The 72089-nt window shown below is 25.8% G+C and overlaps 4 protein-coding genes across 13 annotated transcripts in view; 2 read left to right on the top strand and 2 right to left on the bottom strand.

The window, feature by feature from the left end:
* LOC114130429 (CUGBP Elav-like family member 3-B) overlaps positions 1 to 367 on the top strand; it is an 18536-nt gene extending 18169 nt beyond the window's left edge. Inside the window, 2 exon segments of the mRNA XM_027995406.2 lie at positions 90 to 107; positions 110 to 367. Of these exon segments, the coding sequence (XP_027851207.1) occupies positions 90 to 107; positions 110 to 210 (119 nt within the window). The 3' untranslated portion in view covers positions 211 to 367.
* Positions 368 to 15837: 15470 nt separating this feature from the next.
* LOC114130427 (proton-coupled folate transporter-like) lies at positions 15838 to 36613 on the top strand. The gene is given in 8 exon segments (XM_050198203.1): positions 15838 to 16487; positions 19648 to 19849; positions 19852 to 20373; positions 31378 to 31479; positions 33159 to 33296; positions 33376 to 33459; positions 33729 to 33885; positions 35724 to 36613. Coding segments are annotated over 8 exon segments (1428 nt in total). The 5' UTR covers positions 15838 to 16397; the 3' UTR covers positions 35857 to 36613.
* Positions 36614 to 38323: 1710 nt separating this feature from the next.
* Positions 38324 to 71665, bottom strand: LOC114130430 (proton-coupled folate transporter-like). 8 transcript variants are annotated; one of them, XM_050198212.1, is made up of 8 exons: positions 70961 to 71664; positions 68424 to 68972; positions 66653 to 66754; positions 65768 to 65905; positions 65599 to 65682; positions 65334 to 65490; positions 65181 to 65260; positions 38324 to 38584 (listed from the first exon to the last, which is right to left on the bottom strand). In XM_050198212.1, exons 1-7 carry the CDS (start codon positions 71181 to 71183, stop codon positions 65209 to 65211), a joined length of 1305 nt encoding a protein of 434 aa, XP_050054169.1. In that variant the 5' UTR covers positions 71184 to 71664; the 3' UTR covers positions 38324 to 38584; positions 65181 to 65208. The 8 variants fall into 8 exon arrangements, with proteins under 8 accessions (XP_050054169.1, XP_050054165.1, XP_050054164.1 ...); XM_050198211.1 differs by lacking the exon at positions 38324 to 38584 and adding an exon at positions 59125 to 59403 and having other exon boundaries at positions 70961 to 71663; XM_050198214.1 differs by lacking the exon at positions 38324 to 38584 and adding an exon at positions 61231 to 61347 and having other exon boundaries at positions 70961 to 71665.
* Positions 53088 to 57945, bottom strand: LOC114130428 (uncharacterized). Of its 3 annotated transcripts, none has more exons than XM_050198205.1 (8): positions 57802 to 57945; positions 57452 to 57733; positions 55085 to 55639; positions 54847 to 54948; positions 53854 to 53991; positions 53612 to 53695; positions 53371 to 53536; positions 53088 to 53302 (listed from the first exon to the last, which is right to left on the bottom strand). In XM_050198205.1, exons 2-8 carry the CDS (start codon positions 57690 to 57692, stop codon positions 53209 to 53211), a joined length of 1380 nt encoding a protein of 459 aa, XP_050054162.1. In that variant the 5' UTR covers positions 57693 to 57733; positions 57802 to 57945; the 3' UTR covers positions 53088 to 53208. The 3 variants fall into 3 exon arrangements, with proteins under 3 accessions (XP_050054162.1, XP_050054163.1, XP_050054161.1); XM_050198206.1 differs by having other exon boundaries at positions 57793 to 57933; XM_050198204.1 differs by having other exon boundaries at positions 57452 to 57905.
* Positions 71666 to 72089: the final 424 nt, after the last annotated feature.

Raw genomic sequence — 72089 nt, 5'->3', positions numbered from 1 at the left:
TTTTAAAGTATTACATAATAATTTGAAAATAAACAGTTTATAAAATGTTTATATTTAATAACAAATTTTTAAAACTTTTTCCGCAACAGGTTTTGTATCATTCGATAATCCAACAAGTGCACAAACTGCCATTCAGGTAATGAATGGTTTTCAGATCTGCCAGAAGAGATTAAAAGTACAATTAAAACGCCCAAAAGAAAAAAATGCTAGTAGAATTTATTTCTAAATTTAATTTATTTATCAAATTTGAACATTTATACGTATTTAACTTAATGTATGGAACCAGTTAATTAACAGTAAAATTAATATAATAATACTATCTACTTATTAGTAAATTATAAAAAGTTAACATTTTTATAATTTTACTTATTGCTCTAAAAAAAAAATTAAAAAAAAAAGTAAAATAGTAACACATAAAGTTTAAATACCTATTAACTGTAGTGCTGTACAAAATATATCATATAATATTATACAAGAAGTAATTATGTGTATTATATAACTTAATTTTAATCGATCTGTTATTATGGTTTCATACAATTACTACAAGTAGGTAATGATTAAATTTGTTTTGAAACAGAGAAAACTGTTCTTAATTATAATGTTATTATTAAAGCAGTCGATTTATTCTTAAACACACATTTTTTATTTTAAACATTATATTACTTTGATTATAATTTGTATTAACAGTTACTGAAAAACAAAAATATTAATTTGACTATCGCAGTATTACATAAAGTTAAATCTAAAAATTACATTAGGCATACCTACTATAATACTATAATACTGTATAAAGATACTGATACCATACTATAAAATGCTTGTTTACTGACAAAATGCAGAAATATCATCAGAGGGTTTTCTATGATAACTGTAATCAAAATATGACAATAAAATATCAGTAAAGATGGAAATTAATGTAATTGAAATTAAATCATAAAAGAATTGTAGAGTAATATAACATAATAAAATTAAGTCTTAATGGATATCTAAATATTTAATTATGGAATTTCTCATTAAAGTAAAAAAAAAATAACTTATTTACCCCTGCCCCCATCAAAATAAAAAATAAAAAAAATATTATATATTATAATATATTTATTACTATTTTTTTTTATATTATATAAAATAATAGTTACAGATTTTTTAATTTTATGTTTATGCTTAAATATACATTAATGTTAAGTTATTAAAATTAAAATTTGATTCTGAATAATTTTTTTTTTTTCAATATTCCCTATTAAATACAATTAAATTGTAGTCGATTAAAAAAAATTACTTAATATTTTAGATAATTTTTGTTATTTTTTTTTAATTCATACGATTTAAATTAAATAATTTTAGTATCTATTAAATTATACAAAATCAATAATTAAATACATAGGTAGTAATTTAAATTTATTAATTAGAATATAAGTTGTATAAAACGTATATAAAATAAAATATCGTGATTATATTTTACAAGTACTTTACTAATTATTGTAAATAACTGAATATTAAAAAATAATAATAAATTTAAAAAAAATAATGTAACTTAATTTTAAATACATAGTTGTTCATATCGTACTTTAATACATTTAAACATTCATCTCACATATAAGGCATAACAAAAATATAATGGTTTTATAATTGTATGTAAAATTGAACTTGGTGAATATTAATAATTTAACCGTACTTAAAACTGTGAATGCAGTATATAAACTTTAAATTAAATTAAAAGGTATATTTAGTATTAAAATTTGTATGAGTATACTTAAAAGAAAAATTACATTCTGTTTATTAATTTAAGCTCTTTCTTTTGAAAAATGTCTATCAATTATCAAATACAAATATTTTTAGGTTGTTATTTTAATTAAATACTTTACACAGTCCACATTCAAGCTATATAAGTACTCAGATGCCTATCTACTTATTCAGAAGAAAAAAATAATTTGAAATAATTTATATATTACAATTATTTTTGCATTAAATCTTTATCGCAGTTTCTAATTGTAATAAATCTAATATGTATGTCTGATATTAAAAAAACCAATAAAAATTCGGCGGTACCTACATCTACATCAAAATAATACGGTGAATACTTAAAATGGTTGTAACGACGTAGATCAATGTTTATAAAAATCGTTTATCTAAAAACTCTGATATGCTCAACATGACTAAAAATCTATATAAATATAAATTAATATTGAAGATTTTATTCACAGCAGGGTATCAATAAATTAAATGTGTCAATCTAATATTGTCGAATTTATTTCCATATTTTTCATATTATTTTACTCTGCGTATAGCATATAATTTTCACAACATAAAACAATAATTATATTGTTATTAATATTTATTTATATTGGTGTATGTCTTTCGCCTTTCTTAAATGTGTTTAAATAATTTAATGCTATACAATATAATATACCAGATTTTTTCACTGCCCTCTCTCACCAATGACAATTTTTAACATTTTTTCAGATCAAATCTATCAACAAGTAGTTTCGTAATACATACTTTTAAAGGTACTTTCTTAATTTAATATAACTCCGACAACTAAACTATATTACAATTATTGTGTCAAATCTTGCATTCATTTTATAATATAATTTTAAGACGATATTCCAGTGGTAAATGCATAAAAAAACCAAATATTATCTAATTTTTTTTTTCATCGTAAAAACCAAGATATTAATTATTTGTCGTATTAAATTATAAACACAATAACTAGTTCCCTATACCTAAAATATTATATTCTTGTAAATGTAGATTAATTACGAATGTTTCAAAAAATTGTGTAAATGGTTTAACTACCTATATAGATTATTTATCTTTACCATAATATGATTTGTTAAATATTATTTTGATCAACTTTCTATTTAATAGAATTAATAATATTTTTAACTACTATAATTTGTATAAAAAAAAAGTTCTATTGGCTCATGGTTGGCATAATATAGCAATATATGCAATATAAAAACATTCAAATACGATTTAAATAATAATTTTATATTAAATCCAATAATGTAATACGTACATAATATTATTTAAAATTATTTAATGAAGTATCAATTGCATAATTGAAATAACAGAATATTCAATTAATGATTAGTAAAGTTACGTGGGAAATCAAATATTATTAATTGTTTTATGATAAAAGAATCAAATATTTTAGTCATTAATCATTTATAGGTATAGGCAGCTATAGTAAATGCCAATGAAATAGTTTTAAATAAAAATATGTAACCCATAATACATATAGTTTTCTTTACAGTTTAATAGAAATACAATTTACTGTGATCAATGAACACGTGATTTAATTTCTTATTTCAAGAGAGAATTTTGATTTATTAAGTCTTGTGTAAATTAAATAAATATAACTATTTAAGTACGATGTATCTATTATGGTGTTAGAAATAAAAATATTCATAATCAGTTCCACCCGAAAATCATTTTTCTTTTTAACAGTTTATTATTATATGCAACTTAGATTGATCTATTTTTTGTTTAATTAATATAATTTTGATTTTCTACATACGCGAGAGTTACAAAAATAACAAACATTGATATTTTTAACATTTAATAAAATATAATTTATTAATTTATAAAAATGGTATTAACATGTACACGCAAAAATAACAGTGAGAGGCGAGAGTTTAATGCAAGAAAATAATTTAATATATACATATTTAACGTGCGTGTATATTAAATTTATTATTTCGATTCCATACCAAAATATTTAGAGTATAAAATAATATGTTATTAAGGAAAGTTAAGTTATTAAAATTAGTTTTAAAGTTAAAAATATACTGGCTATATTACTAAACATAGTTTAACGATGTATATTTAAGTGTTATTTAATTAACATAATATTTATTCACTGGCCCAACTAAACGTTAGCATTTAAAGTATCAAAATACTTAAGTTGGCTTATAAGGTTTAAAAAAAATCATATTTATAGTGTGGATTATGCACACATTATTTGTTGTTCGGTATAAATATTAAATTATAATGAATAAGAAAATAATGCAAATTGATTAAGTAATATAAAATTATTTAGAGGTTAACAATATTATCTTAAATCATTTTTAATTTTTTTTAAAAGTAGTTTTACATACTTAAAGTCTAAAAACATAGTGTTTTCTGACGGTTTAATGTTCAAAACTACGCATTGATTGATTAGAAAAAATAATTTCCCAGTTTTGTTAAATAATAACTAAAAATATTATAATATAAATAGTACTCTTTATGCTATAAACATACTTCTTATTTTTTTCCAATTTTGTTGATAATAAAATAAGTCCGGATAGGTACCTACAAATCATAGTTGTATTACCTGAGTCATGATTGTTAAAATATTAAAAAATTTTGCGCCATAGGCTCAATTGTATATAATACTTATAATGTTAAAATCAGTGGCCAGTGATAGGAATTTGGAAACTAAATGCATCAGACTTAAAAAGAAATTTTGATTAGTGTCATAAATATTATTAATTTCCAATAATTCAAATTTAATGTAGATTTTCATTTATGTGACGATACGATGATAATTACAACTTGTTTTAGTCCGATTTTGTATGAGACATATTATTTAATATTTTATTTAAATGTTTTTATAAAATAAATCTATATAAGACATTTTTAACAATATAAACTAGATCCTAAATTATTATTGAACTTAAAATATAAGCGGTTTATAATATATATATATAATTAATTATTTTAAAGTGTGGATATTTATCAATTTAATATTTAATAAAAAAAGGTGATCAAGTGAGTAACGCGCTGCTGTACAATAGGTATCAAGTAGACCTCGGTCATAGAGTAGGTCAATATAATGGGTGTGTTAAATTTGAACGCAATGATAAGTATCATTGTAAACGAAAAACGAATCTGAACGGAGATGATTTGTCACCTTAGGATATATTTTTCACCGGTTGGTTTAAAAGGTGGTTTATGATTCAATAAGTACCCCAATATGAAATCATGTATAGAAAATGTCAATTAAACAACTGGTGTATGTTTCAAGTTTCTATGACTAGTAATTTTTCACCATAATCAAATCTAAAATTATTTGATAGTAAATCGTTTTCTTAGGAATTTTTGATTTCTTAAAGATTTAAGCTTTGTATATATTTTTTTTTTATTGCCATCGCTCAACTTCTTTTATAATTATTGTAAATCAAACTTATGGAAAATATTGTATTCCATTTTTTATTCTTAACTACTAATACAAAATTTTTTATACATTTTTAACTACAAAATAATTTACAAATCTTCATGATTTTGACATATTACGTAAAAATTTTAACTCTAAATGCTAATAAAAGGAAATTGGGCCTAACATTTTTTTTTTTCTAACTACAATAAAAACAACTTAAGTATAAGAAACCTTATATTAAATTTTCAAGTTTTTTTGGGCATTCAATTTTTTTTATCGGCATTTTTAAAAGATAATACTTAGAGAAATTTAAAATTTCAGTTGTCTATAAATAGCTAAAAAAAAAAACCATAACATTTTGAAAAAGTAATCATGTAAAACTAACGCTAATATAATAGTTTGGCTGAAATTTCAAGTATTTATAGTGCTTTGTTTTTAAATTACACCCACATAAAAAAATCAATATTGTCAAAAACTGGTTTTGTGTAAATGTTCCCGTTTTTGTGGTTTTTATCTCTATAATGCACCAAGGATATTAAATTTGTCATCGGAAACCCCCTCTGAAATTTTAAATTGAAGCATTATTTCGATAAGTTACGGTGTACACAGACATAAAAACAAGAAACACACATAATTTCATCACTCCGTTCAGAATCTAAAATATACTTCATAGTAATTAATAATAATTCTTTTGTATAGTAAGTAATTTAGTATTTTTTCAACCGATTTTCATTTATTATTTTATTAAATAGTCTTCAATAGTTATGTAACATAATATATAATTTAAGCTTGATATTTTCCTATATCTAATAAAAAAAAATTTAAAAAAATGTTAGGATTATTATTTGAGTTTTTTTTAAACTTTATTTCATCAATTATAAAAAAAAAAAAAAAAATACAAATATTCAATGCTAAAGTTTTTGGTATATTGGAATAAAAAACTATATATTTTTTTTTTAAATAATTCTATTAAAGAATTTATTTCAACAAAATAATGTAAAAATTGTTGTAAAATAAACTTGGTCAATTATAGTTATGAATTTATGAATATGGTGAACATTTAATAATAAATCAATTATATTAAGGTTTTAAATACTAGAAAACTATAGTTGCGTTAATATTTAATATAAGAACTAAAATAATACTCAACTACGTTAAATTATTCTCAAAATAAAAATAAAATAATATTAGTATTAGTATTCAATTAGATACGTAATCAATTTAACTTGGTTTCTACAACTAAATTATACTTATTCAAGATATATTTATATAATATATATTAATCAATAAAATACATTCTTAAAAGTCAATACAAAAATCGACCCTTACTTAATTACTTCTGCTGTACTGTAAATTACATTTTAAATGAAAATAAATAATAATACTGTTTTTTTTTTTTTTTGTTATCTTTCTTTTTTTATAAGTAGTTAGGTACTATCTTTAATAATATTATAATTTGTATAAAAGAAATGTTTACATGCTCAAAACATGTACAGCTAGATTATGCATTCTCGTTTATATACGTATCTAAGTGGTATAGCCAGTTTAATCTGGCTATTTTAGTTTATTAGTAAAATACCATATACATGCGATGTATGTAGTTGCTTATATTTTGTTAATTGTGTGTAAAATAATATTTTAATTCTATTTTAATTACTAGAGTTATGCATTATATAATTTAACGTTATTAACCATTTTACAATTAATAATGTATAATATATATTATATATAAGTAAGTACCTACGTATTTTTAATATATTATACCAAGCGAGTTATTTTTCATTGTTTATTATTTTAACTTATAAATTACAAAATTATGGTTTTTAAATATTTAATTAATTTTCATCAACGTAGTTATAAAATTATTTTGTTTTATAAAATAATTTTAAAATGTTGAAAGTATATAACAAAGAGGCGTCCAATCGGTCTTGGCCTTGCCAAATAGTGTAAGACGTGACTTGTCACTAGAGTTATTGGTAAACACCAAAGAGGGTATCGTAGCGATATTTATGTAAAATCTAGCTTAATGGGCGATTAATAATTTGAAATCCATTGCCAGCCCTGATGAAAAAAATGGCCATGGGGGAATTTTCAGATGATTATAAAAAAAATATCAGAATCAATTTGCTGGCCCTAATAACTGGATCAATATTGGTAAAGCCGATCAAATTTTATGGGGACGCGTCTTGATATATACTGTCAATATTTAATCGCGTATAAGTTTTGTTTATATAATATAAAAATATATTTTGAGAGAAGATAAATTAAAAACGATTCAATATAAACGCATTTAAAAAACAAATACTACGTTGTGTACTGATACAGTCAGTTTATACTACATTATAATATACTAGTAAAACAATTCTTAAATATTTTATTTGTTATTCTGTAAAACATAAATGAATAATGTTATTTGTTTAATGAAATAGATAATAATAATATATTGGATTTGAAATAAAACTGAATGTGTAAAAAATATGTTAAAGCTCATTTATGTTAGTTGTAATATTAAAATGAATAATATAACCATATTGTATTATTGAAATGGTTGTGTTGTAAACAAACGGATTTGCTTTAAATAAAATTATTTATTATTACAATACACTGCAGTTTTTTATCCTTAATATTATATCAAAAAATAATTGAACAGCTGAATGTGTACGTGCCATCAAACGTAAATCTATTTTGTTGATTTTATAGAAAGTGTTTATTAACTCTGATCGGTATAAAAAGACAGAACAAGCAATACCAAATATTGTCATTTCATTCGTAATTGGTTTTCGTTGTAATAAATCATCAAAATAATAATATTATAATAAAATATAAATTGAATTTCTTTCGAAACGACATATATATACATATATAACATATTATACACTTAGTGTACTCTTAATAAGCCATGTACAAAATGAAATTAATTATGTTGTATTTAATCGTTTTTATGTCCATTGCTATTGTTCGAGTGAGTATTATCAATTTCTATAATTCTATTTATTAACAAAATAAGTTATAATTTGCTTTATTAGGCATGCAAAGTGCCTGTTTCTGTAACAAATGATGGATGTGGCTGTGAATGTGACAATTGCGGATGCGGAGGCGGAGGCGGTGGCGGTGGCGGATGGAGTGGATGGGGTGGATGGGGTAGATTAGGAAGTATATTTGGATAAATATTAACGTTATGGTATTTTATTTACAAAATAAATTAACTAAAGCATTTAAATAATAATATTCGTGACTATGAAGTATGCCTATACTTGAAGAATTATTTTATCAAATAAATGACACAACCTACCTAGATAAAATAATTATTCTTTAAAACACACATTGTGTTATGTTATGTTGCATATATTATTATTATTTAGTATATTTTATGTGTTGTAAAATACTGTATATCTTACATTAAATTATATATTTGAAAAAAATTATACATATTTAAAATATTATTATGATGTACTTTATTCTCCTGCAAGTACGCTTTTATAGTTTTATAAAAGATATACATTGATACTATACGTACATGTATATTTGATCTGCATTAAAAGAAAAAATTTTATTCCATATAGGTATTCGTAAATAATTAACTTTGTGGTAAGTAAAATAAAAAATACTAATACTACATTATACAATATACATGACAATATTATATGGATAAAAATGTAACTTATTATACATAAATAATATAACTACCTTTTAGTAAGATGTTTGTAAATCATTAAGAGTTAATACAATATTAAATAGGAACAAACTAATATCTAAATCGATGAAATTGACATTGAGTATTGTAGTGGACATTCGTTATTTTTCGAACAATTCGGTGAATATAGAAAGTCTGAAATAATTAATAATTATAATACTACCTGTAAAAACAATAATAATATTGTTATAAGATCATTAGCATTCATTATTTAAATTATAAACGCATGATAAGTAAATATGCATTCTATAATTGCTTTAAACTTCAAAGCCAAGTAAAGTTTATCCAAGGTTTCTTATAACTTTAAAAAATATCTTTTACAAAAAGGATTAAAATATACAATAATTAATAATACTATTAATATTTTATTTTATTTTATTTGTAAAAATATTTTAGATACAGCCTCATATAAAATATCTATTAAAAAGGCATTGTAAGAAAAATTCTCATAGATTTTTATAAAACGTGAATAATTTTCCACCGTTTATTTACTGTCATTTTTAAATGTAAATAAATAATAGGCATCAAACGATTTAAAAATATTATTTTAGAACTTTAGGAGTGAACTTGACAATGAAAAATAGTGATAATGATAGAAGTATATTATTATAATCTGAGCCCTAAGGTACATTAACTTTGGTACTAAAAATAAAACATTTTACTAGGAGTTTTAAAGGAATAGCAAGAATAAATTATAGGTAACTCTTGACTTTTTTTTTTTTCCAAAAAACAATAATGGATGTTGACTACCTTATTTCTTATCAATTAAGTCTTGATTTATATTATGTTATGATTTACGAATATCGTAAATAATTTTGTAGAATATCATAAAAGTGACATGACATAGTAAGCGGTAAGCCTAATAAATATGAATAAATTGTTATTTTTCAAACAAAAAATACATTGCTTTTATCGGTTTTTAAATTAGCGAGAACAAATTCAATTTTTCGTTGGAAGTTCCGAATACTAGATATTTTATGCAGGTTACGTGTCTTTTCTAGTTTCCATTCAAAACAATACTTATTTAAGAATAGAATAACCGACTAAAGTCTAAAACGTGTCATATAAAACAGAGGTTCCCAAACTTTTTATTTTGTGACCCATTTTGGTAATTTTTTAAAATTTGGCGATCCACAATATCAATGAATAACCTTTTTTTTTTAGTGAATCAGTTGCTTACAACAAAAAATATATATTTATTTTTAATATAAAAATATAGCGGTGACCCACCAAAATATAATCGCAACCCAATTGTGGTCAAAACCTGTGGTCGAGACCCACAATTTGGAAACCTCTGATATAAAATATACTGTATAAAAAAAAACATATCGTACAGACAATCAAAAGGTATCATAATCAGATACACTGTGTTAATGAATATTTTATACATGTTGTAAACAAAATTGAATAAACAGATCATTTAACGAGACAATTATAATAAATGCATCATCAAAATTAAAAATGTTACTACAAATTAAATACTAAACATTGCTATTTTTTATAATTACATAGATAAAAAAATACCTATAATATTAGTACTAAATATAGTTTACATTCTACATAGATGAATAATAAATATTGATAGAACATTATAATAATAACAATAGGTAATAATAATAAAAATAACGATAATTTCACCTATTAAACTCACCTTATCTATAAACTATATTACTATAGATAGTAAAGTAGGTATACTAATAAGCTTTTATTACCGATCTCAACTTCATAGAATAACAATTTTAAATCAACAAACAAATCAGTTGCATTTATTATTTTAGAAAACTGCATGATGGTATTGACCATAATAGAGTATAGGTAGGTACTATAGATTTTTAGATGTTAACATAAAAAAAAAAAATTAGACAGTAATTAATAAAGTAATAAGCACAGTTATTATGCCAACTTCAAATTTTAGTTATTATAGATAAAAACCGAGCGATTAGCCACCAGACTCTACTATAAAACGGTGTTTTTGTACTTGGCAGTGTCGAGTACCACTGAGCATTACAGTAATAATTAAAAAAAAAAATTTTCGCATCAACTCATATACAAATTTTTACCCCATTTTATATTTGGTAAGTGGGCAAATAGTTTTTAAATAACACTGAAAAACGTTACATCCTAATATTCAATATTGATTATAATTAAAACCATTAAAATATAATTGTATATTTTATATTCCATTATAATATATCTATTGATAATAAAAAAATATATTATTTTATATTTTAACATCGGCGTTTATATATTTTTATCAGACACTGAACCATGTAATAATTCGCTATCCAAGGTTTTACATTTTCGTCAACCTGACTTTAAAACGATTAAATTATTATAACGGTTAAGATGTTTATAAAAGTATTATTATTTTAGACAGCGTAGGGCATAGAACCATAATATCTAAGTACATAGTATGTTATAATAACTTACACGTATGTGTTTTATGAATTGTTTAATAATATTATTTTATTAGAAGCTATTCCAATACAATATTTATTAGGATTATAAGTTATATTGTTAGGTATTTTAATATTTTATAAAAACAAATAGTTTTGTCTTTCGACTGCCTATTAATTTAACACACGATAATAAATACAGAAAATCATAGTAATCATACGATTACTTTTAAATATGTTGTAGTTTATAATACCAATCGTGTTTAAAAATATTAAAATAAAGAAAACTAGTTGTCAATTGCTCCTTAATACAGTAGTTTAAACTTACAAACATTTTTTTTTAATTATTGGCCATTTTAAAAGACAAAAATATTTTAAAAAAAATATATATATATATAATATTCATTAGAGTGAATTTTGTATTTTTGTGTTTTCTTTATTAATTTTTTTTTTGTATTGCTTTATAACATGTATACATTGATTTTTTATTTTACTAAAAAAGGAGCACCTATATAAATATGGAAAGTCTAAAAAAATAAACAGTCCGAAATCAATATTTACCCGATGGTTTGAAGTACATATTTTAAAATAACATATTATTTCTAATTCACAATATAGGTAGGTGGTCGATACCCATTACTAATATTATAATAGATTATAATTATCTACGTCTTATTTTTTAAAAATATAATGCCAAAATTATAAAAATTATAATTGAATACAGTGCTTTATGAATTCCAATAACAAAATAATAGTACTTATATTATACTCACTTTATTTAGTTTTTTTTCACGTTAGTAACAATGTTCAATTTTAGATCAAATCAAATTTCATAAAGCAATTTTTTATAATCTTTTGAAGTGCTAAAATAGATTATTTTTTCTAAAATGTTCGCCTTTATACTGCAAATAACCCGTAGGTGAAATTACAATGGTAATATTTTTAAAATCAGAACTATTTACTTCTATTTTCATCTTTTTTTGTTTTAGATTCTAAGTGGAACGATCGATTTTATAATGATGTATGTTTTTGTTTTGTCATCAGTCACTTTTTGAAGCAGTTAAAACTTTAGATTTTTAACTTAAAGATTTCTTTGGTATGAAAGTGAATTTAGTTAGTACTATTTACTTGGTTATACTTGGTTACTTTGACCCCCTCTTCCCACACCACCATAAAAAATTAATACATTGAATATGTATTTTTCTTAATAATTAGGAATATATTTTTTTTTTTTATTGGCGAAAAAGTCTCCTACTCTTCTGTGTAGTAGAGGGTTATGAGTGTTTCACTATGTTGTATGTGTTAAAATTACTTATTATAATAATAAACTAATAAAGGTACTCGTAGTTATATCATAGCTATATACCTCGGTATATCAGACGCTTGTGTAATTTTATATTCGTTCATTTTGGATTACCTACTTGAAAAAAAGTTATAGTAATAATCCTTAGGTAGATGGGTCTGCAACATAATACACGTGGACCTAAGTAGTCTTGTATTTTAACTTGTCCGTATATTTGCCAAACAAGTTAGGGTAAAATTAAAATTATTTTAATAAAATTTTATCTTAAATAGGTGCGTTTAAATACCGTACTTGATACAACCAAGTACCTATCAAGTCTAATTATCAATACCGAAATCTTTTCATAGTTTGACATTAATCTGTCATTATTACACCAAATCAGAGATAGACAACGTTTTGTAGTTACTACCACAAACAGTATTAGGAAACTTAGTTTTTTTTCTTCAATATATATATATACTATATAGGTATTTATTAAACACGATATTCATATTAACTATATGATATTAACTTAAAATTAAAGTTCTGAGGTACGCAATAATTAGTATAACGCACTTAGGAGAGTCTACACACAAGAATGCATCTTATGTATAATTTACATATGCGTAATTTTTTCCTTTATCATTATGTTAAGCTGTTATTAATATATATAAAAGCACAATAATACCATAATTAACTAATTTAATAATGGATAATATGATATTATAGGTATGAATCAAAGTATTAAACTATTCATCTATTCAAAATTGAAACATTTACATTTTTCTTGAGCATCAACATTAGTTCAAACAAATATTGAGATATTCTTAGATATTCTTTAGTATTTTACTCTAGAAATATTATTTTAATTATTACGTGTTAAATTTAAGATAATAATATGATGAAAAAAAAAAAACAATAATAATAACAATTAAAGTATTTTATCAATTCATATTTCTTTCATTTAATTTTATGTTTACTGAAAAAATTCTTAAAATTATCCTTAAATAACTATTTGAATTTTTACCTCTGAAAATATTAATGCTTAGAATAATCACAATTTTTAAATATATTTTATATTTTTTTGTAAAAATAAAATGTATTGTGAATTATTATTCTAGGTACTTTAAACATTCAACATATTTTAAGAACTAAAATTAAATTACAAACTTTATTATTGTAAAATACTTTAATTATTGTATGTTGGTCTTTTTTTTTAATATTATAAACTTAAATTTAACACGTGATATTTACAATAATGTTTCTAAAATAGAATATTGGAGAATATTTCCATATTTGTTTGAATTTTTGTTTGTTGATGCACAAGAAAAATTGTTATGTTTCAATTTTAAAACTTTGATTTATTAATCGTTTTATCGTGTTTTGATATTATTTATAACAGCTTAACAAAGTGGAAAAAAATTTCACGAATGCGCACTGTACAGTATGCATAAGATGCATTCCTGTGTTTATACACTTCTTAGCGCTTTAGCGTATTATAATACAGTATAGGTACTAGCTGTTGCAGTGAGACAAAAACTGACAACAATCATAAATTGTTTTACTATTAATTTTGAATAAAAACTAAAACACTCGAGTAATGTACTCATATTATAGTAAACGAGGTCATACGACGTAAGTAGGTACAGATATATTGTACCGAATAACTGGCAATAAATTATGTACCTGTATCACGCGTGTAATGCGAGCGCAGAAAATGTACAAATCACTCATCCGCGATGAGTATAAAAAGTGCGTGCAATAAAAACTATCAATCTATGCGGGGTATAAATATGTATGAACACATTATATGTATATATTGTGTGTACACGGAGTATACTTAGAGTATATCCGTATATAATACAATATTATATATTCGCGTTTTATCGGAATCGCGTCAAGGTACAAAACGTTCTAAACGTACGCACACCTATCTATCTCTGTGCGGGGTATGCTATATATAACATAATATGGTTTGGCCGGAGGAATAAATTTCACGAATAGCGAAATAATAAATGTGTTAAGTTTAATATACGTATTGGTATCATTATATCAGAAGCACATAACTATCCATACCTTCAAAACATTACGCAGGCGGCTCTTAAAAACGACGACGCCTGACACAGAGCGTATATACATATAATATATATAGTGAGTAGTGACATCATGTTATAGTACCTTAGTGAATGTTGTGCACTTTCATGTTTATAATAGTACATGTAGGTATACTAATAATTATGTATATAATATAGTCATCTGTTATTTATTAGGATGACGTATGGTTTAAAGTACGGAGATCTGCAGATATCTGCGGTAACAGATTTTCAACCGCGGCGGTTAGTTTTTAATTATTTGAATTTATAGAGTTTATGTACGTACACATTATGATAATTCAACGTTAAAGGAATTAAATTGAATAAAAACATGGTAAAATTTAAAGGTTAATGAAATACCTTATTAGTATTTTTACCGTAAAATAAAAGGAGCTGTGCTATTGGTACTACACTGCGGGTCACTGATCCTATATAAAATACAAATTTTGTTTTAAACGTATCTGGTCCATGCCCGGAGGAATAAATTTCACGAACTACAAAATAATAGATGTTTTTGATCCAATGCGTATTGTGGCTAACGTGATGTACATTAGAAGCGTGTACACAGGTAAAACATTACCCGGACGACTCGAGAAGACGATGGCGTTTTCAACAGCACGCAGTGATATCATATTTAGTAATACCCAGTGAATGTTGTGTACGAGCATAATAATAATAATAATAGCATATTATGTAGTATTATGCGTTTCCTATATACAGACTCACTGCAAGATTACTTACCTATATAACGCTGCGACCTAGAAAAAACGGATTTCGCGCGTTCGTTTACGTCGTCGTCGTTACTTCCTATTATCCGAAACTCGCATAATACAACGACGAACGATGGAAGGAGGGAACAATCCTATTCATAATGGGAACTTGTACATAATAATATAATATAATATGATAGATATAACTAGTGGATGTATATACCTACCACTACCTAACCACTGTCCACCGTCACTGCCATACAATATACTATACTATATACAATCTACTTGGTGTATTTATGTATGTATATATATATATATATATATACAACGCACCGCCTGAGAAAAAAAAATTGGCCATTATTTGATTCCGGCGACACTTATTGGGCATAATACAGTCGTGTGGAATGAAGGAGAAAGCTGAACTCGACCTCGGACCGGTATGTTACTTAATCGCGGTAAAGTATTACGTACTGACGCATCAGCTATAGGTGGGTATTACAATAAACAGGTAGGTACTCCATACACGCGGTGTCGTTCGTTGGGTTGTCGGTAAACGCAGTCGCACCGCCGCAGTCCGTCCGACGCTACATCGGACAATATAATATTAATGTTTTTGATGAAATTTATTCGGTACAAACGCGTTATGTAAATAGTATAATATATAAAAAAAAAAAAAATCGATTTCGACAATAAGGACGTTCGTAAACATTTTTGACGTACGTTTTAAATAACTTCCTTTACTCAAGAAATTAACGTTTTAATATAGTTCTCACTTACAAATACACAAAGCGTCTTTTGTAATTCAAAATAACGAAAATACGATATAATAGTTAAGTTTTGGCGGACACAGAAAAAAAAAACGAATTTAAGAAACACCAATAAGAGCGATTTATTTCTGCCAATCGCCTACTAAAATAAAATATAACAATCATTGTTAATTATTAATAAAACAATTTTACCATATGCTCGCGATGATTCTCTATCGATTCTTAATATGATTCCAGTGTGTTTATATACTTGACAGTGTTATAGCTATTGTAGACAGTTAAATATATTTTTTTTTATCGTTTCAACTAAATATGTTTGTAACAAAACCAAAATGGTTCGAAAAGGTCACCGTGGAACCAATGTTGTTTTTGTATTTTGTAACATTGGCTATTTCAGCTTTGGTAAGTACTACTATAGTTTATAATATTATGTAGGTATGCATGAAATGTACATACATTTCGTGATGATTTTGTCTTCACGGAAATGAAAATAAATGTTTTTATTATGTTAAATTGCGATTTAATTATTTTGATATTTATTGATTTTTAAAACATGCTGAAGAGTAGACATGAGAATTTTAATTCTTGTCACGTGTTTGTTATTGCAATTTTATACCTTGGTAGGAATGTTTTTATAAATGAATAAGTCAAAAACTATTCAAATTGGAAACTAATGCGTATAATATGTAAAATAAACCATTAGTTGAAAATAAAAATAATTATTATTATATTTTATTTTAATAATATGATGATAGTTGTTATAACCGTTTGATAAAAGATAGTATTTATACAGGTACTATGAAAATTACAAATCACTTAATCACAATAGGTGCTATAATTATAGTACTGTACGTAATATGATAGACAAATAAGTTTTATTTACATTTTGAGATGGTTTATTATATATGTATTATACTTTACAGAGGTACTTTAAGATAATTCACTATTCAGTAATTATATATTTTAATCCCTCTTCACTTTTTTACTATAAATAATAATTAAACAAATAATTTTACAAAATATTGTTAAATTTTTATAGATCAATATAAATTATTCTAATTTTCAAATCATCAGATAAGATTACTCTATTTTCTAATCCTAGTAATTTTATTATTGAACTTAGAATAAAATGTTTGATAGGTAATTCCTAAACTAGTCATTCAAAATGTTATTTGTAGACATCAAAATTTTCAAAAAAAAAAAAAACGTTGGTTTAACAATTTACAGTAAAAATAGTAGTTATGATCTGAAAAAGAGAAGTTAGTATTACCACATTGCACTTTTCAAATGCTATAAATAATTTAAATATTTAAAAATATATAATTTTATTGTTACCTATTTCTTTCGGTTATAATATTTTTACACATATTTGATGAAAATCAACTATAACTCTAGATTTGAGTAATGTAGTTGAATAATTCAACTGCTGGCCACATTTTAACACACGCACATTAATAAACACGGACAAACGCCGGTAATATAATTATGTTATTATTTATTGCCATCTTCTACCCGGAGTTGTAGAAATAGCATCGCTGCAGCTTCATACTTATTCCATCGTCAAGATAAAATTAAAAGTACACAAACGTATATTATATTAAGTTAAAAGCGGAATATCGGTAATCATCCGATTTTTTTTATTTAACGATTTAATTTAAAAACAAATTAATTATATAAATAAACGCGAAAAATCAATAAAAAGTATTAAAAATTCCCACGCACGCGACACATAAAGTGATGAGAGCGGGAAATGTTTTACTCGCTGACACAGAAGAGGAAAAGTAGAGGGCTCCCTTTACGTGGTATTTATTTCTCTTTCTCGCTTGTTCAAACAGAAATTCTATGATGGTATTATTTATGCAATATAAAAAATACTCCGGAGTCGCGCAGGTCTCATAACAGTATTTACGGTTCAACGGGCCTGTTCTTGGAAGGTACTTGGGAGGCAGGTAATCAAAAAAATGATATTCAATCGAAAACCAAACGAAAACGGCGCCGTATGTTTTGAAGATTAACAAAATAAAAACGCTGTGCATATAGCTAAAGCGTTGATAAACTGTTTTAAATCACGCGTTTATCGTATGTACTTATATTCGAACGCGTTCGACTGATGGACGTCGGTTGCACTCCGACTGCTGGTTAATCTGAAACTTGCAAGGGTCGCATCCCCCGCCGGTCGTTTGATGTGTAGAATTGAGGTGGAAGCGTTTAAAACAACGGAGGTCGTTTTTTATTTTTTGTGTAGGGATTCGCGGTATATCCGAAATCTTTTTATTCTTAACGTCAACCACCCTTACGCAATACAACTATTTTAACTCTCGTTATGGCTCTATTATTATAATATTATAGTATACACACTAAACGCCATCTCCATCGCCGTGATGCCACCACTTACGGCTTTGATTTTATCTCAGAAAACGGCAGTGACGGGCGAATTGCGCATTATAATAATATTACCCTCTATACCAACATTAAACCCTCAAACATCGTAACGAGAGAGGAGACAATTTGTACGGTTTTTTTATCTCGGAAAGACGATAAACCGATATTATCGGCCGTACTAATAATTAATATTTCAATTGCACGACCTAACAAATTATTTACGTATTCACCAGTTCACGCTTAGTTTCGGTTAATTTTAATATATTGGTGTGAATATCGATTCACTATCGTATTTTATTTATAATTATAACAAGCATATAACATTTACGATAACCATTTAACTACGTTTTGTTATACATATTGTATTTATCTTATATAAGTTTACGCTGAAGATAAAACATAAGTGCTGACTTCAAAAAATTGTGTGTAAAAACAAATCGTCTCCCAATTTAATAATAAAAATATGGTTTAGCAAGGGCCACTACTGGGTTTTTTTTTAAAATTAATTATGGAAATTGGTTATTTTGATGAGAGTCATACATAAATAGATGGATTAAAAATATAATTTAAAGCTCGAGTGATAACTTACAGACAAATATCCAAACCAACGGAACTAAATTCGAATAATTAAACATAATAGTTATACATATTATAATGTGTTTGATAAAAACAATTCAGAAAATAGTGAACAATCAAAAAAATACACAAGTGTATCATATCTTATCACAGACCTTATACCTTTATACGATGATGTAAGAATGCAATTATTTATTTATTACTTTTTTGAACTCGTGAAAATTATTGAACCGTGCGTAGGTTATCATAATATCTGCGCTCTCCGATCGAGAGGATTCGAATTGTTTTCACTCTGCAGGACAGTATCAGTGATATTATCCTATATTTTGAGTTTTCTCGTATAATAGAGGTATATAACATATAATTTTTTTTAAACAACGCACGTTTCGAGCTTGAAATCAAAAACACTAGGACGAGCCAGGTTTTTTATGTAAATTAAAAAAAAAAACACTCACACACAAATATAGTGTTGATATTTACGAATCGTCATTGCATACCTACGCTTATACTTAAAGGCATACTCACCGCATTCTCGAGCGGTTTCTCGTTAACCACTTATCTTATAGTTTATAAATACCTAACGGACAACCGGTCGCGGTTACAGGTGGGCACGAACTTGATACTGCGAAAGGGGTGCGACCTGACGGCCACCGTACAGCCGGCCAACCTGAGGGACAAGTGCCTGAACGAGAGCTACGCTCAGGAGCTGGTGGCTAAGATACAGACGTGGAAGCTGACCATCCAGTACTCCGTGCCACTGGTGTTCATATTGTTCGCGGGCCCGTGGAGCGACACGCACGGCCGCCGCCGCGGCCGCTCATGTTCATACCGATCGCCGGTCAGCTGCTGACGGACGCGTTTAACGTGCTGAACGTGTACAACTGGCACTGGTCGCCCGCCATAGCCGCCGTGTCCGAGTGCCTGGTGCCCGCGCTCACCGGGTCCCGGATATGCTGCCTGGTGGGTGTCGCGTCCTACGTGGCCGACATCACGCGCATCCAGGACCGGACCAAGCGCATCGGCATGCTCATGTCGCTGTACTTCATCGCCACGCCGGTGGGCGCCTGCACGGCTGGCTTCCTGAACGTCAACATCGGCTTCTACGGCACGTTCGGCGCGTGCATGGCGATGAACGTGGTGGCGCTGGCGCTGGGCGCGATCCTGGTCAAGGATACGTCGGTGCCATACGACAAGGCCACGTCCGTCTGGCAGACGGTCAACCCGAAGGTGATCGCCGATTCGGTGCGCGTGCTGGTCAAGAAACGGCCCAGCCGATCGCTGCTCATTTACATGACCGTCGTGTCGCCGCTCACCGTTGGACCCATGCAAGGTGAGTAAAAACGCGTATAGTACATATTATCTTTCATTTATTTAATTAACGGGCGATGCCCTTTGAATATAATTATTAATTAAAAAAGGAAATATATTGTATAGTATTAGGTATAGTGATACAAATAATAATAATGTTGAAAATAAGATATACAATAGGTATACAAAGTCTAAGAGTAAAATAGAATAAAAAGGAAGGATTTTCATTGGCGATAGACATTATGCGTCGTAACGGTTCATTTTCCATGTAGATACTTTTAAAATTGGGAAAATAAAAGGACATAGGTGTACGGTTAGACAATTGTGGAACTTTGGAGTTAATAAGAGATAAAAGAGTAGGACAGTAAATACGATTAGATAACAGACCTCTCAAGAAAGTCTTACCTAACATCCGTCTACGGTCAGCTAGAGATTTAAGGTCAAGAACCTCTGAGATTGGAGTATAATCGTGTGGGGAACAACTTTGGATACTTTCAAGCTGACAAGAACCATTTGCCGTATGCGGGTCCCAAATTAGTGAACCGTATTCCAAAATGGGTCTCACTAAGGCACAATATATAACGTTTTTAACGTGTTATTTAGGGGAAATTCACTCTCATTACGAAACCTAGAGTTTTCAACGCCTTGCAACATATCATATCGATATGAGAGCTAGGATCCAGAGAACTGCTAAATTTAAATTCAAGGTCAATGAAATTATTATCTTCACGTAGTAGTATGGTGCCAATCAGATTATATAAGTGAACAATTGGAGATCGTTTTCTGCTGAACGTCGTAATTTTACATTTAGGAATTTTAAGAGATAATTTTAGCAAGTTGAAGTATTCAATAAAACGGTTCAAATCACTCAATAATTTGTCAAAGTAATCTTAAATATTTATGCAAATATAGATTTTCATGTCATCAGCAAAACACAGTAAGTTACTGTGGTGCAGAACATGACTAACGATATCGACAAAAAGTGAAAACAGTAGTGGAGACAAGTGACCCCCTGGGGCACTCCAGACGATGCTAAGAATGTATTTGATTTAAAACCATGGACTTTAACCCATTGATGCCTATTTTCAAGGTAAGACTTAAATGTCTTAAACCAAGTTAACAGTGGTTCACTAAAACCAGACTTTTCAATAATTTTGACGAGGATAAAATAGTTCACATTATTATTATATAATTGTAGATAATACCTAATAACGTATAGGTACGATTGATCGATGGTGGCGGATGTTGGGGAGGTGGTGTGATATATAGGCATGCTCTTGCTGTTCTCAAACGGTTTAGACAGATTTGTAGGGGCTGAACAGATCCGAGCTGGGCAAAGTCAGTTATGCAAAGTTTGTTAAACTGCTTCCAAGCTAACCCGTAGTTCTGGGTTTATCTCTAACATTGGTTACAGTGTATTGTTATTGTTAATATTCGTTAAAGATTTATGATTTATGTTTTAATATTTAAAAATTAACTAGGGTTTCCGTATCCCATCGCAACACAGTATACAGGTAATAATATTTTAGACAATTTTGTCTTAAGAGTTAAAATTTAAAAACGTTGACTTATCGATCGTGTATGAAAAAATGATCTTGAAAATCTGCACACGCCTATGGTGGAGAGGTTTTATGATAAACGTTTTTTTGTAGGGTGGAGATGTAAAAGCGTGGGAAGTGGTTGGCGTTCGACGTACAGTAGCTGTATGTCGACTGAGTTTGATTTACGTTAATATATTATATATTTTTAAGAGTAGACCGAAAACAATAAAAAAATCAGTGTTTCGTAATTAGATTCAAGGTTTATTGTCATTTGTCGATTATACGTGTTCAAAACGACTGTATTTCGTCTTGTTCGTAATTTTATATTTAACTTATTTTTTAACAAATCATGCATTAAATAATAAAACGTATGAGTAATAGGTTGTTATTAATATTACCAATGTCAATACTTACGATTTACTAGGTATTTATAATATTATATTAAACATTTGACGAAAAAAAATCAATATTTACATCTTAACAGTTTAATGATAGTTACAGTGACAGTTCTCGGATCTCGATTATAATTATAGGTATGGGTTAATAAAAACAAACATTATAGATTAAAATGATTTAGTAGGTAGATTTTGAAGAATTTGGCCAGTCTGAGTGAAACAATGTAAAATACCGTATTAGAAACTATTTTTTTACCTCATAAAATAATTGTTTACCAGTGTGATCCATTGATCATATTAAGTTAGTGGAGTAATTGCTATTCAACCGTAGAAGGGAAGGGAGAACGCTAGACAATTATAGATACAAACATATTAATATAATAAGTTTATATAACCAAAAATGAACTAGGTTAGGTTAGGTTAATAATCAAAATATTATATACCTATATTATTAAATACATTCAGAAAAAGTTTAAGTTTAAACTTCTGACTAATTATAAGGTTTTTTAGTGGATGATATCTGATGGAAAGAAAGTGAAATTCGACCTTACATAAAAAATCATCTGACCCCAATAATGGGTTTTTAAAAAAAATTGAAATCTTGCATTTATACTTAAAATGTATCTTAAAATGATGTACAACGAAATTTTTACAAGAATAAAATAACCGAGCACCACCAAATACTTCTAAAATGGTATTATGTACCTATCCGTATAATTTAGTTTTACTCGCGATTTTGTAGTTGTAATTTTTTATCATCTCTAAAACTTGATCAGTTATAAATTAAAAATGTATTTTGAGTAAAATAAATACTAATCTCGTTAATTTCTAGGTACACTTAGTACGTATAAAATAATTTATGGGACACTATTTATTTTTTTTTTCATTACGAATATTTGAACTAAAGGTATGGAAATAAGCGAGAAATGGATTAAAAAAAAAATACTTTTATAAAATAAAATACAAACCTATACCTACAGTTTTTGATTACGTATCATATTGCTCTTACCAGCAACAAAACCATACTTTATTTGTGAAACAGTGAGAGACTGAGGAATTATAATTTATAACTAATAATAGATTTCTAAGTTATCGAGACAATTAAATAATTTAAATAACGTTTATTGTCTCGATAAGGTTAGGTTAGGTTAGGTACATATTATGTAAAATAATTAACACGTTCACGTGCACAAATAATGTATATATATATATCACCACAATATCCTTAAGTTCATAAATGCATAACAAAATATCTTATTTGAATCCTTTGTAGTTACTTTAAAATCTATATCTTTACTGTATTATAATGTGTTGTTTTATGGAGTTTATTACTTATAATACAGTGTTTTATACTACCAAACACGTGAATTAAGAAATAATCGTATTATCATTAATATTCATATATATATTTCATGTACCTAGTTTAAGTTTAATTTATGTAAATTATTGATTTATAGTTTTTTGTTATTATGAAGTATTTTAGTATAACTAAGAAACTAAATAAATTAGTGAAATTTAGGTTTAATTAGATAAAATATACATGATATTAAATAATTGATTGATTTAATACATTTATTACTATTATCATTTTTTTTTTATTTTACAAGTATTTTGAATTCAGTGAAAAAAATATTTTTATTTGGTATTTGTTTTATTAACTTAAGTGATAAATTTCATTAGGTATGCATAAAAATTACTCAATGGCCAAGAATCAGTATAATTATATAATTATGTACATTCTGTAATTATCAAGTTCATATTATATTTATATATAATTTATGTTATACATATATTATATATGTATATACGTATAGTGTATGCTTATTGTGTTTTGTATAAGTGAATAAATACATGAATTTGGAGCTCGCTGTGGGCTGTGAGGCATCTACATGGCTATACATCTGTTCAGCTCTTGAAATAGCTTACATTTTGAACGAAACACAAAATGCGCTCTTGAAAAATTTCTCCCAAAAGATGTGAGCTTACTCTTTCATTTGAAAATACTTTAAATAAAAAAAAAAAACCTGAAATTCCGACGATTTTGCTTTTGGTGTTGCCGTGATTGTATTTGAAAAATGTACGTTTTCTTACTGTATAAAACAAAGATAATGTGCATTTCTACAAATCTACGTCTCGACAAATATCTGAATTTTAATTATAAAAACGGGTACAAACATTTTTCGATATTTGTATTAATTCTTTCAAAACAGTTATTATAATATTATTATTCTGAGAGGTAACGCAAGACGTGTTCGACTAAGTATAGTGTAATATTGTAAACAGTATCTTAGTAAGTATTTCACGCGCGAGTGCCCGACGTCTAAAAAAAACAATCGCCGATATGTATTATATATTTAAAAAATATAATAGAAGAATAAGAAAATAATATTAAACTTTATTATTACATGCGTAGGGGGAACAAATGTATGATTTTTTTTTTTTTTTTTTTGAACACGTTTTAAAAATATAACCATGCAATAATAGCTTCAGCAATATCATATATAAAATCTTTACGTGGTCGTTCTTAAATCTTAATGAATGTTGTTTGTGTAACGCAATATATTAATTTGTAGTCAGTGCACATTTAGTATATTGATTAGGTACCTACAGTCACCGTCAACCATGCCGTGGATTACAAACAATACTATAATAATAACATTATTGTTTTGGTTACAATGATATTTTTGCAATCTGTGGCAAAATAAAATATCATTACCCCATCTTGCGACGAGCGATTTATATACCGACCAGATAATATATCAATGTGCGTCAAAATAATATTTTTTAAGAGGTAACATTTTGTTGACCAAGTACAGTAGGCACTGTTCAAAATTCGAACGTTTAATTGGGTGTACGCACGCTCTACAATTGACAGTCCGTGTATCGATACCGCGAAGAATAGTATCATCCTACACACAATCGACACGCGGAAACAACTACAGAATCAATTAATAAGTATTGTTTTATATTATTTTATTGTGTTTCTGCGCGCTCGTAGAATTTTATCTGAACACAAAAACACGGTCATGCACTTGATGGTAAAAGCTGCGTGCGTAACTATCCATGTGTCAATTAAAAATCAGACAGAATAATACACAATAATAATATAGCCTACACATATTAATGTATTGGAATCCATAAAATAGGTCGACAATATTACGAAACATATATTATTTGGTCAAACTTTTTAAATAAATTTCGATCAATTAGAGAATTGCGCAGTGTTGTATAACTGTATAAATATTGTGTTATAACATGCCCTTGGAAGCGCATTGGTGTATCAATTTTAAGGGAGGGGTCAAGTGCGTCGTCTTGACGCTTTTCATCGATGCCCATATATATAATATGTTGTTTAATTAGAGGAAAATAAACAAACATTTAGAAGATCATACCTTTACGCATTAGTAAAGATAGTTTATGTGTTGGTTGGGAATTATAGGATTTCAATAATAATAATACCAAATAAATGATTCTACAAAATTATGTTTGTACGAGAAATACTTACTCTTATACTGATTGCTAGCTAATATTTTATGTGTTATGGCAGTCGTGTAGTTTGATACACATATAATATTATTGTTTATGATTATAAACTCTGAACTGCATTGATCATAAATGTAGATATATAATATATATATAAATACACTATACAGTATAGAACCATGGTATGATTTAAATTTATATTGAAGGAATTATACGTCTGTAACGAAATTAATTAATATTTTACTTGAACGAAACATCAAAGTGATATTTATGATTCTTAATTAACACGAAACGTTATTTAACAAAATATTATCACAAACAAATATAAATTTAAATAGTATATAATATTATATTAAATATATATCTATATATTAATACATAACATTTTTATAAATTGAGTAGCTGAAATTATAAATAATAATTTCTAGGATTAAATTTTTAATTAAATTTTAAGATTTTAATTGCTGAAATATTGCGTTATCGGATTGACGATATTATTATATGTTTTAATATTCGATTTTCTCACATTTGAATTAGATGCTTAATTTAAGGCGACGATTGCACTAACCTTCTCACTTATAAATTATAACTGTCATTTATTTTGTCATAGTGCATATACATACTTATGAGTCCTAAACGCGACAGTATCATAGGTGTCTGATGAATATTAAAATACAATAATATTTATAAATTTGTAGCTAGCATTGATAAGAATACTACGCATATTATATGCACCAAAAAATTATTTACCTGAGAAGCTATAAAAAGTTTTATCGATTATTAGTAAATACTATTTAATTTTTTATTTATTTTCTACAACTATGCTTTTATAAGTATTTCGCTACATCATTTTCACATTATTGTAATAATGACATAGGTATATTTCAATTGTTTTAAGAATTTTTTTTATCATATTAATGATATTAATGTATTCAAATTCTCTGTACACTGTTTTTACACTAATTCCGGCTTCTAGATAATATACAAAACATGGACAGCAATTTTAATTACAATTACATTGATAATTAAAATAGATGAATTGGACAATACATAGATTCATTCAATTTCACTTTATAAAACGTCACAAGTACGAAAAAAATTAAAAACTGTTTTAAACTTAATGATAAAATATATATGATGTAATGTAATGCGTTGTAGCATTATATATTATACATAACATAATATAGTTTCCATCTATCACCCATTTTGTATAGCCTAAAGGTACCACAGAAAGTCTAAATATGGTATTATACTGTTGCTAGTTTGGTAATAATAATAATACTTGAAATTAACCAATTACTACAATAGATAAATGTGATAGGTAAAGCTATTTACCCGTGGCATAGGATTGTGCCAAACAGACATAATACATTATGTATTCGAATTATATAACACCACATAAATCGCATTGAGCGAGATACTGTGCACAGTAGGTATAGGTACAATGGAAAAGTTGTCGTAGGTTTTAACGGTTACTCTGAAATGATTTTAATAAGACTATATATATATATATAAGTGAAGATTACTAAATCACTGATATTTGTAATATTTTACTGGAAACCCTATTTACAGTTTATTTTCACATAATGTATAATGTATATATTCTTCTCGAGAACTCAAGCACGGCATTTGATATTTACCTAAGTATATGGGTATATTAGAGTCAGTCATTTAGTATTTCAAGAGAATTTCTCTTCTCTCGAAAATATGATCTAACTTAATCTGTGAGTACCATAACATAAAATATTGATATTATATACTTATACGCTGCATAGAATTCAAAATATCAAAAGCATTAGAAAATGAATAGGGAATAATACCCACCTTGATTTCTCATCTTAAAACTTTTTTTTTTTTAATTTAATTTCTTTTTCAGTTAATTCAACTAATAAAATGTAAATTACAATACATCGCCGCAAAGAGCAAAATATTTGTTTATCTACCTACTGTGATTTGTCTATTCTGGACATTAGTTACTAACTTACTTTTTATTAACAGATAACAAAGATCAATGCAATTTGCTTATACATTTATAATATAATATTTTATTTGAAAGTGATGACAAGTATTTTTAAAATATAGGTATTTTATTTTTCGTAATTGAAATGATTGATATTTCTTGTCCGGAAATAGTAGTTCATAATCATAACATATATTCATAAAAATAAAGTTTACGATAAAAAAAAATCGTAACGATAATTTATTAATAACTATTTTACTACAAAATGTACTATTTGTATAATCAATATATTAATTGAATATTGATTACATGCCATAATATGGTAATCAGTAAGCTTGTGTACAAAAAAAAAAAAAAAACTATAATGCGTACTACAGTATGCATAGGTTACGTTATGTCAATGTTTCATACAAAGTCCGAAATTGTACATTTCGCAATTTGCACAGATATTTTTGTATACATTTACGAATTGTACAACCTTGTCCTTCAAACATTGATTCTTTCGTATTTGCCGCTCTCAGAAAAATTTTATCAGTAGGTATATCATTAATATTTAACACGTGTAGTCCATTACAAGATGAAAATTGATTACGACTGAATACGTTTTACGTATTTTATTTTCACATTGCTAATTGTACAACTTAGGACTTAGTATAGAACACAGACATAACCTATTCTAATCTATGGATATTGTAGTACGCATTATAAGTTTTTTCTTATGATGAGTTAAAAAATATTCATGATGTACCTACTGATAAAATTTCTCTAAGAACTGCAAGTACTTATTTTATTTTCACTTTGCTAATTGTACCACTTAGGACTTAATATAGAACACAGACATAACCTATCCTAACCTATAGATACTGTAGTACGCATTATAAGTTTTTTCTTATGATGAGGTAAAAAATGTTCATGATGTAGGTACCTACTGATAAAATTTCTCTAAGAACTGCAAGTACTTATTTTATTTTCACTTTGCTAATTGTACAATTTTGGACTTTGTACAAAACACAGACATAACCTATCCCAACCTATGGATACTGTAGTACGCATTATAACTTTTAATAATCAATTTTTTTCTTATGATAAGGTGAAAAATATTCATGATATACCTACTGATAAAATTTCTCTAAGAACTGCAAGTACGGAAGAATCAATGTTGAAAGGGCAAGGTTGCAATGTGCACAAACATCTCTGAAAAAATTGCGAAATGTACAAATTTGGACTTTGTATGTAACGTCTACACTCTATTCTTATATATTTAATTTTTTCATTTGCAAATAAGAAAGAGGATATATTTATATATTTATACCTGTAATTATTCTTGATCTTTATTTATTTTTATTCTAATGTCATTTTTTTTATTATTATTATTTATTTTACTATTAATTTACTATACAATCAATAATAAAATATTATTTAAATAAAAATATTCTTATTTCTAGGTATGTAGGGTCACAAAGTTTTTTTTACTTCTAAATTAAAATAAATAGAAACTAACTTAACCAAGAGGCTATACATGTTGTACTATAAATAATTGAAAATTTTAGGTACCTACCTACTTTATAAACTATATAGGTAATAAATTGTATTTTTATTAAAATAATAATTATTATTTTAATATATATAGTATATACCTAGAATACCTATATAATAAAATCAACAATAATCATATTACTAAAAATTTGAATTATAAAACAATATTGATTAGATTAAAATTAGTTACTTAACTGTTTAATTATTACACCAGTTAGTTATTTAAAATAGCTAAACATATTTAACAGATTTTTTTTGTTTATTTTTTCTTAGCTTTCAACTTAAAAATTATTGTAGATATGCATAGTTTAATAGTAATTATAATTTTTCTATATTGTATTTTACATTTAAATACATAAGTCATCTAATTAAAGTTATCTAGATTAAAAAATATTATTTTATTAATTGTATATTTCTAATTTCGATACCTTTTCATTCATTTTGGTAACATGAAAAGAAATGTTCTTTATAAATATTATATTATTTAAATATTGAATTAAATCATAATTCTTATTTTAAATATTTTTCTAAAATAATGATAAGAGAATTTAAAAAAAGTTAGATTCTTGAAATGGAAGTTCCAGTTTATTTGAATAAACTTGAAATAAAATATTTAGTAGGCATAAGTATAAAATATTAAGATTGACAGTATAGACGAACATTAAGTTCAAGTAAATGTGAGATTTCAATAAGGAAATGGTCTTAATGTAAAATACATTTATCAAAAACTTTTGAAAGTTTATAAAGTTTTACATATATAATATAATATAATATATTATTAGCTAAATATTGAAAATATATAATTCATCTACAATCAATAGTTTGAATATTAAGGTTAATTCCATTTATTTAATTGCTTTATATATTTTACATTATGTTCTTATAGATTATTTATTATAATCCTACTATTAATTCAGATATACATTATACCTACATATTATTATAATTAATATCCTATAAATTATAATACACCTATAGTTTATACTTATATATAAGTATACTATAATTATTTAACTTAAACCTTTTCCAACAGTTTTAAAAAACCTAATTAAATGTTTATATTAGAGTTATCTATTTACGGTTTAATTTTCAAAATATTCAAGCTTTTTTGGAGGTATTTATAAACAACTGAAATTGTCGATTTTTTAAAATGACGATAAAAAAATTTTTGTGTGAGCAAAAAATTTAATGCAAGGTTTCTTATAAGTTTTTCTGAAAGTTAAAAAAAATTTTAAAAAGTTTGTATTTATATCTAAGGTTAAGAAATTTAACCCTACGTTTTTCTTCAAAAAGCTATAAGGAAAACTTGAAGCGTCATAATAAGAAAAGATGTTATGAGCGTCTGAATTTTAAATTTTTACGAAATCGCGTTTTATATTATTAGAAATATTTATAAAATTTGTAATTAAAAGATTCAAAATATTCTTTTTTTTTTAATTTGTTTTTATTTATAATTCAAATGTCAAATTGTGATATGATATTAAAATACTCTATAGCTTTATACTGAGAATAATTTTCCTTTCTAATTAATTAATTTAATGAATAATCATTGATACTTTGTAAATATAATTAATACATTAAATTTTTATGATTTTTTTATATTAATTAAAATCTAGGTTGTTGATAAATTTACTTTTAGTTACACTCTTTTATTTTTTATTCTTATCAATTTTGCTTAAAAATAATTTTTTAACTCACACAAATTACATGTATGCTTAACGTAAGCCCTATAATAATATTATATTCCCTTATAAATGTTATAATACTTTCTATCTACAGATTTTATAAATATTTCTTCAAACTATATACATTTATATTTTGTATGATGCACTCATGTTATTATTTCTCTGAGCAATTTCTCAGAACTCCATATAATTCTAATCAAATTAATTGTAATTTAAAATCTCAATTTTATTACCAGATAAATGACAATAAGTTACAATAGAATTTGTATTACATAATTTGATATTTATCGGTCTTCTGTGTTCATTTAAAAATTGGAATGCTAATAAACAATAGAAAATTAAATCTAAGTGTTTAATTGTATTTAATATATTAAAGACATAACTAATATGAATAAATTAGTAATATTATGAATAACTTTTTTTCAGGTGAATACTCCATACTTTATCTTTTTGTCAGATATAAATTTGGATGGAACGAAATCGATTATAGCCTCTACGCTGCATACAAAATGACCGGGATACTTATAGGTAATATTTCTTATACAAAATAAAATAAGTTAAGCTAACGATAATGGTGCACGTAGCACGTTGGTGTATATCCTATTGGATAACAATTCAAAGAATTATTTTTGTTCTTGCCAGTTCAATCACAATTAATAATTATAGTATTAATTAAATTCAAAAGTTATTAAAAACTAATGCAAACAGTCGAAAATCGAAATACTGTTGATTTGTACACTATTGTATATAGTATATACCGATTTCTTCATTATAAAGTTTTGGGTTTAAAAACAATATTTGTTCATGTTGAAATGACGTATTTAATGGTGGTATACGATATTTTCTACTTTTCACAGCATCTATTATACACGTACCTACAACCTACCCACTTGACTAGATAAATCAATTCGTAAAATATATTTCCGGTTAAAACATACTTGGCTGGAAACTATTATTGACTTGCTCATTAGACAGGTATTTTTAAATATAATATACAATGCCATAATGATAAAATAACGTTAAAGTATTTTTGAAATATTAATCATCAATGAATTATAAAACTTTGAGTTTTATACATAATATTGGCTATAATTAATGTAGTACCTAGTTATATCTTATGTGGTATCTTGCATTATCTAAAATAATAAATTGTAAAGTACAAGAATTTGTGTGGGTATTTAAAAACGAAAATAACTATAAGTCATTGAATTTGATTGATATGATTATTAGCAGAATTTAAAAATTAAAACTGGTTGGAATCATAAAATATGATATTATGCCTATAGATATAACAGTTGCGTGATTTTATTTCATCGATGTCTTTGCATTTATATTTATATTTACCAAAAATAACGAGAGGATTCATAAAAAAAAAAATAATTAGTTAAAAAATTGCAATCAATTCTAAATGAGTATTAACATTATATTGTAGGTATATTATAATGTATAGCTATACTTAAAACCATTATTTCGTCATATGTACAGTGATTATACTATATATTCTATAATTACTTACCTATATTGATTAAATATTTTTTTGTATTACAAATTACAACTTAATATACCACCATAGCAATCATTAATCATTATAATATGAGGATCACAAGGTCGAGCCCATTGCAAATATTATTTATGATAAAAGTCGTCTGTTTCGGATTTAGAGCGTGAAGACAGTCTCATATCTGTTACATAATTTACATAATCGGTTTATTATGTATAAAAATTGGGTTAATAATAGTTTATAAAAATTAATTTTTCCATTTCCTTCTAATTATCTTTCTCAGAGCATAATAGAAACCGCTATGTATAGTGACATGATTTTGTTAATATTTTGAAGACGACAATTAGTATAATAGATTATACTATAATACAATAAAGGTATTAACATATTATATTTATCAATTTTTAAATCCAAACCAACCTTATTAACAGATGAAAATAAACCGAAAATCTATAAAAAGTAAGAGGATTGTACACGCATGTTATATAATATTTATATACCTACATATTAGTAAAAGACATTTTGTCTTAGACTAAAGCATCATTGTGAAACTGCAACAATTCATTAATGATATATATATATATATTATATATATATGTAATTCACACACATAATAATATTATATTACTTATAATTTACTATTTATACATCGTTCAAAACAGTCAATAGCAAATATATTATATCGTTCGTATTATTTTATTTACAGGTACTATCATAGCTATATGGTTAATGAGTGTAAAACTGAAAATGCACGATGCAGCAATAGGATTTATTGGCAGCAGTTTCGACTTAATCGCTGCAGTGTGCTATAGCTTTGTCACCCAACCTTGGCAGCTGTATGTAGGTTCGTCATACATCACATTCGATAAATAACAAAATCATGATTTGTATACGAATTCACGTGTAATAATTTAAAATTTTAGTGCCAGTAATAGATATTTTCCATGGTGCAGCGTTTACAGTTAGCACATCGATGGCGTCCAAACTCGTCGACAACAGTGAATTAGGTAAAAGTTGTTATTAAAAGTGTCAACAATAAACTTATTGAATTAATAATTATTATCTTTGAAGAAAATTCGATCTTAGCACCTCGAAAGTATATAATATAACCTTTTTTTCAATCATTAAAAATGTCAAAAATTGTGGGACAACGTCATACTGCCAAAGATAATAATATTTCATTGAATATAATATTGTTATTCAAAATTATAATTATAACATAAACACTTGTAAGGCGTACGTAACTCTTATACATTTTTTTTTTTTTTTTTTTTAGCGCAACTCAATTCAGTTCGCGGTATGCTGGAAACGCTTGCTCCAATTATTATTTATCCATTATATAATCAATTATATAAGCTCACATTTGAAACACTACCGGGAGCTTTTTTCCTGTTGACTGCGGTTATTACTGTTCCAGTTGTCATACTATTCGGGTAAATACAATGTGATTAAATATTGTACGCAACTTTACAATATTATACTCTGTGTAATATTCTGTAATGCTCTGTATTATTATAGAATTGTGTTTTTTGAACATAAAGTTATAGTGTGGTATGTATTTTTATTCGTTTAAAATATGTACAATGTCTGAATTAAATTCATATCCCTGGTCGTAACATGCAATACGCAATTAAATTTTCTGAACTTGCAATCTGTATACGAAAAGAATGACCAGAGTAGTGAGTATATTAGGTGCAATGGTACATACAGACTAAATAATGCGCTAATGATAAGAAAAATTCTTAAACATTTATTTTTATTCGAACAGCATAAAATCTTGAGTACCTATACCTACATGGTAGGAATATTTGCACTGATTTTTCGTTAATATTTATAAATTACCAAAAATAACCATTGACATTTTTCAAACACATTTGAATCGCTGTAATTATTAGAACTGTGATTTTCGATTATACTTAAATCTGTGTGTGTGTGTTTTTTTTTTTTTTTTTATCAAAAAAAGTGATAAGTCATAATGGTAAAATATTATTATAAGGGTAGAAACTATACATAATCTATAAATCTTGAATTTAGTGAGAGGATAATATTGTAATAAAATTAATTTAAATTTAATAAAAGTCAGTGCTGGTAATATATAAACGATAGTGGGAATTCGTTGGACGAAATTAAGTGGTTTTAGTGCAAAATATATAGGCATATGTGTTGTAGGGTTTTCCACCTTTTAATTTGATTTTGATTGTTATTATGGTTGGCTGTTGGTCAATATTGATTTTATTTGAACGTGTGAGTTTATAAGGCTATAAAATACAAACAAAACGTTTGGTATTTTCCATGGCATCTAATTTGATTTTATAGAAACATTTAACTACTTATTCTGATATTGTATAAATGGTGTATGTACTCGTACGTTATCATTAATATAGCGGTACAACATCTTTTATTCGAAGTTTCAAACACCCGATAATCGATTTTAAAAATTATTTATAGTGTAGTCTTCAAATATAATAATCTATAGTAAGATAGTTCATAGATTTTACTTTGAAGAAGTCAACTTTATTGTAAGTTATAAATAATAGCTAAATTGATATCCACAGTAGGTTTAAAAAAAAAAAATAAAAATAAAAAACGGACACAAATTTGATATGAATTTTCTCAACATGTAATTACCTAATTAATCAGTTATAATCTAGCATTTTAAAAGTACATTAGTACTAACATTAGTATGATAATTATATTGTATTAATTTTACCATTACAATAATAATATGCCTAATCATCTATAATTTTTATTTAAGTATACCTAGTTAAAATTATAATATTTTTAATGTAATGTTTAATAAAATAACGAAAAATTAAAATGTTTAAAATACAACAAATAGCTTTTGTATTTATTTTTTAGTATCTTTCAGTACATCCAAGTACATTATATAGAGGTATAATAATACTATAATATCTTGGTATATATACCCGATTAAAAAAATTGTAAATTTAAAGGATATTTATTTTTATAGTCTTTGACCTTTGTAAGCGTTTTCACTTTCGAATGCATTAAGTTCAACATAAAATGTTTGTGTTTTAAAATTGATAAACTGAACTTAAAGAATTGTCGCGGTGCTACTACAACCCTCCTTAATTTATTATAAGTAGTATTATACAGTAAACATACGAAATATAATATTAAACTCTACCACTTAAGGCTACAATTATTGTGTTTCATGTTTTTACTGCTTATTAGTTATTTATCATTGAATGTTTGCAACTTAGATGGTATTATTTAGGGTATAATAATATTACTTTTGTATTATTTTCAGGTTGACGTACAAAGCCGATCAAAAAAACAACATATTTAAAAATAACGAAGATAATACTGTAGCACAAAAAAATAAAGATGAATGTAATAACACAGTCAAGGAAGAATCGATTAAAACTATAGATACTGTTTGACATCATTGATACATAAACGAATATGATGGTAATAACAATATGGTAAACATCATATTATATGTTATTTGTTATTATGTTATAAACCTTCCTGCCTATTTGAATTATTTTAATACAGACATTATTAAACATAATTTTATTGCATTTATATAAAATAGTCACTAGTATACATTGTACCATACTTTAAACTATAATAATTGCTTTTGTAATGTAAAATTCAAAGCAAATTCATACCAAATCATAAATACTTATAAGTTGTAAGTTTAGATAGTTTAGTGTAAATAGTATAGAATAATATGTAGATAAGTAATTAAAGATAAATAAATTAAATCTATTAGGTATATTAATAAGATGTTTTGTATATTATAATTCTGTCTATCTAGTAAACATTATAAAATTTTTGTTTTTGTTTAAGAATTTTTATTTAAATAACTTTTAAAATACAATGTAGGTACATGTACCTATACTTACAATAGAAACATTTTAGAAAAACTTAAAATAGTATTAAGTGTACTGAAGATATATAACTATATTTTATAACTTGATATTAGGTAAGGTACATAATATGTTATCTTAGGTAATAGCTAATAGGTACTTACTACATGTCTACATGCTAATACAAGTTATTCACGACCTTTTTTTTTATTTTAAGGATTCCTCGATCCATCATGTAATTTATGTTAATGAAACTACTGTTTTTTTTATACATACAACCAAAATTAAATTGTTTTTATAAAATTAAATTGAACTTTTAAAAGAATGTTTTTTCTTGTTCTTTTGAGTAAATATTACAATCTACCTTCACTTCATTAGTCTAAAAGACTGTTGACATAATTTCGCTAATATTTTCATAATATTATAATTTTTACATAATAAGAAACTCTTAGAAACATTTAAATATTCAAAAGACATTTGAAAAAAGGGGAAAAAAGTTAACAGCTCTAATGTCAAGTTTACCTTGTCATTGAAGAGTAAAGTAAATCGTAGTTTTCTTTAAGTTAAATTTGAATTACAAAATAAATAATTGATTATGAAAAAACGATTCTAAGTGAAGATAGTAATCCTATATTACTAAGTATATTTTTTAATGTTTTTAAAAAACATATAATTGTATATATTATAAAATGTAATTCTATATTAAGTAATTTATAATAATTTAAAGAATAAGCTTAATATTAATAGTACCTAATAAAAGATAAAATAGTATACAAGTAGGAACAAAAGATTGAAGATACCTTTCAGAGGAGATACTTTGTCAATAAATAGTAGTTACACTTTATTTACATTTTTTCAATTTATACAAATAAATCACGACACCACTGTCTTTTTAGTCTCTTTTGGAGGTGCCTTCCATTTGGAAATGAGAGTTGAGTAATAAGGTTAGCACTCCATAATAGGATGAGAAGAGAGTTGGGAGTTATAAACGTTATTAATCATTTTTGGTTATCGACAGTTAGAAATGACTGTGGTCAGAAGAACTAGTAGAAGATTAATCATAGATTTAAAATCATCTAAGAATTTAGAAATAACACTTTCCAAGTTTAATGATGAAGAATCGCGACATTTATTTTCAGTAGTGTCATTACCAATCACATCTGCGTAGGATTTATTACGTGTATAATGTATATGTACGCACCTATATGAACAATTTGTTGGTTGGCTGCTGAGATGGGTATCAAAATGTCGGGATTGATTTTTGTGATGATAAAAGACTTGTTTTGAATTTAAAGGATATCTGAGTTGTGATTGGAATTTTATTTATAAATATTGCATATTTTATAATTATCAAGATGATTTCCATTGCATACATAGCGCACAAATGGTAGGAGACCCGCGTAGTTTGGTACACGATAGTGTGCAATGATTTTCACTGTACTTAGCACATTAAGCAGAATAGGATCAGTAGCTTAACCCAATCACTTTATACACTAGAGAATTTGTCGTTGCTTGCATGGTGCTTGTATTTTTACTTTTATATGAGATATTGAAGTTAAATAAAAAAAAAATATTATTAATGTTTTTTATCTAATTAGTAGTTCAAGGTATGTACTTTTCTAACGAAATGGTTCTTCTAATGCTAAACTAATTTCGGAAATAAGAATCAACAGATGGATATTTCTTACTGGTACTCTGAAAGCTTTGTTAAATTATACAATTTAAAATTACAAATTTACAAATTTACAAATTCAACATGGCTTTTATTTAGAAAATTAATTTATTTCTCTGAAATTTTCTAAAGTATTGGATTGAAAAATGAACTACTTATGACTTTGTATTTTATTTTCAACCCTTAGATTTACTTACTGAATATTTTACAATTTTTTAGCTACATAGGTAATTTCCAAATTTTTGTGATTTTGACAGATGTTATCAAAATTTGAACATCAAATGTTAATTAAAAAAAAAAAAAATGTATCTATCTATCTAATATGAGGGACTTTTTATCTTACAAAATTATAATAACTCAAAAGTTTCAAATTATTTTGAATAATATATTATGTATATAAATATAAATATAGGTATACAATATGTTTCAATTTAAACATTTTACAAAAATGTCATTTATCTACCCTTATTCGTTTTTGAATTCTATCAAAAATCAAAATAAATTTTGTCAAAAACTGGTTTTCCCATTTTTCTTTACATAATTGTTGAATCGTATTGATTATATTTATATATAACTCATTGTTCCTCTAATCTTAAATATATTTGTATAGAATAAATAATAAGTCTATAAAATAAAAAATAATATCCAATTTTTAACAATTTATAAAATGTAATACTTATAATACAGTTTACTATAAAAACTTAAGTACTAAATAAGTTTATAAAACAATACAATGATTAACGTAATAAACATATGTCATAATTTAAATTAAATTATATTAATATAGAATTTACCTAATTCAGTAATTCATCATTTTTTTTATAATATGTCCTTAAATAAAAAAAAATTATTAATGTCACCTTTTAGGACTCTGATTTTAATATTTTTATTCTGTTACTTACAAAAAATTAAAATCGTCTGCTTTTATTTTTTTAGTTTATATGTAAATCATAAAAATTGTTAAAATTTATAAATATTAAATATATTCCTTTTCCCTATGTATAGAGAATTATTATTAACTAGTAATATTGATTCAAAAACTATACTAGTAAGTTAGTAAAGGATAACATTAAATAAAAATATATATTTTTATTAGAAAATATCTAAAAAAAAATTAGTGTTGATAGAGAGATCAATTTAGTGATCACAGTGACTTTTAACTGCTTTTAAAATTTGTATCAGGTTTCACTAAATCATACCTAAAATACGATTTTAGTTATTATCTGTGAAACAAATATTTCATGCACATAAAGGGAATATAAATGTTCGATGTTTACGTTTAGTTCAAATGTTTGATCAACGTAAAATTCTAAAATTGTGATTAGTATATGAGTAAAGTATATTAGTATAAAATATATTTTATAATATACTATAGTATATTAGTAAGTTCTATAAAACTATGATCTTTTAAATTTAAAACAAAAAATTATTTATTTTATGACACAAAATTTGAAGATAAATATAAAGATATCAATCTTTGTACAATTACATACTTGAAAATTGAAGTAGGTAGTTATAGTTAATACTTTAAAACATTATAATGAATACGAGGTTTAACTCTCAATTTAAGTATGCATAGTAAACATAAGTATTTAAAATAATATTAAGCTCTTGGTTCTGATAAATTATTTTTGGTTATTTTATAAGACTCGATCTATATCTTGGTGGTCAGTGGCATGCACAGCTTTTTTGAATGGGAGGGGATATTCATTTTGATCTACGAGCGAAATCTTAAATTTTAAACCTAAATTTTTTTTCATGTAAACAATAAATCATTGCAAAAAAATCCAAAGGGGGGATATGACACCCTGATCCCCCCCGTGAGCACGCCACTGATGGTGGTACGACGTATATTCTATTCGTATATGTAGAAATTGGCTCGATATAGGCACTTAACCCCAAAATAATATACCAAGTTATTTGAACCTTATTAGATTTTTTTCTCCGAAAAGATAACTTTTTTTAAGCAATACATTTATATTTTTTCTGATGCAACAAATATATTAAATAATACTTTATAAAACTTATTAATTAATTAAAATGTCATTAAAATAGTCGATAGTAATATTTAGTTCTACAATATACACTGTCTTTCCGTAACTTACAATAGAAATTATAAACTATACTTAAAACCTCCATTATTAAGATTTAAGACTACGTTGTTTCTTTTGCTGTCCACATGTGTTTGGATTTACAGTAAAGAATCCTAAAAATATTTAAAACAAATATAAATTTTTATCATTTACATAATATTAATATATAAGTATTATATTACTCACATAAATAATATTAATAAAGGAAAAGTTAAAATTATATTTAACAAAAACACAGCACTGGGAAAATATTCAAATGTTAAATGATACGTTTCACTGTACAATGATACTACTACGAATGACATAATTGTGCTCATTAGTCCTTGGACGGAGTTTATTCGACCTAATATATATAAATAATAATAACGCAACATTAAAATCAAATTAAAAACGCCAACACAAATACAGTTTCAAATATAATACTAGAATATATAATATATGTATAATAAACCTACCAAGTTTTTCGTTATCTACGATTTTAGATGTTAATGAAGTCGAAATAGTGAGTGCAGTTCCGTGGAAAAAGTCAACCAATGGAACTATAAATAATAATTTAAATATCAATGATCACTACAATGTAAAATGTTTAGTTACATGCATTATGATTGATTTTTTAAATTTACTTATATATAATTGCCAAGGTTCGGCAACAAAAACGTAACACACTGCAGCGAGGATATCAAAAGTACATGCAATATAACCAATAATTGCATCGTTTATTTTCAGACGGTAGCTCAACACAGTTACAGAAAACAAAGTACCTAGAATATAAATTCAGAATTATGGTTAATCATCATGATTAAATAAACAAGATAATATTATAATTATGCAACATTATGGTTGAGTAGATATCTGACGAAGTGCAGATGACCGATACTACACCTAGGTATATCGAATTTATTTTCATTTTTAATTGGTATCAAAATTATTTAAATACATGCAAAATTATAAAATATATTTATGTAATAATACGATTCAAATATTAAAGTTATTCCTATTGGTTATATTTTATACAATATTTGAAACCGAGATATGTATACAAAGCGTGTTGATTGCTTTTAAATAAAATCTGGTGGATATTGAAGAATGAAGATTCAAAATTATTGAACTAACTATAATAAGTATTAAACTACAGTAATTAATGAGCACCGTTAATATTATTATCATTATATATTTATACGCATATATATATATATATGATTAGTTAATTATAATATTAATATATAATAATTAATAAATACATAAAACTAACCTAGGTTTAAGTAGTTACCTACATAATTTATATAAATTTAACTTAAATACATTGTTATAAATTATAATTTTCATATTATATTTTTTTTCCTTATACTATTATAGCATATAAATGTATAACTCGACTTTTTTTTGTAGTGATACCTACTGTTTTATTTTTGACGAGTTTGTTACATAATTTATATTGATAAAAGATTCTTTCATGACGAACGATGCAATATGTTAAATACTACCATCAAGTACCTAATTACATTTTTTTTTTATTATAAGTCTATGAATAAATTTAAGAACTATTTAATTTTTCATATCATATTTTGTTATATAATTATTTAACGTACAAAATGTCAACAAAATATTGTGATAAATTCTCGAAAATAAAAAATAATAGTTCCTTGTATTTCTTTCAATATTGCCTGTTCGCGATAAATTAATCTCCTTGTATACATATTTTTCTGACAACTTAGCATTTCAAAGAAATAGGATTTGTGTATACATTTATAATCGGTTTATTTTGAGGTCATTCACTGCAGCTTTGAAAAATGTGTTGATTATTTTTAATTTCACTTAAAATTTTTTATATATTATCATTTTATCAATAAAATACGGGTCTCGACGACAAATTATGACAAATTTCATCTAACCAAAAAATGTTGCGAAATTTGTAGTTACAGATTCGTTTAATATAGAATAATCAATTCTATAATAATTATAAGATTTAACACACGTATTATATTGAATAGTTCATATTTTGTATTAATAAATTTATAAAAATATGTAAACATAATTTATTTTACAAAGAAATTTTAAATTAACATTTGTACGAAATTAAATATTTAAATGAAGAGAAGTAACGACCTTAGTTTTTTTGGTATAATTTGAACATTTTGTTTGAATACTTCAAATTTAATTTTATTTGATAGACATAATAACATTTTTAAATAAAATTAGATTAATTTTATGGTATAAAGTTGTTATCATACAATTACATTTTCACACCGTACTGTGTTAAGTCGAGATATTGACGACTCGAAAGTTAATTATAATAATATTATGTGATATAAATATTGTATCTATTATAATAATTAAATATGAGTAATAATATATTAAATGCAATGTTTTTGGCTAAAATTTATTCAACATACTGTATAATTAATATGTAGTAGTAAAATAAATTATTATAGTATTTCATAAAATATACTTAGTGTTATATTACAGCTCACACACCTTATTTGCTCGGCATCGTTTTTCATCGTTTTAAGCGTTGAAAACAAATTTTAAATACGTCACACATTACATTGACGAGATTTAACCCAACACATAAATACTACTGTAAAATTGAACAGTTCCCTAATTCTCTCCTTTTTATAGAGTAAAACAACAAATAATTTCAAAATAATTTTCTAATACCAATATATTTTTTTACATAATATTTTTAAACATAATAATATAAAAACATATTAAATCATATTATAATATATAGATAATAGACGTACCTTACTATATATGCAACTATTATGTTATAATTATTTTACTAAATTAATTATTATTACTTACCAATAAAAATCATCAACATTTTGTAAGCAGCAAAATAACTGTATTGTACTTCATACCATTTAAATTTATACCTCATAAATAAATATGTAACAGCATATTCTCCTGAAATAATGAAACATCAATTTAAGCTGAATTATGAAAATTAAATTCAAAGGATTCAAATAAACTAGATGGAAATAAATAAATATTTTTAAAAAGTGCAAAAAATTTTCAGGAAACTATGAAACAACGCCTTAAAAATTTTGATTTAAGTGTACGGGAGGATTTTGATTATAATTTATATTAAGTACACACATTTTCCGTATTTTTCTGAATGACTATTATTAGTTTTTTTTTTTTTTTAACCGAATTACTATCTACTACATTAGTGATTCAAAAGACTTATTCCAATTTCAGCTATTTTTATTTATTTTCAAACTATGGTAAGGAGAATTGAAAAATAATGTGTTTCTAATATTAAATATAACCCAAATGGTCAATGGTCACCCATGATACATCTCTATTGTATTATTCTTTTATTTGCCCATCTAACAAACAGCTGTTTAGTAATCATTACAAACGCTTATAACTCACAAAACACGTTTGTTAGCAATGGAAATAAAATTAAACTTGAATATCTTATCTATACAGTGGTATATCGTATACCAGGAGCGGCAGAACAGTCGATCCCGATCGACCAGTCGATCTCGGATAATTTCAAAGTCGATCATGTTAGAACTTATTTTTAGGGCCACGCGCTCTATATGTTTCTTAATAATTATAGTTATTCAGTGATAAAAACAATTTTATGAAAGTCGATTTTTAAAGGTGAAGATATTTTTAGTTGATCGTGACCAAAAAAAGTTTGGCCACCCCTGTCGTATACCATTGTTTACCAACAATTTATTGTTATTACTTATTGAGCTTTATCTAGCTTTATATAGTTTTTATATAGCTTAAATCAGGTGAAGACTTTTTAATCATCCTGTCGTAGCTTTAAACATTAATTAACTTGTCCATATTATATTTAACTATAAACTAATACTAGGCAAGACTATTATATTTAAAAATAGTTTAAACTAAATTTAACTTGAAAGTTAATTTTCATTTTTATTAATTGAAAAAACACTAATGTAACTTTAAAATTATTCTTTTTCTTATCATTATTATTCATAGTGAAAATGAAAACATTTTTTTTTAGGTAACTTATATTTTATGATATACAGAATAGGGTACAAAATTATATTTATTTTATGATTCATTACTTTATGCTTACAGAATATTACAGCGTGTACCAGGACTATTTAATAAATATAGTAATATTTGTATGTTAAACATATAGTCCTGTTACATCTTATATATAATTACTTATAGATTTTTATATATTAATTGTTTTATTTTAAGACTCAATATATTACAGACAAGTAATGGGAATTGATATACCACAAATATAAGGACTAAACACATATAAAAATATTTAAAATTTATTATAATATTTAAATCTATTTATTTATTTATTTTTTTTTTTTTGACTTGGAAAAATGGGAATAAAAATGTATAAACGTGCATTTATGTGTAATTTTTTGTAATTGAAAATATTTTATAATAATAATTAATAACTATAGAAAATATAATAGGATAGATTATGAGTTTTTCACTATTGAGTATTGCAACTTATAAATTTTTGGATAAAATAGTTTTTTATAATATACCTAATATTATTAATATTTATCAATATATTATTAAAACATGATGACTTACCTTCAATTCTTCCCACTAAAACAGCTTGCAACAATAGTATTGCTACTAACGTAATTGAATGGTTTTTACCGCTCCCTTTAAATGCACTTAAATAACTTTCCATAAAATATTTTGGTTTCAGCCAAACAACGTTTTTGTCGTAAGGCTTAGAAGTGTCATTGATCAATATTATACAAACTGTAAATGCTATCAAATTTAACATAATAGGTACCAAAAAGGCTCCATAAAATCCTAGACCAACATTTAAAAACCCAGCTAGCCCTGTTCCAACTAAAGTACTAATAGTGTAAGTTGCATTTATTATCCCGAATTTTAATGTTTTGGACTCGTTTGTAGTAGTATCTGATATATACGATATTACACCTACCCAGAACGTATTTCGAGCACCAAATAAACCTGGTGTTATGGCTTCAAAAAGTGCAGCGATTTGAGGAGGCCAATTCCAAAAATAAACATTTAATATGCATAAACTATCAGTTAATACTTGACCTATAATCGGTAGTAAAATTAATGGTTTACGACGTCTGCCATGACTGTCACTCCATGGACCTGAAATTAATTTTATTTATATTGTATTAACAAATAGTATATAGTACCAAAATAAACTTAAACACAAGATATACATGCATTATATAAATAAATTGAATGCTTAACATTTTATGGTGTTTGCAATTAATAATAAAAAATATATTGATAATAATATCATGAGAACTAAGACCTTAGTTAATGAATATAAAATAACTAAATCGATTGATTTAAATTTAAATAATATTGTAAACCAAAATACTCAGAACATGATCTTTGACCTACTCTTATACAAACAGTTAAAACACATTTTTGTTCATTGAGTACCCATAAAACATCATATTATTGTTAATATTTTCAAGGTGATATTAAAAATTAAAAATGGATAAAATATTAATCATGTAATAGTATATAGATACCTTTCTCTAACGGAGAACTATTAAATAAAATTAAAACAAAAATTGTATCTTATTATCTGTTCATTTTTATTTTTAACTAAAAAACTTATATCTGCGAATAATGTATAGAATACATGAATACATTATAGATATTAAAAAATATACAAAAAAAAAACAGTATTTTAATATGCAGGTATGTAAGAATCGCGACCACAGCTGACACAATGAAGCCCAACGAATATTACGATTATCATAACTGTATTCCGTTTTAATAAATTACTTATTATACTTTAGAGGTATTCCGTTCGTAAACGTATTTGATATTGTTAAAAAATACCAACTCGGCCAGAGCGCTGTAGCATTGTTGGAGTTTTAGGTAAAACATGATTCCATACGGTCCATATCAACAAAAGAAGTTGTACACACTTTAAGGCATACAATTCCATAAGTGTTGTACTTAAAATTTTAGTGTTATGTTGTCAAATTTCTATAAGGTTACGTAGGTATTTAACTTAGCTATAATTTTGTACATACGTACGTTTTTTACACAGAAATAAGATCAGCATCTAAAGAATGTTTCAATCAAGTGATCTTAACCGAAAAATAACGTTAACATCACACAAATCAACGAATATAACGATTTTAATAGTTGAGTAGTATAAAATATTTATACAGTTTATGCTATTCAATTTATTCAATTAGGTAACAAATTTTTAAGTTTTTAAATTTTTCAAGTTTATCAACATTTTTGATGACGTCATTATTTATGGAAATTAAACGAATCGACAATAATAAATAATAAATAGTGACATAATTCAGAAAAATTGTACATACTCGTATTGTTTTTTTTTGTGGGGGCGGGGGGTCATTTTAACAATACATTGTTTTATTTAAATCGAACGGAATCGTTTTCCTAAAAAGGTAAAACACACCGACTTTATCGAGAGTTTTTAATCGCATGAATACGTCGTACCATTGATTATAAACACTTGTATTTATAATATGGTCGTACCGTATACTATTAATTACCTCAGTGTTCATTTCATACTTATCATAATGTTTACACATTGTTGCTATTATTATTATTTATTATAACTGAACATAGCTAAACGGTATCTAAACCTAACAATAATATTTTATTACAAAATACTAGCGGTTCCCAACCCATAGGCCGCAGTCCACAAATGGACCGCGAGCAGCATGCTACTGTACCTTTATGATACTGAACCATTTAATACTAAATAGTATATATTATATATATATATATATATTTAAAATAATAGGTACCTATTTTTATATACCTAATAACATTATTGGTTATAATAATATTTAATCAATATTAACTTGTAATAGTGTACATTAAAAAAAGTGTACCTACAATATTATTAACGGTACCGAACGTTTGAATGTATTTTTATCTCATATACTATAGGTATATGTGTGCTATTAGTAGCGGGCCTCAAAGATCCTTTTTTAGAAAATTTGTGGTCCACACGACCAAAAAGGTGGGAACCGCTGCAATATAATACTATTAAAATATTTAAAAAAAAAAATTAATTAAATATTTTTATACTATATCGATGATTATGTTGTATTTTCGACGGTGACGCCGCCGACTTACCCGCAAGTATGATCAACACGATGGGAATGGTGTACTGTATGAACGCTTTCCACGAGTAGATGACGGACACGACGTGCTGAGCTTGCGCCTCGCCGCCGGTGCAGTCGCCGAACGGCACGGACGAGTTGCACGCCTTCCGCAGCAACAGGTTGTTCTGGAAAAACGCGGACATGGCCAGCGACGCCGAATACAGGAGCGTCACGATTTCCACGTAACATCCCATGACTCTGTATCGTTCGTCCTGTGTGGCGGTCACCGAGAGAGTAAAAGACGTTTACCTATCCGCTCCGGTCACGCGGTGCACGCGTATTAACAATATATAATAATATTATAGACGAGTGTTCGGCGTCGGTGGCTTTTCGTCCACTCGAGATCACGTCTTATTGCCTATGATTATTAATTATTATCATTGTAGTGTGCACACCGTCCGACAGCGGTTTTTTTTTTTTATCGCTTATCTGTCATCGTTCATCGGTTGTTGACTGTCATCATCGTCGTCAATAACCGTCCGTCCGTCGCCGTCGTCGTCGTAATAACTAATAGCCGTCTGTCGCCGTCGTCGCCGTCGTCGTCGTTGTCAGCCAAACTTTTCCTCTCCCACCCACACTATGTGCGTGTGTTACAATAACACAATGTTTTAACGAGTATATTATTATAACTATTATATAGGTATCTCGTCTGTACAGGGTGATCATCCGCGCTCACTCCTCCGATTTTATCTCCAACAATGGACATATTTATTTTCATACTTAGAGTTTTTAATCATACGACAATCGAACTTTTAACTTTTGTATAATATGGTCATATGGATTATAGTTTAGAAATACAATAAACGATTATAACAGTTTGAAAATAATCGTAATTAATAATAATCTATACAATTTTTTTATTTACAAAAGTTGACTGAACACAATACTGAGTGCCTACTAAATGAAATATTGCATATTATGTTTTTAATTTTCTAGAAATTTAAGAATCGCCTGTCTTATAATTTACAATTGAAAAAAATGATGGTTCTTGTTTGAAAAAATGAAATTTGTACCACTACAAAATGCTTGTTAAATGGTATAAAAAAGCAATGTAGCTATTTGAAACATAATGATCATTAAATAAATACAATTATTAACATATTCAAAAAAAAAAAAATTATTTAAATAAATTCATAGTTAAAGAAAAATAGGAATAAGCAATTATTATGCTGAGTGAATTACGCTGTATTGAATTATATTTTTCTCAGAGCTAAGATATCAATAATTTGCCGTTATAGTAATAATGCAGTGACATTAAACAACACGTTAGGATGATACGACAGCGGTAACAATATAATAAACTCTCTTTATTATCTTGCCTCATCGCTGAATGTAGGAGCACCATTTATACAGTCTTTACATTTATTTTTTCTAAATGTTGATTCTTCTTCTTAGGTATATTTCTTGAACATTATATAAGTGTTATGATATAATCCTCCCAAAATTCTTTCAAAAGTTGAATTATCTTAACACGTTCTGTATATATTTTCTTGTCGATTTTATGTACTAAAAATAAAACAACGATTAATTATTTCAATGTTACTTAATATTATTTTGTAATATAGTTATTATAAAGATAACAGTTTTAAAAATTGGAGTAATTCTCCAAGAAGAACGACTGCTAATTGACTATGGTAAGCTATTAGTAAATAATTTAGAATTTCGTACAAAATTTATTTTCAGATTCGTGGATCGCACATTCGCACAGCATCATCAATGTCATCATCGATGTCGTCGTCGTTTCACAAAAGTAAAGTCGGATGTCCGCTCGTAGTTGGACGCAACATGTATTTTATTAACAAAATATATATACCACAAACATTTTACAACGTTTTATAGTGGATATTTACTTGCGTAACATTATACTGAATACGTCTTCTATAATATACCTACCTAGTACGTATAATATACGAGTATATTATAATTGTGAATTTTTGTTAGTGTAAGAAAGAGAAAGATATACCTGACCTCTACATTTCGAATCTGCGGGTTAAGTGAAAGGGTTTTTTTCTACGAATCCAATTTTTCTGTTTTTTTGATCTTTTTTTTAACCTGATGCCTATATAAACCACATTAATGCATCAATCCTTGGACATTGTACACCAAACGTGTTCCAACTATACTAATATAACGTAGTAGTCGAGGCTCGAGGTTAGTTAGTACCGTTAGTGCCGTAACTACCCTCCGTGGCGGCATTGGCGAATTTTATTTTGGAGCTTATTTTTGTTTAATTTCATAGGTATACCTACCTATAATCTTTATATAAACATAATAATATTATATTTTTACGTGTTAATTAAAATACTGCCATATTTTTTAAATAGTCGAATCTTAGAACCAAGTTACAATTTTTTTATTTAACTTAAACGCGGCCCTTACATTACTGCGCCCTTAGCAAGCGCCCATGTCGCCAACCTCTAGTTACGAATTATTCATATTTTTCAACACAAATTTGAGTGATTTTGATGTAATATAAAATAGAGATATAAAATTATACCTATATGTACGATTTATTATTATTTGTAACTATTTTATTTCTTGGGTGTGGATCACTCATCAATCATAAAATTAGTAATTACCTACACACACAGAAATATTGCCATTTAATAATATTATAATACCATTTTGAAAATAACCATAATTTATTTCATACGAGTATTATAATAATATCGTAAATTTAATGAAATTGAAATTTCATTATAAACTCCATTCATCATATTATAACTAATAAACGGACTAAAAGTTATCATTTTAAATTAAAAGTTTTACTTTTCACTTTAAAAAACTTTAGCATTATTATAATATAACTGTTTAAAAAAAAAAAAAAATTAAACAATAAATTTGGAAAAAAAATTATGTATTTATGTATTTATATCAATATATGATATAATATTTAAAAATATTTCAACAGTATAAAAGCTCTAATTCGGCCAGTTTCCCACCTTGCGTCTTTTTCTTAATATGTTTCATAGATCTAATATCTGATAAGTGACAATAGAAATGCATGTTTGGGTTGATCTTCTAATGTTTGATTTTTTTTTAACAAAAAGGTATCTAAAAATAGTTTATTTGTGTGTGATATAAATTTCATCCATATTTCCGATATTTTACTTTATATTTTTATATTTATTTATTGTTGTATAGTTTATAAATATTTTTTACGATATATTACTATTTAATTACGTATTTGTTAATGTATGGTTATAATTTAGTGGTACGTTTCAAGCAATAAACATAATATAATATGAGCTATTAATTAAATAGGTAGTAAATAATATAAAACAAATAATAACGGACTCGATTCCTTTCACGAAGTAACGAAAAAAGACACAATGCATTGGGTTAGGTTAAGCATGGGTTTAAAATTATTCACCTAGTGAATTTGAAATAATTAAAAATAATTAATTTTAATCCTAGGTACCTACCAGTGAGGATGCAGTGTGCCGTCCACTGTCTAAGTGTCGTTGACTAAATCAAGCACTTGCGATTCGATGAAAAATAAACGGGAATAAACGTTGCGGTCGTGCGTCTTCGACACTCTTCGTATACAAAAATAAAATATTATCACTTATAAGTTATAACTTCATAATATGCATATCGTTATAGATCTGACGGTGTTGTACCACGATCAATACTTAATAGTTGCATACAGAGTTTTATTATTACATATTGAATATTCATAATTTTAATACTTAGGTAACTAAATTTTGACCACCACTATCATTCTAACAAACGATCAAACTGGATTAATTAGGTATAAATTTAGAAATCGTCTATTAGGTAATAATGGCAACATCATAGTATATTTAACTGTGAAACATTTCGACAATTATGCATTTATATTGTATTATGTGTATCCATATTAATAAATATTAGAGTAGGTTTGTATTCATAAAAAATTAATCAAGATGCAACCTGTAATGTTTACTAATTTATGGCGTAATAATTGTGAAAGTTATGGGAATCGATTTCGATACCAAAACACAAAACTGTGTTAGTGTGGCAGTTAATAATTATAATGTACATAGTTGTACTTTAGGAACAGAAATAAAACAGGTTTTTTAAATACAAATAGATTTTAAACACATGACTCTTGGACCTACCAGGGTTTTGAGTAATATTACGTATTATGTAAATTATAATATTAATATTAATACTTTAAGTTTCAATTGAATTTTAACAATTTTTCAATTAGATTTTTATAGTTATGGACCAATATTTACTTGAGTATTCGACAAAAACATACTTTATTGTTAATATTTAATATAAAAAGCATATATTTAAATACATGTCATATAATAAAGTGAAAAACAATTATTAATTGTGACTACGGTTAACCTATAATATTTTGAACATCAAATTTGTTTCAAATTTTAACTTGATAAGAGGATGTATTCTAAGATACGACAGAAATCCTTTTGTGATCAAAAAATAAGTATATACATGAATAAAAATCAAAAAAATCTATAAATATGTGTATTTAGTCTGAAATTTAAGATTTATTCTAATTCATCATTTCCGCCAATTAATTTTACAGACTTATACTATATCTCTTAACAGTCTTAACTATACATATTTGTACATACCGTTGAATCGATAATCCACATAATACGATGTTAAGGAAAAATTTAGTTACAATGTTCAGTTCACAGTTAAGTAAAATAGTCAATATATTACATAAAAAAACAAGTACCTACATTTGTAAAAGTGTAATTCAATTATGATTCGGAAGCGTAAAGGTACACGGAACTCAACATTTAAAGTACATCTGAGTATTCTAAATATGCTGTTCCTTGGACTCTTTGATAGGTATTCATAATTATATTTATGTCCTTTTCTCTAGATCAAAATTTCTACAATTTGATTAAGTGCCTTTCTCGTAAACTAGTTTTGTTGTTGTTACTGCGGTAGAGCTGTAGATAGATTATAATTCATAAATCCACAATGTGAGGGACACTTTAATTAGTATACAATAAGTCATCACTAGTTATAAGGTTAATTGATATTTCTATTACGATAAACAACTTTTTAAATAAATCATGGGATTAATATAACAAAATCTGACTACTTTTGTTTTTGTTTTTTTTTTTTTTGTTACCTTGGAATGTAAACATATTGCCGTTTATTGTGAATTAAACATATTTTAATTTCTAACAAATGCTGATAATCTGTTAGTCCTTAACAATATTATATTGTCGTATTCGTAACACCATGTATTCATTTTTACAGCATTCAAAACTAATCATAACCTCAATTTAACAATTTTTTTATTAAGTTGATTGGATTTATTAATAAATATTACATTTTTCGTTGATGTGTCGTTAATTACAATAAATATGATATTATTTTATTATTATGAAACAGAAACACTTTTGTATTGTTATTGATGTATTAGTTTATTACTAATATTAAAAATTCGGTCAAGTGGGTACCGCTCTGCTCTACATTAGGTGTTGTGTGGATTACTGTTATATTATATTACAGGAGTGTTAAATTTAAATCCAATGATAGGTATTATTGTATACGAAAAACGATTCTGAACGGAGATGGTTTGTCAGCATAGGATATAATTTCCAATGGTTGATGAAAAAGGAGGTTTATGTTTTAATGGCTTTTAATAAAACTTTGTATTAAATTTTCAAGATGTTTTGGTCATTCAAATTTTTTTTTTATCGACACTTTAAAAAAAAATTCTTAGAAAAATCGAAAATTTCAGTTGGCTATAGATAGGTCAAAAAAAGTCAAAATATTTTAAAAATTTAACTATAATATATAGATAACACTAACATAAAAATTTGGTGAACATTTCAAGTATACAGTGATTTTTGAAGTACAACCATATCAAAAAATGATATAATATTATATACAACTTGTTAATAATGTAAAAAGTATTTAATAAATAATTTAACACTTAAATAAAATAGTAATTGCTTATTGATAAGCAAACTAATAAATATAATAAAATAAAATATTATATTATAAAAAACTTATTCATAATTACTTATATTACATTATTTAAAATTATTTAATAAATAAATTAGGTACTTATAACGTATACAGTTTGTTGTCTTGTTCTTGATGTTCTTGCAGTATCCCTTATCCAGAAGTTTTTGTACTTGGAATATAGAATTCTAAAAATTGGTGCATTTATTTTTATTAGTCAAAAATCTATTTTTTTTTCTGGTGAAGCATTACTCACATAAACACAAATAAAATAGGTATAGTCAGAATGACATACATCAAAATCATTAAACAAAAATGACCGAATTTACTATAAAACCTGTTATCAGTTGCTGTCTCGTATGCCTTAACTAAACCAAATGTCAATGCAGTGTTCATACAGGTTTGAATGGAATAAAATCTTCCTAATAAAAAAAAATAATAATTAGTTTAGTTTTTTCATAATATTAACAAATTTGAAAATATAATAATACCCATACCAAGTTGATCGTTATCCATAATTTTAGATGTTAATGAAATTGTAATAGTCACGGCACTACCGTGACATAAATATATCATTGAAACTATAAAGAGAATATGAATTATTATTTAAACCCGATACAACAGCATATAGGTATTTCGTTGAGAATTAATTTAAATTTATCATAAAAATGATAAAAATGAAATATTGGTCATTTTAATACTTTAAATAGTAAATATTTATAACATAATATAATATTACTAATAAAAATTTGCCAAAATTGATTCGAAACAATATATAAAATAGCTGCAATTATATAAATAATGCAAGCTGAAATTCCAATTGCTAGGTCATGTATTTTCATATTGTAACTCAGAACAAATACTGAAAACATAGTACCTGAAATAAAATAAATCTATGTAAGCAAATAAAGTAAAAATACTATTAGAATGCACATAAATTCAAATAACGCATATCATTACGTATAGAAAAGTAAGTGGCTTATTATTACAATAAATTTAAAAGTGATAATTAAAAATAATCTTTAAAATAAATGTATAAGAAAATTAATATTTAGTACATAATTTATAGTTATAAATACTATAATAAATATGTGAGTATACGTTTTAAATTAAAATATACATAGTTTTTGATTTTAGAAACATAAAATAATTTTAACTTTGAAGTAACAATAATAATATTGATAAATCATAACCATAATGACTGCACATTAATAGTTATTATTAAAACTATTCAGTAAATTATTTATTTAGAATTATTCCATACCATTTATAAATTTGTTAATTTTCACCACCTTTCTTTAAAGAAAAAAGGGTTACGATTTTATGAAAAACTAAATCATGAAATTATAAGATTATAATAAATTTAAGACTGTTTTAACATAAATAAATCAACATTAACTATTAAGTTCCTATATCATCTACTAAGCTCTCAACAAAATAATAATTTCGACATAGATTATATAGAGTAAACATTATACATTAAATTTATTAATACAATATTAATTTTGATTAAACATTGAGTGTAAAAATCTATATTTTAATTGTTAAAATAATATAAAATATTTATTCATTTTAATTATTAAATGTGGTTGTAAATAGAAAATAGAAATACTATCAATGAATCAGTATTACAATACAGGCGTATTATATATTAATACATTTATTTATTTTAATTTAATTTTTTTATAAAAACCATTTTTTACATACATACTTAAAAAAAACGCATAATTACCAAAAATGATGGCCAACATTTTGATAACACTAAAATAAATATGGTCATCATGGTACCACATAAACGATTTACTTATATACTGCATTATAATTTCATATTCACCTGAAATATTGATTTAAGGGGGTATAAAAGTACATTATAAATATTATTATATTTATTATTTATAATATATACACAAATACATGATGTGTATTAATGTATTGTATATAATATAATGTATAAATAATAATTAACTTACTTCCTATTCTTGCTACAATGACTGATTGGCAAATTATTAATGTTGCTAGTACAATAGAAAATCCTTTAAATTTGTTTTTAAATAAATCAATGAAACCTTTGAATACAGAGTTTGGTCTAAACCATATAATATCTCTGTCATAAGTATCAGAATTATCCTCAATATACAACTGGCCAATCAATATGGCGAATAAATTAAACAATATCGGTACCACGAATAATAAATATCGATGTAAACGGTCTGTACTTTTTTTTAAAATTATTATTAAACCCCACCCTATCAACAAACTAAAGGTATATGTTGCAATGATTATCCCATGTTTCAGAGTTCTACCTTCAAATTTTGAATTTTCCGATACATACGACATCACACCAATCCAAAACATATTTCGACCAACGTATAATCCAGGAATAACTGCTGTAAAGATGATATTAAATGTTGAAGTCCAATACCAAAAGTTATTCACAAAGTATAATCCATCTGTTAAAATTTGTCCAATGATTGGTAAGAAAATCAAAGGTTTACGTCTTCTGCCATGACTGTCGCTCCATGCCCCTGAAATGAACTTACATCAATAAATATATCATTTTTTATTTTTAATAATAAATAATGATTTTTAGTGCATTCGTGTATTATTTATGGGTTAAAATATTAAAGTATGTCCAAAAATGCTAAATTTCTACTTTTAATTTACAAGTATTTACTTAAAAGTATTTGAGTGAGATATTGGAATTTTTTATACAAAACACAATGGAGAAGTTTAAATGCTAAATAATTTGAACAACCGTAGGTAACGTAAAACTAATATCAACACATTAATAACACTCTTACTAAATAAAATCGGCTATGATGATTCAATAAATAATAATTAATTGATTATATTTTATGTCTTTATGAATGTATTAATTAATATATAACTAGTACAATGAAGCATCGATATCCGCCTTCGGTCAAAATTGATGCGGATAATCAACCAATGAATAAAAATATACAATTAACGTGAATTTAAATATCTTACATAATTCAAAATAAAACTAATATGCTGTATGTATAATGTTCAAGTATAATAATATAATATAATACATTATGTATCGTTAAAAGTACGTGGTATAATTGATTTTAACTTAAAACTCAAAAATAAAAAATAAATACATTAAGAAAAAACGAAAGATGATTCTGAGCGGAATCTGTCTGTCAGCCTAATAGCAATAAGTATAATTTATAATATTTCTTTGTAGTGTAGGTATTAAAGTCATTATAGTTATTTAAAATAATTAATATTTTTCTATGAATAATAATAAAATGTAGATTACCTACTGATTATATACAGAAAAACAATTATTAATAATATACAATTGATCTACATATAATAATAATAATTAATAATATATATAAAAGTTTTAAGGTAACCATGGTTATGGTTTACAATTATTTTAATAATAATATTAGATTCGCGTAAAATTTGCCATTTCTTCCCTAAATTTTTATTTGTTTTTTAAATTATAAAAAAAGTAGTGAACATTTTTAATTTCGACTTCTTTAAAGTAAAAACTAGATCCAATTTCATACTCAAATAATTACCCTCAAAGTTGAAAATTGAAACTGTTTTCAATTACTTATCGTATACATAGACATATCTTTGCAAAATCAATATATTTATCATTCCACTCGGCGCTCTAAATTCTATACTACATAGTTCTATACTTATTCTTTGTGATAGGGATCAATTCAAGTATTAAAGATAAATTCCTTTAAAAAGCACTGATTCATTTACAAGTATTTTCTGAAGGTTAGGTAACTAGACAACCGGAGGCGTTCTAAGGATATTTCAATGGAGGGGGATGAAAAAAATGGTTACATAATAAGCTGTAAGGGTTACTAAAAGTAGAAAAAACGTGTATTTCTAATGTGTAAGAAAATAAAGAAACCTGGGGGGATCTATCCACCATATCCCCCCATGAGAACGCCGACGTAGACTACATTATGTGCAAATGATAAGTAACTAATAAGGTTACCTATGTGACAATGTCAGAGGCACTAAGAGCTACAAAAAAAGTAATAATATAAAATTTCAACTCTAAATCTAAAATTGGTACATACTAAATGCGTAGTTTTAAAACCTGTATTTTTATAATGTTATAGATTATACAATAGATAGTTCAAATTTTAACATAATATATTATATATATTATATTATATGTGTGTGTGTGTGTGTGTGTGTTGTGTATACGTACAATGCATTGATCAATTACTGGACATGGAGGAACTTTTACAAGGTGTCCAAAAACCTAACCTAATATGATTGTATATAATATGCAAATCGATTGATTCATATATTTCTAATTATTTAATTTAATGCATACATACCTGCTAGTAATGCAACAACAAAAGAAATCGAATACTGTAAATACGTGATGTTTGAAGCTACTTGACGTTGACCTTCATATTCGCCTAATAGGCATTCTCCAAATGGAACCAATGGATCGCACGTAGATTTCTGCACTAATGTATTTTGATTGGAAGTAGACACTGTTAGTGCTGCAGTATAAAGTATCGTCACTATTATAAGGGAACGCTCTGGAGCGCAGTCGTATCGTATAAGGTCCATTATAAATTAACGACTGCATGTGTGTTTGAAACTTGAAAGCACTAAAAAAGTATAAAATATACGATAGTGAATACCTTAAGGCTAAAACACTGCTTGAGACCTTATCAACCTTCTGAAGTGCATATTATAGTCGACTATGTAGATCTATAGTATAATTTAGTAGGCATGGCGTGCATGCTTATGTGGCTTAACCTTTTCACTGCCCGTGACACAACGGTGCGTCACAACGAAACACCTTCCACAGGCCCGTGACGCACCGATGCATTTCATATTATTGTTTATTATTTAATATTTATATGGATATTTCACTAGTACTGCCATCTAGTGCTCGTAATGACGAATTAAGTGATATTTTTTTATTTTTTTTTATCTTAATTTACAAAGAAGTTATAAGCAAATATTCAATTATTCCTTATTAGGGATTATCAAACTTGTGTTTTTATAAAATATGTTAATAAAATATAATATTATTATTATTACATATTATTAATATGTTAATTATTATAATTTCTAATAATACTATATAAAAAATTTAAAAAAATAAAAAAAAATACAGTAATATATGAACGATTTGGAATATATTGAGTAAGTGGATTACTATAAAACAATAATCGTTGAATTTTGGGAAGCCCCTAGCTTAACACTTTGCTTTAGCTAATTACTTGGTAATTAATTGGTGAATATATTTTTTTTTATGGAAATAATTTATTGAGTTAGTATATAAAGATCGAGTGAGGTGAAGATAAAATTTAAAAAAAAACCTGATCCTGTGGTTGTGCCATTGTAAAATGTGTCTAGGCACTGAAAAGGTTAAAATACTATAAAAATATTTTAGTTGAATCATTTTGTATTAATTGCTAATTACTTCATAAAAAAAAAAATAGAAAATTATAATTCAGTTGTCTATGAGTACATAATATTATAATTATTATTATATACCTATCATACTTCCACTAGGTAATTAATTGTACCACAATCGTAATAGCGACTGTGGCCAATAAGATAATAGTAAAAACAATTAAATTCTCAGATTCTAGGTACTTACAAGTAGATACAATGTAATAATATTATAAATTTGTATGCAGCTTTTTCAAGCTATCCGAGAAACTAATAAATTTAAATTAACTGCTTGACTTGATTTGTTGTGTGATTATTATAATAAATGCCAAACTACTGAATTTAAATAAAGCAATGTTGATTTCTGACAGTTTAATTAATATGTATATATATGTATAAATAATATTAGCTAGAGATTCCCGGTTTTTTATAAATAAAATCCAAATAACATAATAATGTACAAAAATATTTTATTTATTTTATTAGATATAAATAATTATGTACAAACAATTACAATTTCTTTTATTATTTCAACAGATAACAGAACATTTCTAAAACAATTAATAAAACAAAGTTTAATAATTAAATTAATAGGTAAAATGTATTTATATTTACAATGTTTAGGATGGTTTTGATGGTTTTGCTAGTATAGGTTAGGTTGTAAATCAAACTATTTTGATGCTTTCTATTGATTTCAATTGTATTATATTTGATTCACCTTCTTTGTTTTCTTTTTCGTTTTCGCTTAAACGATATTGTTTTATGTCATTCCATGGTTGTATTTCATCGGATCCAAAAAACGAAAGATTATAGAAGTTGACGTAATTATTATCACCATGATCCAAAATGCCAAACGCCATTCTAAAACGGTTCTCTAAACAATTTAAAAAATATAAAATATATTATATTCTTTGATACTAGACAATATAACAATAGATAATAGTGATCTAGAATAAGAGTTTGAAAAAAGCAAAATATTCAGGTAAGTATACGACACAAATTTATTTATTACCAACACCCGTTTCGTAAAAAACTATATTATTTTGTTCATGATGACATGATATATTAACACATAATTATTTAAGTACTACTATTATTTATATATTTTTTAATTATAACGTTACACACAATACAGTAAAAAATTGAACCACACAAATGAAATTAAATAATACCATAGATACCATGGTTTTTTTAACTCCTTTCATATATACACCTTATATTTGCTATAGGTAATAGGTTTTGCCTGTTTCACCTAAATTAATGGATTAATTTGTGAATACAAAATCAACTATAAATGAAACTTAAAATAAAAATTTCTCTCAATATAGAAAATTACGAAAATACAAACCATACTATGTAATATAAGTATACATTTTCTTAAATTTATCTAAATAAATCACGACACCACTGTCTTTTTAGTCTCTTTTGGGGCTGTCTGTAATATTTGGGGATGAGAGTTGGGTAATTAGGTTAGCACTCCATAATAGGATGAGGAGAGAGTTGGGAGGTATAATCGTTATTAATCATTTTTGGTTATTGACAGTTAAAACGACTGTGGTCAGAAGAACTATAAGAGGATTAATCATGGATTTAAAATCATTTTAGAATTTAGAAATAACATATTCCAAGTTGAATGAAAAAGATTCGAAATTTTTATTTTCAGTAGTGTCGTTACCAATCAAATCTGACTAGGTTTTATTATGTTCGTAGTTCGTACCTATATGAACAATTTGTTGGTTGGCTGCTGAGATGGATATCAAAATGTTGGGATTGATTTTTGTGATAATATAAGACTTGTTTTGAATTTAAAGGATATCTGAGTTGTGGTTGGAATTTTATTTATAAATATTGCATATTTTATAATTATCAAGATGATTTCCATTGCATACATAGCGCACAAATGGTAGGAGACTCACATAGTTTGAAATACGATAATGTGCGATGATTTTCACTGTACTTAGCACATTAAGTAGACTAGGATCAGTAGCTTTTAACACAATCCAATCACTTTATGCACTGTAGAATTTTTCGTTGCTTACATGGTACTTGTATTTTTACTTTTATATGAGATATTGAAGTTAAATAAAAAAAAAATGTTATTAATGTTTTTTATCTAATTAGTAGTTCAAGGTATGTACTTTTCTAACGAAATGGTTCTTCTAATGCTAAACTAATTTCGGAAATAAGAATCAACAGATAGATATTTCTTACTGATACTCTGAAAGCTTTGTTAAATTATACAATTTAAAATTACAAATTTACAAATTTATAAATTCAACATGGCTTTTATTTAGAAAATTTATTTATTTCTCTGAAATTTTCTAAAGTATTGGATTGAAAAATGAACTACTTATGACTTTGTATTTTATTTTCAACCCTTAGATTTACTTACTGAATATTTTACAATTTTTTAGCTACATAGGTAATTTCCAAATTTTTTTGATTTTGACAGATGTTATCAAAATTTGAACATCAAATGTTAATTAAAAAAAAAAAAATGTATCTATCTATCTAATATAAGGAACTTTTTATCTTACAAAATTATAATAACTCAAAAGTTTCAAATTATTTTGAATAATATATTATGTATATAAATATAAATATAGGTATACAATATGTTTCAATTTAAACATTTTACAAAAATGTCATTTATCTACCCTTATTCGTTTTTGAATTTTATCAAAAATTAAAATAAATTTTGTCAAAAACTGGTTTTCCCATTTTTCTTTACATAATTGTTGAATCGTATTGATTATATTTATATATAACTCATTGTTCCTCTAATCTTAAATATATTTGTATAGAATAAATAATAAGTCTATAAAATAAAAAATAATATCCAATTTTTAACAATTTATAAAATGTAATACTTATAATACAGTTTACTATAAAAACTTAAGTACTAAATAAGTTTATTAAACAATACAATGATTAACGTAATAAACATATAGTCATAATTTAAATTAAATTATATTAATATAGAATTTACCTAATTCAGTAATTCATCATTTTTTTATAATATGTACCTAAATAAAAAAAAATTATTCATGTCACCTTTTAGGACTTTGATTTTAATATTTTTATTCTGTTACTTATAAAAAATTAAAATTGTCTGCATTTTTTTTTTTTAGTTTATATTTAAATCATAAAAATTGTTAAAATTTGTAAATAATAAATATATTCCTTTTCCCTATGTATAGAGAATTATAATTAACTAATAATATTGATTCAAAAATGACTATACTAGTAAGTTAGTTAAGGATAACATTAAATAAAAATATACATTTTTATTAGAAAATAACTAAAAAAAATTTAGTGTTGAAAGTGAAATCAATCTAGTGATCACAGTGACTTTTTACTACTCTTAAAATTCGTATCAGGTTTCACTAAATCATATCTAAAAAATAATTTCAGTTATTAACGTTTAGTTAGATCAACGTAAAATTCTAAAATTGTGATTAGTACATCAAAGTTCTATAAAACTATGTTCTTTGCGAAATTTTAAAACAAATTTTAAGATACAAAATTTGAAGATAAATATAAAGATATCAATCTATGTACAATTACATTACTTGAAATTTGAAGTAGGTAGGTATAGTTAATACTTTAAAACATTATAATAAATAAGAAGTTTAACTCTCAATTTAAGTATGCATAGTAAATATCTTAAGTATTTAAAATAATATTAAACTCTTGTTTATTCACCCACCATTGTTTTTCTTATATATAAGTATGGTATATTTAGTATGCATCACTGTGGTAAGACTATATCGTTAATTTATTTAATTCATAGTATAAGATGATTTATCAAATAAAGTTATTCAAATTAATTCCTTTAAAATACACTTATTCAACTACTGATTTTTGACATTTTTAAGTTATCTTATTATGACCCATATATAAAAAATATCCAAAATTAACAAGTTTCTTTAGTTCTGTTGGCTATGACCCATTTTCTGTAAAATTTTAAGTTTTTAAAACTCAGTATAATAATATCATCGCCTATTTATTATTTAATGTAATATAATTTACAAAAATAAATGTAGTTACAATAACTTTTGCAATTAGTTGACTCAAATATAGCGTTTATTAATAAAAATATCTGTTGTTTTAATTTAGTGCTTGTAGGGGAAATTTTAGAAAATAAATGGCATTTAGGTCTTACATGATTCTAATTTGATTACATTTATCATATGGTAACCATGTTATTTGAAAACTATTAGATTTTTTTCCCCAAAAAGATAACATTTTTAAGCCGGTGCAACCCATTTGCGCCCGAACCCATTTATTGTAGCCCACTTACGCCCCAAATCATAGCCCACATGCGCCCGATTCAGATCAGGTGAAAATCGTGCAACGTTGCCATTTATTGAGTACCTATATTGGCGTATAACTATAAAATCTAAAATAATATTAGATCGTTTTCCAAGCTCGATCTAAATCGATAAAGATAATAATATTTTGTCGTTAGTTGTGTTAATTGAAATTGTAAAATTCCTATCGATAAAGATTATATTATATAAAAATGCATTTATCTGCAGTTGTATTTTATGTATCAGTTGCATTAGTACATGAATAGTGAGTACTGAGTACTACTATAATAAAATGGAATTTTATATAACTGTTTCAAGTAAACAAAATCTTTGTTTAGTTTTTCTTTATTTTAAATATCACGTGAGTAGAACCCTTGTTTTTGGAGATATAAGTTGCCGTTGTGTAAAAATAACCTGTAGTGCGTATGTCAAAACCAATAGTTCGAAAACGAAGTTAACCGAAATGACTGTCTTTACATGATCCGGAAACTGAAGAAAGTTAAAACCTACTGGACGTTCAAGGTAGGTGTAAAAGAAAAGCGTGTGAAGATTTAACTTTACGACCTAATAAAATAATACGTACAGAGCTTTCCACGTGTAGCACCGGTAAGCATTCTGATATTCACAATATCAGAAAGTCTATAAACCGAGAACGTCGAAAAATATTACCTCCAGTTCCTAAATCACTTGATGAAGCAATTGAACAGATTTCTAATTTAGTAATTTTAACAAATAAAAACGAAGAATTTACAAATGTTGATAACGTAAATAATATTATTTTGATTACATGCAAAACAAATTAAAATTTTTTATGCGATTTCAATAATTCTGATATTTTTGGTAATGGTACTTTTACTTATAGACTGTCACATTTTTATTAAATGTATGGTATTCATATATATGTAAATGGATTTTATATACCACTTGTTATTGCATTTTTGCCATCAAAATCATTTGAATATTATCGAGCTATGTGGAACTTTATTTGCCATTTATGTACAAATAAAATACAAAAAAATTTTACACCATCAATCCATTTAGATTTTGAAATTGCAGCACACAAAGCATTTCTAAATGTATTTCCATAGAGTAAAATAAAAGGCTGTAGATTTCATTTAGGTCAATCTTGGTAAATTCTTTGTCAGATTTTAAAACATTTTACAAGAATCAGTCATGTGATATCGCTAAATGGTTAACTTTATTTTTTGGGTTACCATTTTTACCGTCAAATGTAGTGGAAGATGCTTATTTTTATTTACAAAACTTAACTCCAGATTTCAGCCTGATAAATTTATCTGAATTTTCTGATTATGTGTTTAATAACTATATCATTGAAGGATGTCCATTTCCACCATCAATTTAGGCTGAACCTCCAACAGGCGCACCTCGAACTTCAAATTGCGCTGAATCATTTCACAAGCACTTTAACTCCCAATTTTATTCACTTCATCCTCCATTAACTAGTGTAATTAAAAATTAAAAATTAATACAAGTATATATCTAAAAATAAATGAAATCAAAAAGGGTAAAATAAAACCACGACGTAAAGAGGAAAAAGAAAAAAATAGAATTTACTTATGAAGCGTGGAATGAGTACAGAAGAGAACACTTAAATAAAATAGAATACTTAAAAATATTTCTTTTAAATTTAGGGGAATCGATTTATAATTGTATTATTATTTTAATATTATTATAATTTAATTATTTTTTGTATTATTAACATTTTTATTATTAACCAATGTATATTATTAATTTTGATTATTTTTAACGTAGAATTTAATATTTTTAAACAATCTTAAACGACAACTAACAACTAATGTGTATTATTTATTTTGGTACTATATAAATTTATTTTATACATTATTAATAATATTTAAAATTTAGATATATATCTGTATATTATTGTAATTGTATTGATTAATTATTTTGATTTTACGTAAAAATATTTCTATTTGAAATTTATTATTAAATGCAATATAAATAATATTTATATACCTATATAATATGCATACTGTGTAGTATTTAAATTTATTTCTTTTTATCAATTTTGATTTTACGTGGGGTTTTAAATTTTTAAACAACAACAGCAACGTTGCATGCAAAATGGGCGCATTTGGGCTATAACTCGGAGTGTTAAGTTTTTTTATTTCGGGCGCAAATGGGCTACATTCTTTTAACTGCAATTATATTTTTTCTGATGCAACAAATACCTATATTAAATAATACTTTATAAAACTTATTAATTAATTAAAATTTCATTAAAATAGTCGATAGTAATATTTAGTTCTACAATATACACTGTCTTTCCGTAACTTACAATAGAAATTATAAACTATACCTAAAACCTCCATTATTAAGATTTAAGACTACGTTGTTTCTTTTGCTGTCCACATGTGTTTGGATTTATAGTAAAGAATCCTAAAAATATTTAAAACAAATATAAATTTTTATCATTTACATAATATTAATATATACGTATTATAATACTCACATAAATATTATTAATAAAGGAAAAGTTAAAATTATGTTCAACAAAAACACAGCACTGGGAAAATATTCAAATGTTAAATTGTACGTTTCACTGTACAATGATACTACTACGAATGACATAATTGTGCTCATTAATCCTTGGACGGAGTTTATTCGACCTAATATATATAAATAATAATAACGCAACATATAAAACAAATTAAAAACGCCAACACAAATATAGTTATAAACATAATACTAGAATATATAATATTTAATAAACCAACCAAGTTTTTCGTTATCTGCGATTTTAGATGTTAATGAAGTCGAAATAGTGTTTGCAGTTCCGTGGAAAAAGTCAACCAATGGAACTATAAGTAATAATTTAAATATCAATGATCACTACAATATAAAATGTTTAGTTACATGCATTATGATTGATTTTTTAAAATTTACTTATATATAGTTGCCAAGGTTCGGCAACAAAAACGTAACACAGTGCAGCGAGGATATCAAAAGTACATGCAATACAACCAATAATTGCATCGTTTATTTTCAGACGGTAGCTCAACACAGTTACAGAAAACAAAGTACCTAGAATATAAATTCAGATTAATGGTTAATCATCATGATTAAATAAACAAGATAATATTATAATTATGCAACATTATGGTTGAGTAGATATCTGACGAAGTGCAGATGACCGATACTATACACCTAGGTATATCGAATTTATTTTCATTTTTAATTGGTATCAAAATTATTTAAATACATGCAAAATTATAAAATATATTTATGTAATAATACGATTCAAATATTAAAGTTATACCTATTGGTTATATTTTATACAATATTTGAAATCGATATATGTATACAAAGCGTATTGATTGCTTTTAAATAAAATCTGGTGAATATTGAAGAATGAAGATTCAAAATTATTGAACTTACTATAATAATTATTAAACTACAGTGATTAATGAGCGCTGTTAATTATTATTATATATTTATACGCATATATATATATATATGATTAGTTAGTTATAATATTAATATATAATAGTTAATAAATACATAAAACTCACCTAGGTTAAAGTAGTTAGGTAGCTAATTCTCTCCTTTTTATAGAGTAAAACAATAAACCATATCAAAATCATTTTCTAATACCAATATATTTTTTAAAGTACCATTTTATTAATGTAAATATATAATACAATATTTTTAAACATAATAATATAAAAACATATTAAATCATATTATAATATATATATATATAGACGTACCTTACTATATATGCAACTATTATGTTATAATTATTTTACTAAATTAATTATTATTACTTACCAATAAAAATCATCAACATTTTGTAAGCAGCAAAATAACTGTATTGTACTTCATACCATTTAAATTTATACCTCATAAATAAATATGTAACAGCATATTCTCCTGAAATAATGAAACATCAATTTAAGCTGAATTATGAAAATTAAATTCAAAGGATTCAAAATATAAACTAGGTGGAAATAAATAAATATTTTTAAAAAGTGCAAAAAATTTTCAGGAAACTATGAAACAACGCCTTAAAAATTTTGATTTAAGTGTACGGGAGGATTTTGATTTTAATTTATATTAAGTACACACATTTTCCGAATTTTCCTGAATGACTATTTTTAGTTTTTTTTTTTTTTAACCGAATTACTATCTACTACATTAGTGATTCAAAAGACTTATTCCAATTTCAGCTATTTTTATTTATTTTCAAACTATGGTAAGGAGAATTGAAAAATAATGTGTTTCTAATATTAAATATAACCCAAATGGTCAATGGTCACCCATGATACATCTCTATTGTATTATTCTTTTATTTGCCCATCTAACAAACAGCTGTTTAGTAATCATTACAAATGCTTATAACTCACAAAACACGTTTGTTAGCAATGGAAATAAAATTAAACTTGAATATCTTATCTATACAGTGGTATATCGTATACCAAGAGCGGCAGAACAGTCGATCCCGATCGACCAGTCGATCTCGGATAATTTCAAAGTCGATCATGTTAGAACTTATTTTTAGGGCCATGCGCTCTATATGTTTCTTAATAATTATAGTTATTCAGTGATAAAAACAATTTTATGAAAGTCGATTTTTAAAGGTGAAGATATTTTTAGTTGATCGTGACCAAAAAAAGTTTGGCCATCCCTGTCGTATACCATTGTTTACCAACAATTTATTGTTATTACTTATTGAGCTTTATCTAGCTTTATATAGTTTTTATATAGCTTAAATCAGGTGAAGACTTTTTAATCATCCTGTCGTAGCTTTAAACATTAATTAACTTGTCCATATTATATTTAACTATAAACTAATACTAGGCAAGACTATTATATTTAAAAATAGTTTAAACTAAATTTAACTTGAAAGTTAATTTTCATTTTTATTAATCGTATACTTACTTATTTTATTTTCTATCAAACACACTAATGTAATTTTAAAATTATTCTTTTTCTTATCACTATTATTCATGGTGAAAATGAAAACTTTTTTCTTTAGGTAACTTATATTTTATAATATACAGAATAGGGTACAAAATTATATTTATTTTATGATTCATGACTTTATGTTTACATAATATAACAGCGTGTACCAGGGCCTATTTAACAAATATAGTAACATTTGTATGTTAAATAATATGTAGTCCTGTTACACGTTATATATAATTACTTATAGATTTTTATGTATTAATTGTTTTATTTTAAGACTCAATATATTATAGACAAGCAGTGAGAATTGATATACCACTATTATAAGAACTAAACACGTATAAAAATATTTAAAATTTAATATAATATTTAAATCTATTTATTTATTTATTTTTTTTTTTTTGACTTGGAAAAATGCGAATAAAAATGTATAAACGTGCATTTATGTGTAATTTTTTGTAATTGAAAATATTTTATAATAATAATTAATAACTATAGTAAATATAATAGGATAGATTATGAGTTTTTCACTATTGAGTATTGCAACTTATAAATTTTTGGATAAAATAGTTTTTTATAATATACCTAATATTATTAATATTTATCAATATATTATTAAAACATGATGACTTACCTTCAATTCTTCCCACTAAAACAGCTTGCAACAATAGTATTGCTACTAACGTAATTGAATGGTTTTTACAGCTCCCTTTAAATGCACTTAAATAACTTTCCATAAAATATTTTGGTTTCAGCCAAACAACGTTTTTGTCGTAAGGCTTAGAAGTATCATTGATCAATATTATACAAACTGTAAATGCTATCAAATTTAACATAATAGGTACCAAAAAGGCTCCATAAAATCCTAGTCCAACATTTAAAAACCCAGCTAGCCCTGTTCCAACTAAAGTACTAATAGTGTAAGTTGCATTTATTATCCCGAATTTTAATGTTTTGGACTCGTTTGTAGTAGTATCTGATATATACGATATTACACCTACCCAGAACGTATTTCGAGCACCAAATAAACCTGGTGTTATGGCTTCAAAAAGTGCAGCGATTTGAGGAGGCCAATTCCAAAAATAAACATTTAATATGCATAAACTATCAGTTAATACTTGACCTATAATCGGTAGTAAAATTAATGGTTTACGACGTCTGCCATGACTGTCACTCCATGGACCTGAAATTAATTTTATTTATATTGTATTAACAAATAGTATATAGTACCAAAATAAACTTAAACACAAGATATACATGCATTATAGAAATAAATTGAATGCTTAACATTTTATGGTGTTTGCAATTAATAATAAAAAATATATTGATAATAATATCATGAGAACTAAGACCTTAGTTAATGAATATAAAATAACTAAATCGATGATAACGTTTTATTTAAACTTAAATAATATTGTAAACCAAAATACTCAGAACATGATCTTTGACCTACTCTTATACAAACAGTTAAAACACATTTTTGTTCATTGAGTACCCATAAAACATCATATTATTGTTAATATTTTCAAGGTGATATTAAAAATTAAAAATGGATAAAATATTAATCATGTAATAGTATATAGATACCTTTCTCTAACGGAGAACTATTAAATAAAATTAAAACAAAAATTGTATCTTAAATATTATCTGTTCATTTTTATTTTTAACTAAGAAACTTATATCTGCGAATAATGTATAGAATTCATGAATACATTATAGATATTAAAAAATATACAAAAAAAAAACAGTATTTTAATATGCAGGTATGTAAGAATCGCGACCACAGCTGACACAATGAAGCCCAACGAATATTACGATTATCATAACTGTATTCCGTTTTAATAAATTACTTATTATACTTTAGAGGTATTCCGTTCGTAAACGTACTTGATATTATTAAAAAATACCAACTCGGTCAGAGCGCTGTAGCATTGTTGGAGTTTTAGGTAAAACACAATTCCATACGGTCCATATCAACAAAAGAAGTTGTACACGCTTTAAGGCACACAATTCCATAAGTGTTGTACTTAAAATTTTAGTGTTGTGTTGTCAAATTTCCATAAGGTTACGTAGGTATTTAACTTAGCTATAATTTTTTACATATAGATACGTTTTTTACACAGAAATAAGATCAGCATCTAAAGAACGTTTCAATCAAATGATCTTTATCGAAAAATAACGTTAACATCACACAAATCAACGAATATAACGAATTTAATAATTAAGCAGTAGAAAATATTTATACAGTTTGTGCTATTCAATTTATTCAATTACCAAATTTTTAAGTTTTTAAATTTTTCAAGTTCATCAACATTTTTGATAACGTTATTATTCATGGAAATTAAATGAATCGACAATAATAAATAATAAATAGTGACATAATTCAGAAAAATTGTACATACTCGTATTGTTTTTTTTTTGTGGAGGCGGGGGGTCATTTTAATAATACATTGTTTTATTTAAATCGAACGGAATCGTTTTCCTAAAAAAGTAAAACACACCGACTTTATCGAGAGTTTTTAATCGCATGAATACGTCGCACCATTCATTATTAACACTTGCATTTATATGGTCGTACCGTATACTATTAATTACCTCAGTGTTCATTTCATACTTATTGTTTACACATTGTTGCTATTATTATTATTTATTATAATTGAATAACTGAACATAGGTAAACGGTATTTAAACCAATAATAATATTTATGGCAATATACCAGCGGTTCCTAACCCATGGTCCGCAGCCCACAAATGGACCGCGAGCAGCATGCTACTGTACCTTGTGATACTGAACCATATAATACTAAATAGTATATATACCTACATATATTTAAAATAATAGGTACCTATTATTATATATTTTTGTTATATACCTAATAACATTATTGGTTATAATAATATTTGATCAATTTTAACTATAATAGTGTGCAATAATTAACGGTACCGAACGTTTGAATGTAGTTTTGTCTCATATACTAGGTATGCGTGCACTATTAGTAGTGGGTCTCAAAGATCTTTTTTTAGAAAATTTGTGGTCCACACGACCAAAAAGGTGGGAACCGCTGCAATATAATACTGTTAAAATATTTAAAAAAAAAAATTAATTAAATATTTTTATATTATATCGATAATTATGTTGTATTTTCGACGGTGACGCCGCCGCTGACTTACCCGCAAGTATGATCAACACGATGGGAATGGTGTACTGTATGAACGCTCTCCACGCGTAGATGACGGACACGACGTGCTGAGCGTGCACCCCGCCGTCGGGGCAGTCACCGAAGGGCACGGACGAGTTGCACGCCTTCAGCAGCAACAGGTTGTTCTGGAAAAACACGGACATGGCCAGTGACACTGAATACAGGAGCGTCACGATTTCCACGTAACATCCCATGACTCTGTCGTTCGTCCTGTGCCGCGGTCGCCGAGAGAGTGACGACTTTTATACTTATCCGCTCGAGTCACGCGGTGCACACGTATTAATATTATAATATTAGAAATTTATTGACGAGTGTTCGGTGGCTGTGGATTTTCGTCCACTCGAGATCACTAAATAATTATTGCCTATGATTATTAATTATTATCATTGTAGTGTGCACGCCGGCCTACCGCGGTTTTTTATCGTTTATCCGTCAGCGTTCTGCGCAAACAACGGTTGTTCACTGTCATCATCGCCGTCGTCTTTGTCGTCGTAATAACTATAATAACCATCATAGGCGAAACTAGACAATTTTATTAGGATACGCCAAGTGATAAATATGAAAAAAATCTACATTTTTAATTTTTATTTTAAATTTTACTTATTACTAAGTCAGTATGATACTATGATATCCAGACAGTATTTGGTAAGGTCATTGCCTGACTGGTCGCTGACCCGTAATTTCGCTTATGCTAATAACCGTCTGCCGCCGTCGCCGTTGTAGTTGCCAGCCAAATTTTTCCTCTCCCATCCACACTATTTGCGTGTGTTAACGTGTTATTTTAACGGGTATATTATTATAATTATTATATAGGTATCTCGTCTGTACAGGGTGATCCGCGCTCACTCCTCCGATTTTATCTCCAACAATAGACATATTTATTTTCATACTTAGAGTTCTTTATCATACGGCAATCGAACTCTTTATATTTTCCAATAAGTTGTCTTTTATCGAACATCAGCTATGGATGTTTGCAAATTCAAATTCGAACGAATAATTTTTGAGTTTTTCAACTTTTGTATAATATGGTCATATGGATAATAGTTTAGAAATACAATAAAGGATTATAATAATTTGAAAATAATCGTGATTCATAATAA

The sequence above is a fragment of the Aphis gossypii genome, chromosome 1 (genome assembly GCF_020184175.1).
Source record: "Aphis gossypii isolate Hap1 chromosome 1, ASM2018417v2, whole genome shotgun sequence".
NCBI lineage: Eukaryota > Metazoa > Arthropoda > Insecta > Hemiptera > Aphididae > Aphis > Aphis gossypii.
Note: the sequence above shows the minus strand (reverse complement) of the source record. Positions and strands in the feature narration are given on the sequence as shown.

What these genes read in the sequence shown, in the direction of transcription:
- LOC114130428 (XM_050198205.1), bottom strand. Translation starts at nt 57,692, where the DNA reads ATGGACCTTATACGATACGACTGCGCTCCAGAGCGTTCCCTTATAATA. An exon ending in TATGGATAACGATCAACTTG is followed by an intron (nt 53,537 to 53,611) that starts GTATGGGTATTA and finishes TTTTTTTATTAG; the next exon opens with GAAGATTTTATTCCATTCAA. An exon ending in CCTATTTTATTTGTGTTTAT is followed by an intron (nt 53,303 to 53,370) that starts GTGAGTAATGCT and finishes ACCAATTTTTAG; the next exon opens with AATTCTATATTCCAAGTACA.
- LOC114130430 (XM_050198214.1), bottom strand. Translation starts at nt 71,183, where the DNA reads ATGGGATGTTACGTGGAAATCGTGACGCTCCTGTATTCAGTGTCACTG. An exon ending in TTTAGTGGGAAGAATTGAAG is followed by an intron (nt 66,755 to 68,423) that starts GTAAGTCATCAT and finishes TCATTATTTCAG; the next exon opens with GAGAATATGCTGTTACATAT. An exon ending in CGCAGATAACGAAAAACTTG is followed by an intron (nt 65,491 to 65,598) that starts GTTGGTTTATTA and finishes TATATATATTAG; the next exon opens with GTCGAATAAACTCCGTCCAA.